The sequence below is a fragment of the Solea senegalensis genome, linkage group LG18 (assembly GCF_019176455.1).
Source record: "Solea senegalensis isolate Sse05_10M linkage group LG18, IFAPA_SoseM_1, whole genome shotgun sequence".
NCBI lineage: Eukaryota > Metazoa > Chordata > Actinopteri > Pleuronectiformes > Soleidae > Solea > Solea senegalensis.
In genome coordinates this window covers 13,032,715-13,103,151 of record NC_058041.1, presented here as the reverse complement: position 1 = coordinate 13,103,151, position 70,437 = coordinate 13,032,715, and the positions used below count along the sequence as shown (strand labels likewise).

General features: G+C 41.4%; 6 protein-coding genes across 10 annotated transcripts; 2 read left to right on the top strand and 4 right to left on the bottom strand.

Annotated features, from left to right (window-relative positions):
• Nucleotides 1-13,703: 13,703 nt before the first annotated feature.
• On the bottom strand, nucleotides 13,704-17,927 carry LOC122758852 (neurogenic differentiation factor 2-like). 2 transcript variants are annotated; one of them, XM_044013230.1, is made up of 2 exons: nucleotides 17,450-17,927; nucleotides 13,704-15,174 (listed from the first exon to the last, which is right to left on the bottom strand). In XM_044013230.1, the coding sequence occupies exons 1-2, from the start codon at nucleotides 17,689-17,691 to the stop codon at nucleotides 14,061-14,063; spliced, it is 1,356 nt and encodes a 451-aa protein (XP_043869165.1). In that variant the 5' UTR covers nucleotides 17,692-17,927; the 3' UTR covers nucleotides 13,704-14,060. The 2 variants fall into 2 exon arrangements, with proteins under 2 accessions (XP_043869165.1, XP_043869164.1); XM_044013229.1 differs by lacking the exon at nucleotides 17,450-17,927 and adding an exon at nucleotides 17,181-17,330 and having other exon boundaries at nucleotides 13,705-15,174.
• Nucleotides 17,928-22,862: 4,935 nt separating this feature from the next.
• LOC122759236 (protein phosphatase 1 regulatory subunit 1B-like) lies at nucleotides 22,863-36,688 on the top strand. Its single transcript, XM_044013931.1, has 5 exons — nucleotides 22,863-23,225; nucleotides 31,347-31,430; nucleotides 32,565-32,640; nucleotides 33,819-33,959; nucleotides 34,060-36,688. Exons 1-5 carry the CDS (start codon nucleotides 23,106-23,108, stop codon nucleotides 34,170-34,172), a joined length of 534 nt encoding a protein of 177 aa, XP_043869866.1. The 5' UTR covers nucleotides 22,863-23,105; the 3' UTR covers nucleotides 34,173-36,688.
• A 627-nt stretch (nucleotides 36,689-37,315) lies between these two features.
• Nucleotides 37,316-43,229, bottom strand: LOC122759235 (phenylethanolamine N-methyltransferase). Its single transcript, XM_044013930.1, has 4 exons — nucleotides 43,159-43,229; nucleotides 39,619-40,156; nucleotides 39,235-39,445; nucleotides 37,316-38,404 (listed from the first exon to the last, which is right to left on the bottom strand). The coding sequence occupies exons 2-4, from the start codon at nucleotides 39,788-39,790 to the stop codon at nucleotides 37,966-37,968; spliced, it is 822 nt and encodes a 273-aa protein (XP_043869865.1). The 5' UTR covers nucleotides 39,791-40,156; nucleotides 43,159-43,229; the 3' UTR covers nucleotides 37,316-37,965.
• aldh18a1 (aldehyde dehydrogenase 18 family, member A1) lies at nucleotides 40,571-53,195 on the top strand. Of its 4 annotated transcripts, none has more exons than XM_044013927.1 (18): nucleotides 40,571-40,580; nucleotides 44,057-44,143; nucleotides 45,080-45,231; nucleotides 45,334-45,483; nucleotides 45,575-45,679; nucleotides 45,771-45,929; nucleotides 46,511-46,601; nucleotides 46,922-47,046; nucleotides 48,298-48,442; nucleotides 48,550-48,623; nucleotides 48,761-48,860; nucleotides 49,135-49,355; nucleotides 49,439-49,576; nucleotides 50,355-50,550; nucleotides 50,646-50,767; nucleotides 50,930-51,116; nucleotides 51,947-52,042; nucleotides 52,207-53,195. In XM_044013927.1, the coding sequence occupies exons 2-18, from the start codon at nucleotides 44,071-44,073 to the stop codon at nucleotides 52,401-52,403; spliced, it is 2,331 nt and encodes a 776-aa protein (XP_043869862.1). In that variant the 5' UTR covers nucleotides 40,571-40,580; nucleotides 44,057-44,070; the 3' UTR covers nucleotides 52,404-53,195. The 4 variants fall into 4 exon arrangements, with proteins under 4 accessions (XP_043869862.1, XP_043869861.1, XP_043869863.1 ...); XM_044013926.1 differs by lacking the exon at nucleotides 40,571-40,580 and adding an exon at nucleotides 43,007-43,342; XM_044013928.1 differs by lacking the exon at nucleotides 40,571-40,580 and adding an exon at nucleotides 43,007-43,366 and having other exon boundaries at nucleotides 45,771-45,923.
• A 3,584-nt stretch (nucleotides 53,196-56,779) lies between these two features.
• On the bottom strand, nucleotides 56,780-58,771 carry crygmx (crystallin, gamma MX). The gene is made up of 3 exons (XM_044013838.1): nucleotides 58,690-58,771; nucleotides 57,672-57,914; nucleotides 56,780-57,366 (listed from the first exon to the last, which is right to left on the bottom strand). The coding sequence occupies exons 1-3, from the start codon at nucleotides 58,696-58,698 to the stop codon at nucleotides 57,091-57,093; spliced, it is 528 nt and encodes a 175-aa protein (XP_043869773.1). The 5' UTR covers nucleotides 58,699-58,771; the 3' UTR covers nucleotides 56,780-57,090.
• Nucleotides 58,772-59,130: 359 nt separating this feature from the next.
• crygmxl2 (crystallin, gamma MX, like 2) lies at nucleotides 59,131-60,757 on the bottom strand. The gene is made up of 3 exons (XM_044013837.1): nucleotides 60,675-60,757; nucleotides 59,930-60,172; nucleotides 59,131-59,458 (listed from the first exon to the last, which is right to left on the bottom strand). Exons 1-3 carry the CDS (start codon nucleotides 60,681-60,683, stop codon nucleotides 59,183-59,185), a joined length of 528 nt encoding a protein of 175 aa, XP_043869772.1. The 5' UTR covers nucleotides 60,684-60,757; the 3' UTR covers nucleotides 59,131-59,182.
• Nucleotides 60,758-70,437: the final 9,680 nt, after the last annotated feature.

The following is a 70,437-nucleotide window of genomic DNA, read 5'->3' as shown; positions in this document are numbered from 1 at the left end:
GTTTGTGGACAAAACAAGACATTTGAGAACATCACCATTTGCACGTTTGACGAACACCGATCAACATTTTTTAAGGTTTTCGGACATTTTATGGACCAAACGATTAATCGAGAAAATAATCGACAGATGAATCGAATATGAAACTAATCATTAGTTGCAGCTCTACATTGTTATACATCAGATTATTTTAAAAGTTTGACGTGGCGTGATGTTTTCATTCATTTTAATAAGCAAATTAGTCAATAACTACAGTTATTGACTATTGAAAGAGCTTGTTTTCACTTTTTTTTGTACAGTTTGAGGATAGTTTGCATCCATCAAAATAAAAAAATGAAATTGAAAGTTACTTGATTTTGTCTCTGGTGTTTTTTTATTTTTAGAAATATAGTCAGTGGCGCTCATGTTTTGTGCATGTTGCTAGGGGAGAAATAAACATCAATATTCACCGTAATCACACTTAAGAGTACCACAAGCTGTCTTTATGACATTGTATAGGTGGATCCAGTCTATACTATATCGTCACCTCTCGATCACTTTGGTGTGAATGTACTCTGTGTCCTCTCCAAGGGGAAAGGTTTAAAAAACATTTAATTAGGCTTTTGGCATGGGTTCACGTTTAGCCTGGAGGTGTTGGAGGAGGTTTTAGAGACTACATCCCTATTAGAGCCTCTCAGATTAAACATTCATGAAAGCAATCAGCAAATCAGCAGACCCTATGTGTTCTCTGCTGCTCTACAACTTCATCCGTACAGTTTGCGCGTAGTGTCGCGTTCCACGCCGATACTGATGGCCGCACTTCCGTGTGAGCGCGCTGTCAGCTTCCTGCAGTCGAGCAATGGTGAACTGTTGAGAACAAAGGACACCACGGCGTCGTTTGGAAATGTGTAATTGCATTTTTGAAAAAAAAAAACAAACAAAAAAAGTGTGCATGTGAATCTTGTGTGATGCCCAGAGAGGAGTTTGAGCTGAATGGGTATAAGACTGGGGAAGGAAGGCAGTGGATGGTTTTTTTTCTGGGGGAAAGGAAGAGTGGGATGTGTTGGGGAGCGGGGGGGGTGATTGGTGTGTGTGTGTGCGTGTGGGGGGTGGGGGCAACAGATGGTACGCCACGCTGCGAGGACGTCGGCTGCCACGGGTGGGGGTGTGTGTGTGTGTGTGGTGGGGGCAGATAAATGGGGGTGGGAGGGAGGGGACTTCTCCCCAAAGTGCCAGCAGGGATGACGAGGAAGGGGCTATAGCTGAGTGTGTGAGTGTGTTTTTTTTGCATGTTCGTACGAGCTGTGCCTGTGTGTGTGTGTGTGTGTGTGTGTGTGTGCTAGTTCTCGTTACCTCTTTATTAACTTTTGTGGTATAAACACGAACCTTGTAAGGGCCCGTAGTCCTCATGGAGAACAAAGCCTGGTTCTAATGAGACAGAATCTAATTTATTAGGCTCTGGTTAGGAGTATGATGTGAATCGTGGTTAGTTTAAGGTTTGGGTTAGGCGTTAACATGCTATGGCTAAGGTTGGGGATTATTAGGCTTCGTCTCGGGTGTCCAAATGAAAGGAATTCGATGCACAGTTCTAAAAGGAATAGCAGTGCAAACTCACAAACCATCGTAAGTGAGAAGAAGTTGGCTGTTTTTGGTATAAGACCTGGTTTTAGGGTTTGATTTATGTCAGGGTAAGGATAAAGGTTGGGATCAGTTGTAATAGTCAGGTTAGGGTAAGAGACTACAGAGAATGCAATATGTCTATGGGCGTCCTCACTGAGATAGCTGTACAAAACTGAGTGTGTGTGATTGCAAGTGCGAAGGAAGAGCCATACTTAGACACAAGTTTCTCATTCAGTGAGGTGAGAAGCCTTTGCCCCAGTGCTTCACTCCCACTCAGTGTCTGTCTGTGGACCGTTGTAAAAGAGAGTGATGACTCCCCACGCGCCAGTACACAGCTAGTTCACAGGCATCAGGACTGTACGAAGATGATGCTGGAATTACTCGTAACCCAGTTGTTGTGATGAACTACAAATTGTGATCCTCACGTCAGTCGCTATAAATCAGCCTCCAGCAAAATGGCCATATGTGAGGGGAATTTAATAGCTCTCATTTGATTTTTTTTGTGCTATCTTGACCAAAGCGGTATTTCATTTGCAAATGAAAGCTGCTGAGCCAAGGGTAGAAAAATTGAAACTTAGCCTCAGCATCATGCATCCCTCACATCATCCCGCCGCCGCCGCCACCTCGTCACCCCCTCTTCTACATCACCTAAGCATGCACAGACGGCACACATGCTCGCACACATGCACATAAATGCACACGCACCAACCCCCATTTATAGAGTCTGCCTGTAAACACACCAGCCTCGGCGCTATATACTGTATGGTGCTGCCTATCGAACAGATGTTGTGGAATTTAAGATGCAAATGCACCCCTCCACCACACCCCTGTCCAAGACACACACCCACTCACACATGTACACACACAAATATACACACAAACCTTCACTGTCTCCCTCCCCCTTAGCTGGCCCTGCCATGAATGTGCCATGTGGCGCTCCATTCCCCCTGGCACTGCGACTCTGGCTGTTCCAACTCTGCCGCGTCTGGCCACCGCCAGCTGGAAAGACCAAGAAAACAGTAGACTCAAAGTGGACTGTTTCTTTGTGTGCCTGCTGGTAGTGCGCGTGTGTTTGTGTCTGAGAGTGTGTGTGTGTGTGTGAACTTGTATTTCTGACCTCCTTAGGACTTTTTCCAGCATCAGCAGTGACCTTGTCCAGACCAGTGGTCCTCATGGAGACCAAAACGTGGTCCTAATGATGCAGAATCTCATTTCTGAGCTTTTAAAAGTGGTTAGTTAAAGTTAGGGTTAGATATTAACCGGTTATAGTTAAGGTTAGGGAAAACGCTTTGTTTACACTGACCACATGGATTCAAGTCAAAGTCTGTGTGTGTGTGTGTGTGTGTGTGACCTGTCACTCACTGCAACATCTATTTATTCGATTTTGAAAAGAAAATGATCGGATGTTCTGTTTTTCATTTTTAAATCGCTCACATGTCTTGAACAATTGTGTGTGTGTGTGTGTTAATGTGATGCATTCAGTGTTGTGTTTTGTGCAGGTGTACAGCAGCACATATGCAGTGTGCACGGCACGTCACACTGTCAGTCCGTACATGCTGCTAGTGAATCCACTTGGGAATGGCAGTGGAATTCCTGTTACCATGGAGATGTCCAAGCTCATCTGTAATAGAATTTCAACTTGAGAGAGATTAATTCAGGGGAAAGTGTTGATTTATTCATCCTGGTTGATACAGATGCACTTCCTCATTCGCTCTGATGTTTGACTGTGATGGCTGCCCATTTGCTGACTGGGTTTCACTTTTCAAGCCGTGTCACTCTTGAAACTAACTGGTGTGGCTGCAGCAGCGCCCTTCTGTCTTCATCACACGACAGGTTAAGGGACAAGTCATGTGGCATTTTACATTTACGTTGTGTGTGCATCACATACACACCGACCAAAACTGTGAATCAAAAAATGTATCTGTGCAACAAACAAAGTCATTCAAACAGCGACACCGTTGCACAGTTAATACACAACATAAGCTACTCTTTTTTCTAAGTTTATGTCATTTCAGAGCCTCTCTTTTTTAAACAATATCTGTCTAACAATATTTCTCATTTTCAAAAGGCTACTGTGTGAGAATTAGCGACATCTATCGACTCCTCTTTCCCAAACATGTGGCCTTCACTTACCAAAATGGTCAAAACACCAAATCGCACGCTGTGTGTAGAAACAAGGCAGCTTCCATTTCCTGAAGTCTAAAAGGCTAATGCTGCACGCACACATACGCAGCAACGGATGGGCGACGATGTTGATGATGTCCACCGTGTCTGCCGTCGCTTGTGTGCACTTTCCCGGCAGAAAACAGCAGCATTTAGGGGACAAGCGTCTTCTCCGTTTGAGCTGTGCAGTGTTTGAGCTGAATGTGATTTGATTGTCTCGCACCTGTGTAGGTATATTTGCATGACTTGCTTTGATTGGCTGCTTGGAAAGTTTTGGAACATTTCTCAAAGTGACAAGAAACTTTCTTGTTTTTTTTGTTTGCATTTTAACACAATTATACAGCTGTGCAGACATTAATACCGACACTAGATATTTTTAAAAGAGGACTTAAACGTATCGTTTTACTCACGCCTTCAACTAGCTCCTTTTTATTCTACTACCCTGTGTTGTGTTTTATGTACATTTTTAGTTTTTAGTAAAGTCAAACCAGGATTTTAACCTCTTGATTCGAGCCTTTTCCTATTGTATTCCACCCTGTGTTGTATTTTACTGTTGCAGCTTTTTTTTTTATTTCAAAGTTAAAACAGGGTTTTTGCTTTTTGATTTTTTTCATTTTATTTGAAGCACTTTGAGCTGCACTCCTTGTATTGAAGGTGCTATACAAATAAAGTTTATTATTATTATTATACATTATACTAAAATTCTGCCAAGAAAGCTCTCATAGTAGACCTTTACCTCCTGTCACTTTTTATCCAAAATTCAAATTTTAAAATGGAATATCTTTGAAGGAATAGCATGTAAAGTAATATGTGAATGTGTACTTTTGGGAAAAGTGACAGCCCTAACACCTATTTAGAAACCAGACTTTAGTGCGCAGAACCATGCGCAGTCTGTAGTTCTGTGGTCTTGTTTGTTTTTTTGTCATTTATTACAATTTGTTGAGCTACATTCAGCTCCTGAAGTTAAAACACGCGCATGCAACTAATTACATGCCAATTTACTCTAAATTTTCACATGTCACACAACGCGCACAGTATGTGTTTACTGGTTCAAAGGACAATTGATATGTACGTGTTGCCAGGCCCACGCTACTGTTTATGTTTGGATACAGATTGAAGCACTCAAGTGTGCATATGCATGAGCATGTGTTCAACATCAGCATGTTTCCGCGCGACCCTCGAGTCTCCCTTTTCATTCAGCGGATGACCCCACCACCACTCCACCCCGCGTCATCCCAATGCGGTGGTGGGAAGTGAGCGCTCCTCTCCTCCTTCCTCTTCGGATAATCTCTTTTCGTGTGAAAAAGCAGGGTGAGAGGCTGCTGTGTCAATACCTCATCACCAGGCTGCCACGGGGACACACACTCCATTTTGTTTGCTTCCTCTTAGCATCCAAGGAGGGGTCGAGGGAGCCGGATCAACAGCAGACAAAGAGAGGAAGAGTGACGGAGAGTATGAGATGAAGAAGGAGATGTGGTGGGGAGTGTGTGTGTGTGTGTGTGTGTGTGGGGGGGGGTAATATAGCACAGACTCTTGGGAAATGGCTGCAAAGGCAATGACGGCAGTGACATATAAGTTTGACTTGTGTACCATGATGAAAGTACTGTGACAAAGGTCAACTGTACTAACTAATTATCAGGACACGAGTGTCAGTTATAGTCATTTGCTACTCTAATGTAGCTTGTCTAATCTAATAATAAAGAACAACTTGAACTACAGAGCTTTGGTGCACTCGTTCTAATTGGAGTGGAATTACTGTACTATATACAATATTTATGTAACCAACGGCCCACATCGCTATGCATGGATTATGTAATCAAAACCATGACATGAGAAAATAATTGTCTGTTTCACACAAAGGTTTCAGTGCAATGTACTCTTAAGGAATGTATCTTGAGGATGTAACAGACAAGTTTAGAGTTGAATACAGTTTAATAGATAAAGAAGGATGATGCATTCAAAGGCAGCGCAGAAATAATCTTTTTTGTCATTTGGCTACAAGAGAATACAAAATCCCTCTCTTCAAGTGAGCTTCTAAATTTATTTTTACGAAAAAAGGTGACGCTGCCGTGTCTTTGTGCAAAAATCCCCAAGTTGTATTTCATTATGAGCCCATAGTCAGTAAAAATACCTGATGTTACAGTGAAGGAAAAGAGGCAGAACTCGTGTTACGGTGGTGATTTACTACAAATATATCAATGCAGGAGCTGCTCCAAAACTCACATAAAGACCCTTTTTCAAAATTAGCATCATTAACTGACCAAATGTCACATGTGCACAAAATACACACACGGACACGTTCACACTCAGAGGTCAGACTCACTCAAAGTCAAAACCTGTGGGAGTCTGCTAAGTCAAGATCAGCGATTATCGGAGTGTGTGTGTGTGTGCGTGTGTGTGTGTGTTGGGAGCATCTGCATGTGTGTGTGTGTGTGTGTGTGTGAGAGAGACTGTGGTAGTCTGTGTATGTGTAAGAGAGTTTAAATTCAGTGACAGCTGTTCATTAGGCCATTACAACCCCACGCCGCTGCTTCCTCAAAGCAGCAGACACCAGCACAAAACACACACTGCATGATGATGGCATGAGCTCTGAGTGGAAGGCAGGGCAAGACGTGCACAAACACAAAGGATATATTGCTCATCGGTATCTGTTTGATTATTTTTGTTGGTTTTGTAGGTCTTAAAGGTACAGTATGTAAATGTTGCAGCTGAATACACCTCACCTATGTATCCCTCAATTAGCATGAAATTATGTTTAGTTTTTCCATTGTGGGCTAATATTGTTTTAAGTGGTGTTTTCCAAACATGGGACACTGCCATTTCCAACTGGTGTCACATTTCTGTGTGATTTTCCACAGCTCTTTGTTTCTTTTATGACCCAATCACGTTCTACGATTTTAGAATAAGCTATAACAGAGCTGTGCCCATTCATTGTTTTCGGTATATGAGGCTTATTTTACTTGCAAGTTGTGTTTTAGTGTACTATCAAGTGTAGTTTTAGCAAGTTTTATCACATTTTATTGTACGGATTATGTCTTATATTTGTCATTTGATAATTGTTATTGCGTGTAATCCAGTGCAGCTTGTACTTGTTGTGTGTATGCATTTACATTTGAATGTATTATGTGATGATAGCATGCACTTGTTTTAACGTGTTTGATCATGCATATGTAATAGCTATAAACTCTACGTACAGCACATCAGTTGCATTACTTGTATTGGAATTATATTCACTGAATTGTCCCTATTTAAATAAAAATTCTATTCTATTCTATAACAGATGTTACTTCAGTTAAAAGGACAGGACTTAACATAGTTATGCCAATGAATGATATTTCAATGGGATATATATATATATATATATATATATATATATATATATATATATATATATATATATACATAATATATGTTGTAATAGAGGTGATATATTATTTGAAAATGTGACATATTGCTTAATTTGCCTTGGTGCGCACACTTGTCGTCTGATCCACGAGCAGCGGAAGGCCGAGCTTTTCCCCCATCAAACTAATGCAAATAGTTTCTAGTGCGTGCGACGCTGTGGAAGCATATGGGCCGTGGATGGTGTCAGTGTCTATTTCACTGTACTTTATAATAAAATCTACACATCTGGCATGGTACTTGTTTTACTGCACCTATCGTCAGCTCTTTGGTAGTTGTGATATATGGAAAGAAAAGCAATTTCACGTTTCCCGTCTTCATTTAAATCCCACTTTAGAGCCCAAAGACAAGTCATTGTTTTTTTGTGACAATAACTGTGGATTTACGTCGACTTATAACAGCAGCACTGGAGTATTTGTATACATAAGCTTTTGTTAGAATAGACCTGTCTAGCACCATCCTCATGTCATGATACACCCCACTTGCATCTTGGCAGTCTGCCTGGAAACCTACTCCACTGTTTTTTTGGCACCTATTTCACATTATACTGCATGTAGCACTGAGAAAGCTGGCCGGCTGCATCACAGAAACACTCGGACCTAAATGTGGTTTCTTCTGTCATGTAACCGACTTACGGTCATGCACATTCTTGTTCTTATGTGTTTCATCACCAAGAGGGACAAATGTGCAGCAGTTATCCAGCTGTTTTACTCTATACTCTGCATCAGTATGTAGCAACAAACAGAAAAAACACTGCACTACAGCATGAAAAAAAACAACATTTTTTTATACCAGTGACTTGGATGACGATCAGCCAACCTTTCCTCTGAGATACACAAGTGCAACATTCAGAGTGTCTTGGATGAGGCATGTTTGAAGAGAACGTGTATTTGTGTGTGCATGTGGGTGACCAACGCTGGAGAAGCAAAGTGAGGGTGTGATGTACTTTAAGAAGTTGAACGTGTTAGATAGACATGACCATGTGCCATTAGTGAGAAAAACTGGAGAGGAAGAAAGTAAAGAGAGGAGAAAGGTGAGGAGAAGAAGTGATATGCTGGGAGGGGAAAGTGATGAGTGTATGTGTGATTAAAGGAAGGGGGGAGTTTCGTGTAAGTTTGTGAGTGGGATGAATCGGAAGACGGTGAAGACGCGGGCACAAAAGGGGGCAGTGGGGGAGAAAAAAAAATGGAGGGGAACAAAAAGAAGTGAACATGCCAGAGAAGACGTGGAGACAGAGGGAAGGAGAGGAGAGAGGAGCGAGGGCAATGAGCTGGAGTGAATACCATCTGACAGGTCCAGCTGGGAGTTTGCCCACCCCACAGCACCGCAAAACCCCTCAATATGGAGGCCAATTACTGCTGCCCGCGTGACCGTGGCATGGCAGCATCAGAGATGCAACCCTCCTCCTCCTCCTCACCTCTCCTCTTCCTTTTCCTCTGCCACCCCTTCACTGCCTCACTGCCTCCCCATTCCCTCACACTCCCCCCTCTCGGAAAGATAAATAAATAAGTAAAAAAAAAACACACTCCCACCATCTGTGCAGAGTGACAACAACCTCTATACCCCACTATGCACAACACAGACTGTATACTGCGCACACACGCATGCACACACACTTGGGGCACACACACAAACACATCAAACATGACAAATAGTCACTCACGGGCTCTGCAGTACACCGACAGCAAGTCGGTGTGTGTCTGTGTGCGTGTGTGTGTGATCAAATAACACAATGGGGTGAAATAATGTTCATGTATGAAACTGCACAAAGACAGTTCGCCGGGACAGACACACACACACATCAAACATGATAAATCATCACTCATATGCTCTATAGTACACTGGACTGCAAGTCAGTGTGTGTGTGTGTGTGTGTGCATTTGTGTGATCAAATAACACAATAGGGTAAATAATGTTCAACCTTCTGCGTGCATGAAACTGCACAAAGACAGACACACACACACACACACACACACATGCATCAAACATGATAAATCCTCACTCATAAGCTCTGAAGTCGCCTGAGTGTGTGCGTGTGTGTGTGTGTGCGTGTGCGTGTGTGCATTGTCTGCCCAAATTCCAAAATCACATAAAATTATTTTACACCTTCCTTCTGCATTTATGCAACACACAAAGACAGTTAACTACAAGCTGGGACACACACAGTTGGACATTGAACATGACAAATCCTCACTCATAGGCTCTGCAGTATCATCAACAGCAAGTCACTGTTTGTGTGTGTGTGTGTGTGTGTTTTTTGACCAAATAACTTCATTAGGTAGGATAGTTTTACATCTTCCGTATACATGTAACACACAAAGATGGTGAGCCACAAGCTGGGATGAACACACACACACACACACACACACACACTATTGTTCCACAGATGCAGTGGAATTTCACCCAGTGCCAGCTTCGTCTCCTCTCACACACAGAGCTGCAGGGCGTGGTGTTCAGGCTGGCAGGGTGGTATAGTCGTGTGGTGGGAGGGTGCAAAGCAAAGGTGGGCGAGCGTGATGCAGTGGTGCCCCGATGCCCACTGTGGTGGAGGTGACGCCCAAAATCCAGCTCCATGTGCAGCCAGTTTTGTTTTTTTGTTTTTTGTGCCCTCTTACTCAACTGGTGTGTGAACAAAAGGGGAGGCAAAGTGAGAAATTAAACACACACACATGTTTACGCAGCTATTTTCTTATAGGGACAGTCTAAACAAATCTTAACCAGATCCTCACAAATAGAAGTCTGCCTCATTAGGACCAGGTTTTGGTCTCCATTAGGTAACAAATTCAAACAAACGTAAAGTTTGAATATTTAAATTGCTGTTAGTGGTTTTCTTTTCTCTGCCCCTGCACTGTCACCACCTCTGTCCTCTTATGTGCTCAACAATCCCTGGTTTAATAATGACACTGATTAGTCCAATGAAATTATTTTTTCTCAGATTGACCCAGAATAATTAATCCAATAAATGTTGACCTAATATGATAAATGGGAGTGAAACTGTCCAGATGGAGATTTATGCCCAGTAGGGCCTGGGCCTACTGTACCTTGTGCTGTGATTTTGAGCAGATCAGTTGATGAAGATCCTTTTTTAAGCAGTTCAACTGGGATTATTTCATTACACTGATTGCATGATATTTTATAAACAGTCATTTTAAAAAAAAAAAAACAATTATAGATAATTGACTTTATGGACTTTAATTATTATCTGCTAAGCCCACATGTCATGTAGATATTTAGAATAAACCAGCACAGGTGCAAGGTGACATCCATACACTACTGCGTACAATACACGGATATTACACGGATTGAATATAATTTGATATCAATTGTTAGTCATTTCAATTAATTCATTTGCATTAATTCAAAGTCAACAATTAGACTTTTGGATAACTTATATAGACCCACAGGTGAGTTTTTAGGCCTGGTGCAGGAGCGGCGGTCAGATTTTAAATCTGAAACGTGTTCCTCTGTGGTCCCCTGATAAAGTGCGTGACCGCACCGAGGGAAAGTGTCTTTGTCCGGGGTCGCGCGCGTGTGTGGACACTCAGCCTCCTTTAACGGCGGAGAATAATGAACAGATGCTGAGTGAATTAGGAAAGAAATACTGGGTCCCTCCCACAAGGGCCACTTTGGCAGGGGCCGCCTGGCTGCCACGTGGCGCAGCTGGCACCGGGGTTGGTGATGGTGGTCGGCTTTACTGCTCCCTGGCTTTACTGGTTTCTGCTCAGACATTTAGCGACTTGGCACCGCGCTCCGCCATCTAATCCTCTGCCAGCCCTCGCGCACGCACGCACACAGACAGACCCGCCTCACTAAAAAACTCCGCAGAGCTGAGTGAGAGGTTAAAGAGCAGCAAATCAAGTCAGGGACGCAGTCTCTCACCTTGTCCTCCTCACCTGGGACAGGGGAAACTAAAGTGGACATCACACGTGGACGCAGAGGAGACACGCCGAATCACAAGGATTTTAATTTCATTTTGCAAGATTAGATTTAATGACCTTATTCCAAAACACTAAAATAAGTTTGAATGGCCCCAAAAATCAGTGAATCAGGAGCATCTGGACTTGTATAAATCCAGTTGCTACTGATCCAGTGCTATTTGGATTATTATGACCTGGACGAGTGAGAATCTATACAGACAACTATAAATGCCTGCACTCATACAAGTGTTTGTCGTTTCTTTATTATTTATTTTGAATCCGTGTTTCTCTTTTTAAAAATACAAATCAGTCCTGAGATTAAATATGTTAAACCAGTCAAGATTAAATTTTTTTCTTCCAAAATTGCTTGTGTGGCCTATTGACACCCACCCCAAAAAAGTCTTAATGTCAAAAATTAAATATGACCCTAAAACCCTTATCTGTTCACAGCTAAAAATAAAGTTAATTGTCTGTAAATTAAAGTGAAGTACACTATATTCATATTGTTATTTTTGAAAAAAGAGATATGCTATTACTTTATTGTGTCCTTATAGCTATGTTTTAAATATATGTCTTAGGATTCTTTAATAACACACATTAAAGGGTTTAATATTAGAAACACCTTTAATTTGAGAAGTCTTACTCAAATTAAAATACAAAATTAAATATAAGGAAATGTCCCCAAAAATAAATAAAATACAGCCTTTCAGAATTATCATCTGGTGTGTGTGTGTGTGTGTGTGTGTGTGTGTGTGATGCCATCCCTGGGTTTATTCATTTCAAACCAATGGGTCATTGATTCACCTGATTTTGCACCTGCCCTTTTCCACTCATCTGATCATATATGGGCCTCTTTTTTTGGCAAAAATGAAAACAAACCAGCAATCAAAAAAAAAATAAGCAAAGGAAGATGTTCCAAATGTAAAAAAAAAGATTATTCTGCAGTGTCGCTCATCTTGGTGTAGAACCTCCCTGTTTTTCTCTCTGTGGTTTTTGTTTGGGTTTTGTTCGGGGTCACTGTGTGATGGGACAGTTTCCACCCTGCAGTGCCTGCTGCTGATTTCCCCTGGATGTCTGCAACAACATATGGGACCCAGGGCAGTGGTCCAAAGATTTTTTTACCAGTCTGTTTTGGTGGTGATTTGATAAATCACCAGTTGTGTCATCCAGCCTAAATAAACTGAAATCATCACGTATTCATCACAAATGTGAACACCGGAAACACCGGTGAGTGACATTCTTGCAATTTTAACGATTTTGAACAGCATGTGCTACATTCTTTTTTTCACACAACCTGCTCATCTTGCAGGTTCTGTGAAAATAACAGGTGCAACCACACGCTTTTGTTTTATTTTTTTAATATACATATATAGTCATTTGACACATTCTCAAAATGATTGTTGTTAGATTATGTGGGAGCAAATGTAATTTAACTATAGCTGAATAAATACTCTCACCTGCTGTGAACACACTCAGCTCCAGGTTGACTCATCTAAAAAATGCATTGTTTTGTGTGTATATAAATATATATATATGTATATATACACAGACATATATATATATATATATATATATATATATATATATATATATATATATATAAATATGTGTGTGTATATATGGGGTGTTTAACAGGTTTCCCTGTATTGCTCTGCATGACTGAGGCCTTTTGCTCATTGTCAAACTGTATCTGAGGGAGAAAAACACACATAAGGTGAGTCGTCTCATTGCTTTTCACTGATTTTCCAAGTCTGTGTCGGCTTCAAAGAGCTCATTCTACCCTAAGATCATTTGTTCAAACGCTGCTGTATAATCATTTGTTATGTTGGGAATTGTAACAGAATATTAGATGGGGTTTTTTATGATGATGTGTCTCTATGTCTTATTTCTCTGATGATGAAGTCACCACAGTGTCTTGGTCCCTGTCACCTGACAGGATGACTTTTCATCAAGGGTTTTGGGCATCTTCCATTTTTGGATGGATTGGATGGAACAAACATCATGGATTTATACATAAAATAATAATAAATAAACTAGATTTCAACAGTTATGCAACAGATTTGGTGTATTTTTAATTTCCAATTCCAATTAATAAAGCCTGTATTTTTAAATAAATGAACTATTTAGTGTTTATTATGATCATTAGATTTACTGGTAAATTTGTCCAAATTAATTTTAACTGGTGGATAATCCCATTAATAGCAGACCTTAACCTACAACCTATTAAAGATGTTTTTTTCTATCACTTCTTTTAAACATCATTTCTTCTTTAGCTTCAGGTGGAAAAGGCCAAGACACTATTTCATAAGATAATGCTTTGTGCTTGTTTAGTTTGGCCACATTATACATTATAAAATGTTAATTTATAAAGATAAAATAAACATCCCAAACTTCATATTTATGCAGAGTGAGATATATTTCAGATGTTTCTAATTTAAGGAAATGGCTTTATTCACATCCATGTCAGTCTGCACGTGCAGCTAATGATTGTAATGTATAATATTCTATATATGAACAAAATACTATAATGATAAATAAGAAAAGAATGTTAAGTGTGTGTGTGTGTGTGTGCGCGCGCGCGCGTGTGTGTATGTATGTTTGTGTAAGACAGATTCGATCATCACTTCAGACAATTATAAAACACTTTTTTTCATTTTATTTCTGTTGTTTGTGTCATAACATTTTGTTTTTTTTCCTCGTGGGCCTGTACATCGTTTACGTCATTTCGTTCTGCATACATGATAATATACTGGACACACTTTGATAGGATGTACAACAGTATAGGGATGATGACATCAGTGGAATACAGAAGGTAATCAGAGGAATCTTTGAGTCGCTTCCATCTCCTCTTGGGTTTTTTTTTTTTTGTTTTTGTTGTTGTTGTTGTTGTTGTTGTCGTTGTTTTTTTCTCCAAACAATATTACACATAATAGGATTGTCACTATAAGGTCAGTGAGCCTGGACCAGGATCGTTACAGGGGCTCAGTTGTGGAAAAAAGCATTGAGATCCTCATATGGAGGAGCCCTTTCGTGGTGCAACTGCGCGTCGTGGAAAGGGGAAATGTTTTCTGAGTGCGCTCCGCCACTGCGCGCCCCCGAGGGTCCAAAGGGTAAGCTGTGACTGGGTCTGGACGTGGTGAGTCCGGAGTAATGCATAGAGTAGTGATAGTTCCTGTCTGTGTCAGTAGACTCCTGCTGCCTCCCCGACAGGCCGCCGCCGCCGCCGCCACCGCCGTTCACGCACACAGGCGGACTGTGCTGGCCTTCATAGTCCGGACTGCTGTAGTCAGGAGATGTCCCCCCCGGCGGGTACACGGTCTCATACCCAGAACCGTAGGAATGGCCCCGCAAATTGAGCGCACCTGTTCCGGGCTGATAGTGCGGGCTGGAAATGCGGGAGCAGCGGTAAGAGTAAGGGTGGACGGAGAAAGGAGAGCTGGGCATGTGGAAGCGAGCTCCGTCTGAACACGGTTCAGTCAGGAAGTTCCTGGTGTTTAGCTGCAGGCATCCTGCCACAAGGTTGGTCGTGGGCTGTGACAGGCCTTTACACAGCATCTGCACATAGGTCACCACATCTGGACGTTTCCCATTGCGTAAAATCTCTCCAAGAGCCAGAATGTAGTTCTTGGCCAGCCTCAGTGTCTCGATCTTGGACAGTTTCTGGGTTTTGGAATAGCATGGCACCACCTTGCGCAGATTGTCCAGCGCAGAATTCAAGTCGTGCATGCGCGTGCGCTCGCGCGCGTTCGCCTTCATGCGGCGCACCTTGGAGCGCTCCGCGCGCGCCGGTGTCATCTTGCGCTTCTTAGGGCCGCGCTTCTTGGGTTTGTCTCCGTCGTTCTGGTCTCCGCACTCGTCCTCCTCGGGCTCGTCGTCATCGTCGTCGTCGTCGTCGTCGCCGGCCATCTCGGACTCGGCTCGACTGCTGCCTTCCTGAGGGTCGTCCAGATCCTCATCCCCGAGATGACAGGGATCGTGCTCGTCGCCCTTCAGGTTGCAGTCCTCGCGCTCGGTGTCCTCCACCCAGTCAGCCGCGAGCCTCTGGACGTCCGGCAGCACCTCGCTGTACAGACGGCTCAACATTGTGGCAAGCAACCTAAAAAAAACACAAACGAAGAGGTTTAGCTGGATTATTCTGCGTCCTGGTGCACTTTACGCAGCCGTAAATGCGCTGTATACAAAGTAGCAAACCGTAATCTGCAGCATGATGGAGATGCACAAGGCCGCAGGGTGTTTAATGCGTTTTACCCAGGGGAACATTCTTATTATTTCTTCTCTAATTATTAAATCGTTCATGTGCAATTTATCACTGAGATTATATGTGAAGGCCAGAAGCGCATCACAAACCTGTTACCTTAACAGAGAAGACACTTAAAAATAAACTTTTGTCTCAATGGCTAAATGGAACAAATAAGAACAAATAACAACCCAACACATCCATTAAATAACAATAATAATTAATTAATAACAAAGATATTCGCGATATGACAAAACGTGTGGTTATAATCTGTTTTAGATGAAATGACGTGATGGATATGAATATGATGCATCCTCAGGGCCCTAAATGTTGATAGATGTAAATCTGTTTTCCCCGATTTTAAAACCTTGTCAAGGAAGATTCCAAAAAGACTGAAAACTTGTTTTTGTTGTTAAAAATGAAATGTACATTTTAATGGGACACAGCAACAGTCTTTTCGAGGCCACTCTCCGGCCTCCACACGCGCCTCGGTCTGTCCCCCTCCTGCAGTCCGGCACAGGGAGCAGCAACGCCGGCCTGAATCAGCAGGTCCCTTCCCCAGGGACGCATTAGTGGTTCGGTGCCTCCTTCGTCCTATAAATTATCAACCAGGAGGAATTCCAGCACAGTCAGGCTGCTCTCTGGTCCACGGGATCCCATTAATCCCAAATCCCAACATTTTTTATTTAGGTGTCACTTCAGAGAAGATGCATTTTTTATTCATCTCCAATGATAAAGGAGCACAATGTGTAGCAGCAAATTCAAGATAAATAAGAAAAGAAAGAAAATGAAGATAATATGAAATACATATAATGAGAATATACACGTTTTCCTGAAAAAAAGAGAGACTTTATTTAAAAGAAAACTTTAACTGGAGAAAATCTGAGTTAAATGATAATGAAGGAATGATTTTAGGATGAGAGTGCATGTCCATGTTTAGGCCACAGACACTGACAGTGAACTTCAGTGTCTGCAGTGACGTCTTTATTCCCCTTAATTAAAAATGCTGATTTTTTTTCAGTTTAATTAAAGCTTTATTAAAAAGGCGTCCCAAGGCCATGTTTTAACACAACATTTTAACATCATAATGTGCGTGAAATCTCATGATTTAAACTGTTTCCTCCCCTCCGGATTCATTGTATCAGTATAACCACTGACCAACAACTCCAGCTACAAAAAAAGCAAATAAAACAAAAGTCATTTATTAAAGCGACATTTACAAAGCAATATAAAAATCCTCTTTAATGATCCTGACACATTTATCAGTGTTGTGAGCTCAGCTGTGCGCGTGCAGGAGTCCAAGGACGGATCTTTTTTTTTTTTTCCTCCTAATCTTGTAACCACAATGTAATTAATGCCAACCAATACCTTGTCAATTACCCCCGTGTGTCTCTACGGAGAATTATAACTCCCTCCCCTGGTGCTCTGAAGCACATCGTGTGTCACACACACACACACGCACACACACGCGCACACACACACATACACACAATAGAATAACATATATCAAAAAGTGCCTGACTATCATGAGTACCGAAAAGAAATAATGTCTATTTATGAATGTATTAAAATGGAATATACAAAACTAATCACAGCCAGTCCAATGCATTCGATAAGAGCTGTTACAAAAAGAGGAGATTGATGAGATTAAACACGCGTATTAATGATTGCGTCGCATTAGAGAAAAATGACAGAAAAGAGCGCAGAGAGAAATAACCTCTAATTCCAAAGACGGACTTAATTGTCTCCTGTCTGTCACAGAAACACTGAAGCGCCTTAACCGTTAAACAGGTGATACACTGAAAGGCAAAGGCAAACACAGGTCTGTAAATGTGAGATTGTAGAATGGATTGTGCGCAGCTTACCTCTGTGGTGGGGCTCAGTGACGGGGAGAAGCGGGTTTGTTTACACCATCTCTCTCCGGGTGGGCATCTCATCCACACGCCCTGCGCTGCGCTCTGCTCTGCTCTGCTCACTCCTCTCTCTCCTCCCTGCTCATGTCTTCTTCTTCTTCTTCCTCCTCCTCTTCTTCTTCTGCTTCTGCTGCTGCTGCTGCTGCTGCTGCTCTCCCCAGCCCAGACGCGTGGATTGAGCCGTGTGGCACCTCAGAGGCAGGACTGGGTGGGTTACATACCAGCTCTGATGCCAGGCCCATATGGCTGGCACGTCATTGGCAAGAGCCATCACATGAGAGCCGGTGATTGACATGCGGCCGCATTCACAGAGACTGGCTTCCCCCCGGGGGAGAGGGACTCGCCATCTGTCACAGGCGCTGAAAGAGAAAATGGAATAAGGAGTGAATGGCACAAAATTCAAGCCGCTTCTGTTATAGCCTCCATCTTTGGGAAGGGAGAGAAAAAACGAGGTTAATCTCATATAGAGGGTTCAGGAAAACAAACCCCTTATGTGACATAATTATAGTAATCATATTACAATATATTTTTTGCATTATATCCAACAAATTTCAGCACACACACACACTCCAGTCAGATGGATTGTTATGTTCAGGTTATGTTTTTACTGGAAAATGATTCATTCATGAACCTACAGATAATCCCATTTAAAAACTAATGACGTGTTCTATACGTTGAAGGGAACATTTATACAGTAAAACAAATAATTATAATGAGGAATAATCACGTTTTCAAAAAAAACAAAAAAACAACAAGAAAGAGACACAGTGGTTCCTCAGGACGGCCTGGGATAATCAGGTGAACCCGCCATAAAGATCAGAGTCAGGGTGCAATTGCCTAAACGAGTCAGTTGAACTGAGCTAAGCAGAGCCTCCACGGTTTGGGTTGCCAGGTTTGGCACAGGTGCCTGTGGGCGGGCTGGTGCCAAAGGTGGCAGAGGCACAGATTGCAGAGAAGGGCAAGACAAGAGAGACACACAGAGAGAGAGAACGAGAGAGAAGAGGGAATAACAGTGAAGGACACAGAGGAGGAAGAGACTGGTCTAGAAAACTGCTCTACAGTTTATTTATTTATTACTGTCCCTGCACCATATAAGCCACAGTCACACCTCACTGCCCCACTGTTTATTATCCAGAGACAAAAAGGGGAACATGAGTCAACAACACAGTCCATGTGATCAATATAAACCAGCTGTGTCATCAAAAATAATGGAACAGCCAATTATGAATGCTAATATGACCATATTAATACAGATCGGATGTTTAATATTTCAGAAATGTTTCATTTGATGTACAATAATGATCATTATCCCATGGGTCATGTACATTATTGATGGAACAAATAGTACTTTTCCCTTCTTGTGCATTTATTTCCTCATTACATCAAATTGTTATTTTCCTATAATTGCTCCATTTTGTTTCAATATTTTTGACATCATTAAAAATAAAAATCATGAATCATTTTTTATGTTCATGAAGTCATGTTTATGCTGCATAACCACTTAGCAGTTCATTCACCAGTGTCATTTCCTCTTACAAAGCATGAATGTGAAGAATAAAGTCAGTTAAAGTGTAAGTCTGTTTTATTGTTTTGTTCTCATTCATCTGGTTTCTATTTTTTTTTTAACCGGGTGAGAGTTTTAAGGGTTAAAAAATGTCTTTTCATTGTTAAATTATCAGTTGAGTTCACAGTGAATGTGTTTCCATGTGGTTTCTCCACTGAAGTATGGGTGACATCTAGTGGTCATGTAAAGCTAGTGCAGTGCAGATGAAAATTTCTTGTAATTATTAATGTGTCACAGACATTATTTCAGCAATTATACATTTTATAGTTGTTAAACGTGTGATAAAATAAAGTGTCAAGAATCTTATGACAGGCTTATTTCTATCAGATGTATTTTTGGTTCATATTTCTATTCAGAATTCATTCATTTTCTATGAAACACCAGTGAATACACATTTAAATAAACATTATCTGCCAAGAACATTCATCAATCTTATAAACGCTGGTCATTCAGGATGAGGGAACGCTGCACTTGAATTGGCGCCTCCCTGTGGTGGTTTGGAGAGTGACACGGTGTGCTCACCACATTATTGATCATCAGACGAATGGCTTGTCTTTTGTGGCTATAATTCTATAATCCTGAAGTTCTCTCATCTTCAGCACTAAGCATTTACACTCAGATTGTATCCATAAATTCAAACCTCCTCCCTGTCACTGAAAAGCCCTGCAAAACAAATACACGCAAATAAACAATACAACAGAGCTGCAGCAACAGTCACTAGATGAAATGTAACACTTGCGAACGAACAGTGTTGAATTCACACGAGTGTGTAATGCCAATAGTTAACACCATCCGTGCATTTTGGAAATTGTGTTAAAACAAGCTTAACACAATAGACAACAGGAAATAGTCAAAAGTCAACTTTTATTTTGTAAGGTGATTTCAAATGTGAAAGCCAAAGAGTTTACAGTTTGGACTAACATGATCCCTTTGTAGCCAAAAGAAACTTTTAGCGTCAAGTGATGCAAATGCTCATTTTCAATTTCTTAAAGTCAGCCCTTGGACTGAAGGTGACCTGAGCCTCAGAAGACCCGTCTGTGTTGACATGCCCAAGGTGGAAGTTTTACTTTTGATGAGAAGACATTTCCTCTGTAGCAGAAACTGGCTGAGGTTCTGAACCAGTGAGCTCAAAAAGACCCATAGTTCCTGCTAAAACGTCCAGAGTCTCATAAAAGCTGAGGGGAAGCGTTTTGACACATCTGATGCATGGTACACATTCAAGCACAGGATCCAGGAAATTCTTGCAAGATTTTTTATTTCATTCAAAAGGGTAACAACATGGGTGATACATGATTGTTTATACACATATCTGCACTTAAATTATTAAAAAAGTACAATATTAGATCAGGTTAGTCTCAAACAGTGTCCACAATCTGCACTCCAGAATCCCCCATCATGATATTCAAAAACAACCATTTAAAGAACATATATCAACTTCATAAACTCACAGGAGAAGTCTTGTTTTCCTTTTGTTCTGCTGGAGGACGTTATATCCAGCCTGAGGGGGAAAGACACTCCCTTTGCCCAACTCCTAAGAAACAAGCAGCAACAACCAACCTGAACTATTTAAAAAGCTTGTTAAAAACAACACTTGACATCTGCTGTCAGTCTGTCTCTGAGGGTTTCAAGAGAAGTCTAACGTTGTTAGGAGAATTCAGTGACTTATATTGGAACCGCCTGCAGGACCAATCACCTCCAGAGCTCCACCTATACACCAATCAGTCAATCACACTCACCTGCAACCCGTCACACAGGATGTCTGATTCTTGTTCCTCTTTGGGCTGTTTCCTGGATTGTATATAAAAGTGGATGTAGACTTGCAGTTCCCCTGATTACGAAGCTTATTGTCATGTAAAAAAAAGTAGTTTTCGGTGAATGCAATATGCTTCCATAACCCGATAAAACCAATGCTGTCATAAAAAACGAGGTCCAATTGAATGGAAGTCTATGGGGAAATTTGATTTATTTCCTCAGTCAACATTTTCTTTGTTCTCTGTTGCTAGTTTCGGGTTTTCTTCAACAGCACCTGGTATCAGTTTTGTGAATTATGTTCTCGATAGATAATAAAGTACAGTGGATATGACTAGAGTCCAGTGTATTGTCCAACAGGAGCCTGGTGACGCCTTTAAACTTCGGTTTGCAAGACGTCAACATGGCGCCGGTCAAACTCTGACTCTGGAGGCTTCGCAAAATGAGAGCTTTGATTCTTGTGGGTGATGTTATGACTGGTTGCCACTGAACACATCGCTGCACTTTTCAAACAAGATCCCAGGAGATTTGTAGCCTATTCCTTTTTTTTTTCTACCATGGACTGTGATTATATACAATAAAATAATTGCCTATAATTTGCTGTCATGGAGTATAGGGTTAACCCTAACCCTAACACCTGAAAAGCTGGATTATATAATGTTAGGGGTTTAAGTGAAGGTGACACAGTGGAGTCTTGTCATTTTAACTCATTTATGGAGGCAACACAAACAGTCTCAACTCCCAAGTGAGAGAAAAAAATATACCCACAAAAATAGTCTAATGTTTTATTCTCCTATAATCCCTGTCACCGCTCTTCTCTCCTTGTCTGTAACCTTGTCTCCTTAGCAATGTTAGACAGCACTAGGTCAATGTGTTTTGTGGAGTTTGTTGCAATAATGTTAAGTCTCTTTATAGGTTAACAGCATTAATGATTAAACACTGGAATGTGCCCAAAACTGGCCATGTATACAAATTCTACAGAGAATGTAGTATTTTCCTTTGTGTCTCTATCACTTCTGGTTTAACATTTGCATATGCATTGACACGCTCTTCCCGAAAGTGTCTGTCAAGCACTTGATACACACCAACACAAGCACTACACACTAAACTCGCTGCAATGCCAACACTCAACTCTGTGAGGAGAGACTGTTTCCATGGCAATGAATTTCCCAACTGACTGCCTCTTATACATTTTCCACTGCAAATCATCAGATAGCCCATAGGTATAACCACTGGATAAGAACAATGAGGCGACTATACCCCGAGATAAAATACAAATAATAAACAAATAAATGAACCGAGGCGTCCACAAGAAAACACAAGTGAATTCATGAAATTATACAGAACTCTGCAACAAAGTGGTCCACTGGCGGAGAAGAGATTTGCTCTGTGATTTTCTCAAATCTCTCAGATGCTGTTTTATGCCACAATAACAACATGGAGTAATAAAAAAACTACGATGTTGCCATGTTAACTCATATTTCAGTTTGACACAAGTGCATGACAGAGCCAAGTTCCTTCTTAGTGGATTATATCAGCACACATAATTCTTTCTTTTAAACCTCAGGTGTCATGAAGGACATTTTTGTTTACCAGCTTTTCCTCTTGAGCTGGCCATGATTTTGGCTGTTAGTGCATATGGCACATTTTTGTAAAATCTCTCTCTTGACAAACTTTGGAATTCAAATTATTATTATTTTATTTAATAGAACATAGTGAATACTCTTAAGTCATTAGAGGACAAAAACAGAAATTACATAGTACATATTACTATATTATATATAAAATATTGAATAATTATCATGATTTAACCATTCAAACGCTTTGAATACATAATTCTAATTTTTTTTTTTATGAAAACACAGACACACACACAAAAAGTAGTGATTTTTCATATAATAAATGTTGGCTGGGAGATATACAAACCTCAACATGATTGAATGTTTAGTAGTTATAAGAAGGGCTGAAGAGATTTATGACAAAAAAAGCCACCAAAAAAAGTGGACATTTTTGTCCTTAAGGACTGAAGAGGGCAGTGAATTAAACTGAAGCCAGAGGGTTTTACACCATATATAAACCACAAATAGGACATAACATATATATAGTTTTTAACCTGAATAGTCTGTAATTCAATTGTATCTTGTCATTTTGAACATGTCATTTAACACTGAAGGCAGCATGACAGTTAAACCAGATTAGTCAGTTTTGTGACATCTTATTTCCAGTCCATCTGAGAGGAGGGTGCTTTCTGGGCCACTACAACAATTGAAGCTTAACAAGAGAGAGCGAGTGAGCGAGTGAGTGAGAGAGAAAGAGAGAGAGAGAGAGAGAGAGAGAGAGAGAGATGACAAACACAACTCAAGAGTCCAGAGATCTGCTGGGGAAGAGGGAAGCTGCTGATGAATTACAGCTAAATGATAGAATTGTTTGAAAAATACAACCAGTTTGTGGCGACACAGAGATTCATAGCGACAGATTACAGGGACAGGTTTGAAACGGACCTGACTCCGCGTCTGTGCATCTGTGCGCGCGGCTGCCGAGGGTGACCGGGTTGGGTCTGAGCCATGGACCCGCTGCTGCCCATGGAGAGCGAGCGAGACGCGGACAAGGACGCGAAGAGGAAGATCCAGTTCTCGGTGCCGTCCGCCGTGCCCACTCAGCTGGACCCACGGCAGGTGGAGATGGTGAGCGACCGTGTGTGTGTGTGTGTGTGTGATATGTTGTGAAGTGTTCAGAGTGGCTGTGCTGATGGTGGTTGGAGTGTGGGCACGTGTGGAGGACTGAGGTCAAACCAGGGTCACATATACTGGACCTGTCCGCTATATCAGCTTGTTTGTGCAACATGAAACTTACAATCTAAACTTTTATGAGAAATGGTCTAGAAATGGCCATGGCTTTCAAACAGTGGTGCGTGTACCACCAGTGGTGCGTGAGCTTTACTCTGAAAAATACTATATGAATCAGGGAATGTGATCAGAGTGGAGCTGAGGACATTTGACCCTCCATCAATCTAATGTCGCAAGACTAGACTTTATTGGGTATAAATCTGCCTCCTGTGAAAAGTCTGTAGTCGACTTTACTTGGTCTTTTTACACCACTGTATTTAAACAATGGCGATAATGGTGTTACTTCAAGAGTTCAATATTTTCTCAGGTGGCACTTGATATTAAACGTTTGAGAACCACTGGTCTAGATACTATGTGGCATTTATGGAAAGCACACATTAAGAATAACAACTATTTCTACATAAAATGACCTGGAATAAACCCAGTGTAGAATATATTCATCTTTTCTGTGCACTGTGTGGGTTTGTCCTCCACCACTGTCCTTCCTTGAACCCCTCATCCTCCAACAGTGGAGTTATTATGGCTCAGGGAGAGTCATCGGTTCGCGTTGTAAGAAACCAGATACAAATCCTCATTACCCTCTTGCCACCGAGCTTGATGGGCAGTTACATAACCAGTCTGACACGACTTTGCAGACCTCCTCTGTATTTTGATGCGGGGCAGCAGGACCGTATGGGCGCTGGAATTAAACTGAGCTGTGCTGCCTGGGAGTTTTCCGAGCCCTTCGAAGTGATGAGGCATCTCTGACCTTCTGTAAAGAGTGGATGAGGAGGATGAGGAGGAGGAGGAGGAGGAGGAAGTGAGGGATAAAGCACTGTTAGTAATATTAAAAATGTGATTGCGTCCCATCCTGAGTATAGTAATGCTCTTACCACACTGAAATGTTTAAATTTTTAATGTTCTAAGAAGAGGTGGGGAGTGCATTATGTAAAAATAAATACACCATAAGTCAATTTACTGCAGCTTATACACGATCATCCCAAAATAAAACATGCTGACATGGACAGAGAGGAACCATATTTGCCAAATAGTGCAGTGTGAACAGGAATCATATTGGCCTGAGCACTATATGGAGGCAGAGCAGCTGTAAAAGTCTGCCAATATTAAAGCCAATAAAGGTTATGGGGTAAGACTGAGATAACATTTGGAAGCAGTCCTCAGCTAAGTGATCCTAGAAGCTTTGAAGACATCCATGTCTTAATGGCAGGAGGTTCCCTCGAGTAAAATCTCCTTTTGGCAACCAGGTGCAGTACATCAAAAAACTTCTATTTCCCCCCTGTAGAGGATTTGAAAGATTTCAGGCATATGTTTGGAAAGATTGTTTCAGACTGGAATGCAAATTAAACTAATAAATCAATAAATATTTCTCACACATCTGTTGTTTACAGCCCAACTTGGCACCTCTAGAGCTTTGGACTACTTTTCCAGTGCAGATTTATCCCTTCATTTGCTTTCCCAAGCAGTCCCAGCAGGTCTGACTTCATGAAAATCTAAACACGTTCATTCAGCAACACTGTTTGAGTAAAACAAGTCTGACTCCTATGGTAATTAGTTACCACAATATAATAAATTATCTAGGAAAGTTTTTCTGCTCCCGTATTCGTCCAACCCTTTCCCACTTGGATTTCAGTCCTTCAAATGCTCATTGGCAGCTCTGCGAGGGAACAGGAGCTAAGTCACCTCTCCCGATAAGCAGAAAGATTAGATTACTTCAAACAGTGCACAACTGATCTCATGAGAAGGGCAGCAGATTTCCCTCATAATGCACACATTGCATGCAAAAGGTTACACATAAGCCTGGTTCATACGTCATAATACGTCTTAGGTTATGTCTTCTAAGGCAACCAAAACAACTCTTGTTACAACACACAGGAAATGTGATGCTTGAATTTCAGCGTGATTTTATTAAAACGGTGTTGATGTTTATATTATAATCAATGTTCCCATTTAGAGGAAAATATGTGATAAAGCGCAGCACATACGTCTCCATAGAGTGTGATTGACAGCACTATTTCCACTGTTCGATCCACTTGGGTACGTCACACAATGATTTGTGTTTCCACTGTCAACTATTGAGAAAGAAACCAAAGTAATGGACCTGTACCATCTTATGGTTCTTTTCCATTCTCTACACTACTCGGCACAACATGGGACGGACTCGACATAGCAAGGCTGCACGAAAACTGCCATGACGTTGTTTCATACACAACACAAACACACAAACTAGTGACGAGCAAAGCAGCTCTTTTTAGTGTACTGAATCATTAGAATCAGTTTATTAAAAAGATTAGTTCCCAGACTCCAGTCACTGAACTGAAATGCAGCTAAACAGGTTGTGATTTGGCTCATGATCACCGGCTTTCGGCAGTGCTGTCACTAAATAAACCAGGTTTTTAAGCGTTTTTATCTGATCTACAGTTGTGTCGACTGTCGCGCTCACGACTCTTCCACTCTGATCAATCAGTGGCAGAATGTCGACGTCACATTTTAGATATCGACTTACCTCACCGGAGCTGGTACTAAAAAACAAGCATCAGGTACCAGGTCCTGTCACTCATGTAAAAGCAAACAAACTGAAAAGAGTCAAGCCGAGCCAAGCCGTGATAGAACTGTATAATGTATGAGTGCCATTAGTTTTTGACAACCTTCCGTTGGGGTACCGAGTACAGTGTCACGTTGTTCTTCTTTGTGGAATTTATTGGTGAGCTACACTGTGTCGTGCTATACAGGCATGACGTCACGCTATTTACATTACATTACATTACATGTCATTTAGCAGACGCTTTTATCCAAAGCGACTTACAATGGAATCGAGTACAATCAGCTAGGGGTGGAATCGAACTTGCGACCATGATGTCTTTCGCACACAGGGTACCGGTCTTAACCACTGAGCCACTCCACCCCTATTTAGGCACCTGACACAGCAGTGAAAATATCTAGCAACCTCACAATGTATCATCTAATTGGTGGCTATAATTGCAGGTGTCTTCTGTGAATTCCCGGTTTCAAAAACTGGCAGAAGCCGATCAGGGGCATTAATTGTCCACTTTTATCCAAACCAAACAGAGGATTTCATTTTCACAAATGCGCCCGTCATTTACCACCTCCCTTGTAATCCACTCGGTTTATGAGGATTATTGACCCAAGGGTAAAATGCTCAATCAAAAAGCCCCAAGAAATTTCGTCAAGACTTCCTCGTTCCTTTTTGTCGAACCCCGATCGCACTGTCTACGTTCACACTGCAGCCTGTGTGAGTTGGGAGAAGAGAACAGAAGTCTGTACAGGGGGCGAGACAAGCCAAATGCATGAGCGCGGCATTTCCAAAACACAGCCATAACATTAGCATGGAAATGTCAAGCAGTGGCACAGAAAAAAGAAAGAGAAAGAAACACTCGCAGAGAGAGATGAAAGAGTGGGAGGGAAAGAGTGAAATCGTGTTGAGGAGGGAAAACAGAAAGAAAGAGAATAATAACCAACAGAAGGCGAGTAAGAAGAGAAAAGAAAGAGAAATCATCCGCCAAGGAGATAACTGATTAAAACCAAAGAGATTAGCTGAGGATGGCTGAGGCCTGAATCAAGGGCAAAGGCAGATCATGCCAAGAACACATTTTCACCGCCGCACAGCCAAGAGCTAAACTCCAGCTGGGCCGAATTCAACAAGCACAACATTCTTCATTGTTGTACACAAGATGGAGAAGAACGCTCCACTTATCAATCTCTGAAATGGGATACAGTGAGCAGGTGAGAATGTCTGGGTACATTTACGTGGAACTGAGAGACACAGCAAGTCCTCACCTGCAATGGAAACTCTGACATTTCTATACACCATGTGCATGTTTTTTTTTGTATACGTGTTATTAAGATTCATTTACATTTGCAGCCACTTTACTGCGAGCAGGGAAAGCGCAGGTGTTGCTGAGCACATTAACGTTGGCTCCGTTCACTTCATTTACAAGTCAGTGTGACGGTGAACCAGCATGCCCCTCCCCCCCCGAAAGTTAAGAAGCGACATGGAACTCAGCCATCGTTCATTTAATTATTTACACCTGGGATTTCCTGTGATGTGATTCATACAAAAAGGCTGCTGAGCAAAGAGCACATTATTCTTGCTGAATAAAGAATCCTGGAGCTTTTTATTCATGTATTTATTTATTTATTTATTGAGTTGGCCAGCCCACGGCCTAGTGGTAAGGGAACTTGGCTTGTAACCGGAGGGTTGCAGGCTCAAATCCCAACAGGTGAAGGGCTGTGGTACCTCTGAGCAAGGCATGTAATCCCCATTGTTTGACTGGGTTCATTGGATACCCTACATGTGTTCTCCTCGCACTGGTCCCGAGCAAAAGAGAAAAAGAGGAGGGTTACATGAGGAAGGGCATCCAACATGAAAGGTCTTAAATAAAAGGGGGGTTTGATTTATCTCGTCATGAATATGTCGCGGTCCAATCAAGCACGACACAGGATTATTCACGGAATAAATTGAATGCACTGTATGAACAAAAGGACTTACGCTGTCAGTATGTGCTCGTGATGATTAAGTGGATGGGTTATTTCTGCATAAAGGGCTCTTTAGGACACTGTTCCCACCGTGTGAAGTCGACGTGCATGATAAGAAGATTAATGTACTGAATGTTAGGTAACCATGAATGTCATTCTACTAAAAATTGTTTTTTTATATAGACAAATTATTGATTGACTGTAGTTTTGTGTTGCTTTATGTCCCCAAATATTGCAGTTTCTGTGCTGCTGCTGCTGCAACAGGAGTGGAGTTGCTTACTGTCTCTAATTTAGCTGGAAAATTCACAAACGCAAACTAAACGCAGAAAATGTATGAACACATCAAGACATGCACAGTTGGCATAGAAAGTCAGGTCCAGCTGTCCTCACTCGCACCGGCATGTTTGTCTGAGATTGGTTGCACCAGATATGATTTGACCTTTCAAAGGCACGTTGAAGTGTTTTGCAGGAAGTTAGCAATTTTGTTTATTAGAGTTGTTAATTATAAATCCATATCACTATACTGTCCCTGTGATTTATACTCATGGTGTTGTAAATTAGTTTCAAACTTGTTCAAGTCTCTTTTCGCCAAATAAAGAAGAAGATGAACACATTTTTCTTCACAAATGTAAGGAGAGCTGGCAGCACGATCAATGCAGCGACACTAAGCCACCTCTGAAATTTAAAAATAGTGTTTCAGACATGGATAATAAAGCTCTAATGAAAATACTATGTTCCCCGCAGGTGCTTAACCTTCTGGCAACAGTGTTAACAAAACACTTAGAAAAGGTCACTGTGTCTGGAAGGGCTTTCAGACAGGTGCACAGCCTGTTAGTGCACATTTTATTTCCTGTGTGTGTGCGCATGCATGTCTTTCTCTGGTGGTGAGGACAGATTTTGGCTCGAAACCTCGTGCCTTCACAACTTCACTTGGCTTTGTGAGGGTTAAATCTGTTAAATGCAGTCAAATGTCTGTTAAATGAGTTCACACAGTGCTGATTAAGCTGCACACGTGTTTCCCACTACAGAGGTGTTTAGCTCTTGTATCACCTGGTGACATCCTGGCGCTGCACACAGGAAGTCCCTTGTATACATAAATAACCTCAGTGGGTTTGATGCATTTCTGACCTAACAGACTTAACAGAGGCAGAATAATAACATCGTCACAACATCGTGAGGTTATAGAATTAAGATGTGGTTAGGATTCAAGTTAGGCATTTAGTTCAGGTGGTTAATGTTAGTCTGTATGTGTCCTCACAACTACTAAAAAAACTGTGTTTGTTGATGCATGCAAAGTGTTCATTGTTGTTGTTGAATGAGAGGCGTGGTTCTCAAACTGTATACATGTACCACCAGTGGTACGAGAGCTTCCTCTGGCGGTACTCGGAGGAAAATCAGAAATCCTGTTCTACTGTATATACCAGGGTATGTGATCGAAGTACATTAAATCACCTTATCTCTTGCTCCATCTGAATCTAATTTCACTTTACCAGTGTGTGAAGGAGGTGGAGGATGATGATGAGTCTGCCTCCTGTGAAAAGTCCGGAGCTGACCTATTTAACGTTTGTGATAATGGTGTTACTTCAAGAGCTCAAGTTTGACGACCGCTGAATAACAGCGTTTCAAATTTTAAATACAAGACACAATTGCTTGTAACTTATATTTAATTTAATGTACTCACACACACACACAGCTATCCTTGTGCAGCTATTCTTGTTACTTAAATTCATTAAACCGAACCAAAGCCTTATTCCTCTCCTTAAACAAAACTGCCTCACCCTAACTTTAAACCAACCACAAATTAACTTAACTAGTTTGCCCATAAATGAGGTTCTGCCTCATTAGGACCAGGTTTGACAAGGTCAGTGTCTATGCCAGAAAATGTCCTGACAAACACAAGAACACAGAGAGAGGGAGAGAATGATAAATATGCATGAATCCAGCACATGGGGGAAGACAAATGCATGGAAGAGTTACTCTTAGTAGCTGCCCACACATGTCATGCCTACACTCTGAGCTGTGATTGGTTTGGCAGCGACTTGTATCTCACAACAATAAGATGTTATAAATAAAGAGAGTGGTGAATATATTAAGTGTATCAGAGCACTTTTAGTTACTGTTGCTCTGAATAATGTGTTGTTCTGTGTTTCCTTTCAATATATGATATATATACATATATATATACAGTATATACTGTATATGTATATATATATATAAAATGTGAGGTTGATGTTGGGAGCAGTAACCATTGATTTTAGCTCACCTGCTTCCTCGGGCAAATGTCAATAAAATCCTGTTTTGATGCACATGTGTGCGTCTCGTGATAGTCTGAGGATTTAAATCCTTCAGATTTGGCTTCAGGTCTCAAACTTTGAGATTTAGAGTTTAACTGAACCTTAAATAGGCTCTTTTAGCGTCACCCTTTATCATTGGATATTTCTACTTATTAGGTTAGTTAAGTTAAATGTATTAGGAGTAATTTGGTTATTTAAATAAACACATTTCATTCAGAATGACTCCTGTCAGTGTTGTTTAATTATACTGTTTAATTATTATTAATGCCCTATATAGTCATATAGATGGAGCTAATTCTGCATACTTTACATGCTATGCAGGTTTTTAACCACCAGCTGTGCAACTAGAGGTCTAAAACACAAAATGGAAACGTTCAAATCAGGTACATGTAAGTTAAAGTTGTCCATAATTGCACAACTTTAAATAAATGTATTTTTCCTTTTATAAACTGTAACCTAGAACTCAGAGGAGGTGGAATTGTTAAAAAAAAAATGCATTCAGGATGAATGGCTGAATACAATTTGAACGCTTTAGTTTGATGTTCCCAATATCGTACGAGCCATTTTGTACAGCTGCACAATAGTAGACCAGATTTGACATTCTGTATCATCAGTTGCATAACCACTGGTTTCTATGACTCCCTCTGAATAAAGGAAGATGATGAATGTGCAGGAATTCAGGTGTAGTGAGTTTTTGAGCCCACAGTGTGTGTGTGTGTGTGTGTGTGACCTGAGTGGAGACCTCGAGTTCTGTTCGACAGCAACAGAAAAGTACTTTACACAGTTAACCGTACTAACTGTAAAAACAGCAACATGAAAACAAGGGGCATGAATTGTGAGACAGAATACAACAGATTTAAGTGGAAGTACAATTACGTCTTTGGGTAAAATGGTGATTGAAACATGCAGTAAAATAGTACGCAAATTAAAGTAATCCAGCTGCCTGTGATAAGACGTAATCCTCATTCAGGAACAACTTGGTAAATGATGTTCTGAGAAAGATATGTGTCAGTAAATGCAATGACAGGAATGACAAGATAATTGATAGCTGCACACTTGTCACGTTGTGTCATGGCTGTCAGATACTGGAGCAAACAAGCATGTGCAGATTCACACTGACCCTCTCTCTCTCTCTCTCTCTCTCTTTCCCTCTTTTTCTGTCCTTGCTAAGATTCGACGGCGAAGGCCGACACCAGCTACGCTCTTCAGAATGACAGATCCACCTTCACCAGAGGAAGACTCCAGCCCACACCAGGTAGACCAGCTGGCGTCGTGCACTGTTCTGGAATAAAAAACTTTATGTTTGACTTTTAGTGAAAGTTCAATGATTTTGTGTTCGGTGAGCAGGGGCATTTTGTGAGACTTTGTGTGGCACATCCCCTTTTTAAAGCCTCCAGAAGGGCGATACGGCCGGCGTCTGGTTGTTACCTACAACCAGGCTCCTATAGGATGACACCAGCTGTCAGTCACAGCGGTGTCCACTGTCATTTCTTTTCCTATTACTATTACTATTCCGCTTATTATAAAAGAAGACAGACGCAGGTTTATTTTCACATAGAACCAGAGGAGTAACCCCCAGTATATTCTGACATCCTGATCCACTTCTGAGAAACGGAAAGGTCCTGTCAATATTTTTGTATACAGTCTTTGGTCAGGGGGGTTCTAAGTCTCCTCATAGCCATAAAATTTAAGGTCAAAATTGTCAATACTGTGGACTCACGTAATCAGCTTTTCTTAGCTCAGGGACTCGCCAACCCCCTGCTCTGCGACACAGGACAAGATACCACTTCTATCACTTCTATCCATCCCCGTCAGTCGCCCTAGAGCATGAGAGCATAAAGCAAATGGTATCTTGGTGTGCACGGTTCTTAGTGGGCGGTGTGGGTTTTATGTGAACTTATTAAACCCTTACTGTATTTCACTATCAAGCTCTGTATGTACACAAAGTGCTTCGCAGCTCACTCTGGTTTGTTTTGTGGGGGTTGTGGAAAAAAGTATTTAAGGAAATGCTGGAAATTCTCTTTGGCAGCAGCACTGTACCAAGTGGGATGAGAGTGAGTGGGTGTGAAACAAAAGTAAATTCTCCTTGGAACTAATATTGTATCTGACGTTGTTGATGCCATCAATCTTTGAATATCTGGTGGATGTTTTTCAAATGGAGTTGCAAATAATAGTCAGAAATATATTTTTTTTCCCTCCCCATCTATTACATGTTTGAATGTGACTTTTTCCTTTCTTTCTACTTTAATGCTAGCAAAAGACAAAGAAAAAAAGATGTAATGTCACATTTTATGTAACACTATAGAGCAGTGAAGAGGACTTTACTGATACACTTCAGCATCGCCTACAAACCATTATAATCCCTGTTTTGGATGTTTAATCTCCACAGTGGGTTATAGGAGAAAATGGAGCCTTGAAAGCCAAACTGGTTCACGCGTCCACCTACCAGCCGCCCTCACTCAAAGGTAAATGCTGTTTCGGTTTCATGTTTGCACTACACGTTACGTAATAAATGATACCAAATGAAATAATCTGGTAAGATTAATACATCAGCAGCTGTGTGATCCATAATGTATTTGTTTGGAATACAAGCATATCCAAAAAAAAACAGTGAGAGGTGTGTGTGTGTGTGTTTGAATGTGTTTTATGTGAGATTAGGAGCAGAGGCAGCTGTGAGTCTGCTCTGGATCATCCTGGATTATGGGCACACAGACGCAACAACACACACATGCATAGGCTCATGTGCACACACGCGCGCACACACACACACACACGCACACATGCGCACACACTCCTGTTTTTCTTGCAATCTCGACTTCTTAAAAAGTCAAACGTCTACTGACATTTCATCAGTGTGATATATAGCAGCATGTTCCACTGCCCCAGTAATACACCATATATGTATATATATATATATATATATATATATTATACATTACATACCAGCAGGTACACCACAGTATCTAAATAGCTCAGGGGTCAGTGCAGGGGAAAGCAATTCAATGTATTAAAAAACACCAAAAGTAAAAAGCAAGAACAAAGTAAACCAGGGGCAAAATAGGACCAAACCAGGAACAAACCAGGAGCAAACCAGGGGCTAAACAGGAGCAAATGAGGACCAAACCAGGGTAAAACCAGGGGTAAAACAGGGGCAAAAGCAACACAGACAGTCCAGCAGAGAACAAAATGAAAATGATATACTCACAAGGAAGGGAGAGACAATGAGACACAGGTGAAACTACTTTGGGTGGAGCAAGTAATCTAGAAGGTCTAGAGGTGAGTGTCCAAACTAAACAGGATGTATCAAAATAAAACAGGAAACCCACAAATAAACAACGACAAAAAACACAACACCAGTAACGCCAACCAAATCAGGGAAATTAAAGTCCAAATAAATAACAACATCAGAAATAAAACAAAGCTCTGGGACAGGATTGTGACACATGTTTATAAACTGAAAAAAATAAAAATGAAATATGAAGGAAAATCATCCCTCCGTAAAACAGATATATAAAATCAGTCCTTTGTCATTTTTATGGGATATATAATGTGTTATAATGTGATTATTGTAGACAACTGGGACTAAGCTAATGAAAAAAACAAGCAAAATCAAAAGTTCTCAGTTTATTGATTTGTTTTCTAGCTGTGCAGAGGATGGCTCAGGCTCACCTGGCCTCCCTGGCCTCTCTGGACATGACCTCTGTGGACAAAGAGGACTCCTCCTCTGGAGAGGAAGAGAAAGACGCTGAGAGAAAGATCCAGCAGCAGACAGACTCAGCGACAGGTGGGTACGAGTGGACGGTTTTACACGCTGCTACACTCACATACGCTTGGACCACGTGTAGAAAATGGTTTACACTTGTGGAATCTTGTTTTCTTTTCAGATCTAAGTGGAGAAAAACAACCACTCAGAGATCAATGTCCCCTGTCAGACATATCATCAGTACGTTCTGATCACAGCTGCCGTCACCACGGAGACGAAGGGGAGGCCAAATGAAGAGAGGATGGAAAGGGAGCTTGACAAAGGAAGACTGTTCTGACTGAGTGTTGCTGTTAGGGAGGATGCAACCTGCACAGCACATGTGTGTGTGAGTGTGTGTATGTGACTGTGTACATGCATGTTAGGAAAACCTGAATGTGGGAAAAGAGGAGAGGGGGAATAGTCAGGCTTTGAGAAAAGTCAGGAGGGTATTAAGCTGCTGTGAAGAAGAGTTTATATGAAATCATCTCTCAGTTGGGAAAAGACTAAATTCCTGTTGGCGAAGGATATTGCACTGGAGATCTGCCAGGAATTGCGGGATTTCTCTCGAGCAAAAAAAAAAAAGAGCTGCTGTCAGTGAAATACTTCAGTCAAATTCTCTATATCGCTGACTTAGAGTGGACTCTCTGTCTTAAGGCTCTGGCAGTAAATGTTCAGAGAAACGTTTTATTCAATCAGGAGTCCACAAAGAGGCAGTTCCTCCTCCCTGCTCAGGAGGTTTAGGCTGTTTCTCAGTAATAAATCCCCACAACCACCGTATGTGTTCACAAGGTGATGTCAGTAAGACGGAGAGGAATGCTAATGGCAGCAAGACACAGGAAGTTAGCCAGGAGAAATGTACAATGGGCAGGATTGTGTGTGTGTGTGTGTGTTTTTGATCAATAATTCCATAATAACCTTTCAGCTTCATGTAAATCAAACGATCTGCAAGAGAAAAACATTTCTGCACCTCCTCTGGGCTCTGTTTACAACCTCACGACTAAATCTTCAGTGTCGTCACAGGGCAGCACATCGAGTGACTGAACACTCTGACCAATCATAGAGCAGTTCTCAGAGAAACACACACACACCGAGTGAGAGAGTTCCACGACATCAGCTCTGCATACAGATTGCGTCTGGAGCTGGATGCACCAATAAGACTTCCTATGCTGCAAAGAAACCTAAACAAAAAGGACAGCGTCTAAAAGAGAGTCACACAATAAACACACGGAAGTGTGCCAACATCAGCAGAGCAGAGATTTATATGTGAAGAGAGAGTTGTGTAGGAAACATGTCCGTTTTATGGCAGTTTTCCACTACCTAGTCCTGGCACGGCGCAACTTTTTTCCCTTGTCCATTAGTGATAGAACCTGGTACCTGGTACTATTTTAAGTACCTGTTCTTGCGAGGTTCCTAGCGAGCTGAGCCAATACGATGTGTTAAAAATCAAACCGAACAATGCCGAACTGTAGATGAGTTAAAAAGACTTAAAAATCCTAGACATGCATTAATCAAATCAACATTTACCAAAGGAAATGTCTAAAATCTCAATATTCAACAGAGGAGCCTGGTGTATTTAGCGACAGCGGTGCCGAGCGGCGAGCCACATCGCAAACCCTGCCGCTGTATTTCAGTTCAGTGACCGTGTCAGACGAAGTCGTGCAGGAAGTGCTGAGCAAATCTTTTTGATTAACTGATGCTAATGATCCAGTACACTGAAAAAAACTTGCTTTACAAGTCACTGGTTTCATGCAGAACATGCTGTGATGAACATGCTGTGATGAACATGCTGTGATGACCCCTACCCACACTGAGGAGGTACGATAGTAATGGAAAGCCAACTAAACCGCGTAGAGTCCAGCCACACCTTGCCGTGCTGGAACCATGTAGTGAAAAAGTGCCATTACAGCATCAATACCAAAATGTGACTATTTTAATAACCTGCAAAGAAAAACTCAACATCAGCTTTTTTTTTCGTCCACCAGAGGTTTAACTGTATGTTTTAAAGTTCAACAAGAATCAAAACATCTCCATGTTTTCTGACTCGTCTTTCCTTTTGAAAAAACATCAATGTATGTAGAGACAAATCCAGAATTGCCATCATGTGCCAAGTAAACTTATCCTGCAGGCCAAGATCCAACTAATGCAAACGGGGGAAAAAAAAACAGAACATCATCCACTTGTTTATACTGTCTGAATAACGTACAGCTACATTTATCATGGCAGCGTGGAGTCGCTTCAGCGGGAGAAGCAGAGTTATTTGAGGGACAGAATGAGGTTATTGTTTTGTGTTGCATCTCATGCAGAAATCATGCACAACATGGGCTCCAATGAAACACAATACTTAATTATACACTACAACCTGATGTTTTACAGTGTTCAGGGGTACAAAGACAAACCAGGCGCATCAAATCATACCACAGGTCACACTGCGGTGTTTCTCTCAGTTTACTTTTTCTCAACAAGGTGTTTTCATGTGCAAGGTCAGGGGGAGGATGTGTTACAGATTCCTCCATTGTGGTCACAGCCATTAGAAGACGTAAATCTAAACTAAATGATATCACCATAATACAACTAATCATGAGAACGCAGCACAGTTGTTTTGGTTTCTTGTAGTGAACATGTTTTTTTGTTACATGACGAGCAGGCATGATCACAGAGAAGCAGACTGAAGAAAGAACAATCATTGTATTGATGAGGATGAAGGTTTATTCATGACCCCGTGTATAAATTCTGTTTTGTGTTGGTTGCTAATAAAACAGTCATAATGAGCAGCTGCTGTTTGCGTGACATTTCTTTTAAACATGGCGTGGACGCGGTAAACGGTGGCCCGTGTGTTGTTTGAATACAGCAAATGATAAAAGACGCTGAGTTTTAGGGACTTGAACAAGTTGTTCTTGTCCATTAATGAACTTGAAAAAACACTGTTTATGTTGCTTACCACAGTAAAATATCCCCTTCCCTAAGATGTTTGTTAAACAAACACAACACATTTTAAATCCAAAAGCATGAACCATGTCTAACAAAAATAGGACACATTTAGCCAGATATGTATTGTAGTGTGAACTGTTTTCCATGCAAGTGCTAAGTTTAATTAAATTTATCAACAAATATGACTAAAAGTAAATGGTTGAGGGTCATTGAGTTTGATTTTCAGAGCTACTAGAAATGTAGAAAAGTACTGACACCCAGTGTGCAATACTTGCAACTACATTTTTTATAATTTTCTGTTCTGTTGTGCATATGTGATCACTTAAAGAGCATTAAACCCACAATAAAGGTGAATCCATGAAACAGCAGCCACCATCACTCACAAAAACACTGTGCTTTCATCTGTTTCCATACAAAACCTGTCTAACGCTGTCAAAACAGAGTGAAATAATAACAAAAAAACATGTTCATAAAGCATTTTGGTAACACTGCTCCTTTAATCACATGACCAGATGTCACACAGCAGGTATTTCATTACACTGAGCAACAGTTAAGTGTAAAATAAATATATAATATGGTGTTTATAAATCCCTTATGGACTGCTGTTTGCGCTGCTGAGGGAGAATATTGAGGCGCTGCGTTCTTGATGTTGTGGCTTCTGTGGTTTAATGGCGGGCAATGCTGTGATATTTTACACACTAAACACAGGGGGATCTGAAACATAACTGTGACCCGCGTAATGATTCTAAAGCTTTAATTGTGTAAAAATAAGTTTGCATATTTTGCTCAGAGCTCAATTGAAGCGTGACATTTTCTTCATGCTGCATTTGCAGTGTTTCAACTCCAGGAGGCGATGTTTGATCATGTTTCTGCCACTAATAAAAAGAAATGGGGTGTCATGTCACATGATCCTTACGCACCATTAAAGAAGACATTAACTGCAACATTGAAAGGAATAGAATAATGCAAAATGACTCTTATAAATAATTCATAGTTTGCTGTGCATATTACTTCAGTTAAATCTAAAATATTTGACTATAATGTATTCATTTATACCCTCTAACTATCATATATTTTCCCTTATCTCTTATCCCTTATATTTTATCCTTATCTTTACCCTTTAGTCCTTTCTAGCCTTTGCAAAAAATACCCCGGTCACATCATCGACTCCGACCCTCATGTCCTGAGACAGTGTGTAAACCTCAAGTCGTATAAGAGTGAAGCCACTTTCCTTCAAACTAGCACAGACCTGGGCCTCATTCAGTGGCACCACAGGGATTTTCACACCTGGACCCCCGAAATAGTAACTCTCACCCAGAGCCCCAATGAGCAGGAGGTGGCCTCGGGGCCGCAGGAGCCCCCCAATGTGACCCAAGGCCCTGGTGAAAGCAGCAAGGTCCGGGCTGACACTCTCGAGACAGAAGCAGGACACAAGACAGTCGGCCCCTGCTGAAGGCAGAGCGTCGGGGGCCAGAGGATGGGGACGGTGCACATCAATTGGGACGATGTCTGTGATGACCTCGCGTAGCTTTGCAGCTTTCTCTGTCCATGCTGAGGGCCTGATGGAGACAATGTCAATGAATCACAAAGTAAAATTTGAATAAAAAAAGCTGTTATTTTGTTCTAAATATTTCACATTGCATCTCATTTGGAAATATTTCACTGCACATTGACATTAAATTACCGACTACTGGTTCCCAACTAATTACTAATGCATATTTATCAAACTGTGTAACTTCACATCATGTTACTGTGACTTCGCAGTACTTTCCTTGTAAAAACACTATATTTTACTATAACTTTGCAGTAATTGTCAGTCAGAATATATGACTTAATTATTCGTTTATGCGACTTAGCTCTGCTCTCTAAATAAATACTATTTCAATGTAAGATCACAGTAGTTATTCAACAGTATATTACTTTTTCAGTTAAAATTCGGTATTTTACTGTAACACAGTAGTTCTGCCGCACAATATACTGTATTACCATGATTTGGTAGCATTTTCCTGTATTTAACTGCAAATAAATAAGTAATTTTCTAGTAATTGCTACAATAAAATACTAAAATACGTATAAAATTGTGAATTGTCATGGTTAAGGCCTCTGAAATGATAATTTATTGTGCGATTTATAATTAAAACGTCTGAAATCTTGGTAATAATTTACTAAATAATAAACATCTGTTTTGACCTTTTTGGCCAAAAGGATGCAGCACCTTGAATTAATATTTCATACATTTTCGTTTTATAATGGTCACATTAGGCCCAACTTGAGAATGACCAATTGCTAGACCTTCTTTTTTAAATATAAAGATAGATGAGACACATTCACGCTCCAGTGAGTGTTTGTCTCTAACACAGTGACGTGAGGATCAGGTCGCGTGAAATACCGTCGTCCCTCCAGCTTGCACACGTGCTGGAGATACGGTGTCCAGTCCAGGTTGCAGCCTTTCTCATCCTGGACCCAGCGCCTCAGCTCCTGCCTGTTGACCTCCAGGAAGTCTGTGAGGAGCACCTTTTTGAAAACCTCACAGCCACTCAGCACCTGGTACAGGGTAGGACCCGAGCCTATGTCCACCAGCAGCTCACCACTCACATCTCCTGGGAAAGGTGGAGGAGAAGAAAAAACAGACAAGATGAAACCGAGCAGTGGAAATGAAGTCAGGTTGCAGTATCTGTACGTAGTAATTGAGGGAAATAAAATGCACATGTTACTTTTTAATATTTAAATCACACCGAAGAGGTTTGCACGACTGGTCACCTGATTGCTTTACCTTCAGTGAACGCTCGGTGCAGACACGCCAGTTTCCATGGCACTATGCTGTCATTTCTCCCAAAGTCAGCACGAGGTGCAGTGTAGTTGTACTGTAGATATGCTGCAGGATCAAATCCCTGATAGCAGACAGCCATGGCAGCTACTCCATTCTCCTTTTGCTTCCTTTCCATCCTCACTTTGCTGTGTGGATCTGCCGAGTACTTAGCAATGGTCAGTGGTCAGTTCAGGTGCCTTATATACCTGTGTATGTGGGTGTATCCTGATTATACGTGTGTTTGTGCTACAGCGTGTTTCAGTGGCAGAGATAGTGATCCTGCTTTTTGGCCTGTGTTTCTGCCTGATAGCTTTTTGTTCTGCTCACTTTCCCCGAGGCACTGATACCATCAGATCAGGGGGCTTCCTCCGACACTAGACCCACTAATGGACTCTTCATGGGGCTTTCAGGTTGTCCACTCGAGGGCCAACCGTCCATATCTCCACAATCTTTCAAAAGGGCCTTTTATAATCAAACACAAGACCACGTTCGTCTGAGCCAACTGTGTTTGAAACACAAAAACAGGTCTATGAATATCAAAGAAAAATGCACAAGGAATTAGAGTTTGTTATGGTCGATACATTATTATAACTTTTTAAAGAGTTCTGTGTCTACATAAATTTCTGCTTGTGCAAAATATTTAAATCCTTGTCAATTAGATAAAGCGACGACAGTAAAACAGGTGGAGAATAATCACAATTGCGGCTTTTGCAGCCTCCACAACCACAGACTAGGAAACCTGGTCAATGGACCCTTTGCACAGCAACCTGTTTGACGTGTTTCTCTGAAAAGCACCGGTGTTAGTGATCATTAATGTTAGAACAGTGACCGTGAGACAGCATGCAACCTGAAATGTTGCCATGTGATGTTTACAGAGAATCAGATGAAATTCAATGAGATAGAAAGATACACGAGGACTTCACCAGGTTAATAAATAAACAACAGTCACCAGTAGGATATTTATTATTATTATTATTGTTATATTTTGCTATTTAAATGTCTCTAATTGTTCGGGCAAACACCGAAGTCCAGTGTCTTTATAGAACAGAATGAATAGACTTTGATGGCTTTCGCAGCCTTCACAACCACAGACTATAGTAGGACACTTGGTCACCCTTTGCACAGCAGCCTGTCTGACATGTTTTAGCAGGAAACGCACAGGTGTTAGTGATCACATTAATGCCAGGACTGTGACAGTAAATTAATTTGATTATTTACACCTGCATGGTTTAGACTCAAATCCTCTGAGTCTTGGACTTGATGAAGACTCTGATATGTTTGTTTTTCTTGTATTAATGTATTAATTTGGCTTATGATGTTGAAATATTGTTTGAGTTAATTGTGTAATTTGTTTTTGTGTTAACCATTTTTTCTCCAAGTGGAGAAGTGGACCTTATGTTGGAACACAACAAGACTCAAACTCGGATTCTGCCCAACAACACAAATTCTGTTAAAGAAAAGTTGTTTGAAGGGGGTCATGTTGACCTCACGGAAATACTTTTCTAATCTGACACTGTTTCACCAACTCCAACTCCACAATACTGTAAAGTCATGTTCTACAGGCTATATTTTCAATTTGAGCAGATTAAGGAGGACATATTTTCCTGCTTAACTGCAGATGTTTATTTTTTATTACTTATTTTGTGCCAAAGAATGGGCACAATTCTTAATTACTGCTGCATTAAAAATCCCTTGTTAAATCTTGAAAACCCTCACAACTGTGGCCAGCTGACTAAAACAGCCCCTAATTGAATTTTCACTATTTAGCAAACAACAGCTGAACCAACATGGAATGCAGCCATGTTGGATGATCAAATGTTTTCTTCCCAAAGGGTCTCTTTAACACCTTGCTCATCTGTGGCAACAACACTCACACACACACACGAACATACTTTGACCTTCTTCAGCCGTGCAAAATATTACAGTGTCAAAGGGACACAGTGAATTATCCAATTCTGCCATGTGATGTTAAATTTAGGATATTTGGAGATTACAAAGAATCAGGTGAAGTTAAATGGGTGAAGAGGAGAATGTGAAAACAAAGAAAATCTGAGTTTGCAACATTCTTGCTGTATAGTTTTGTAAGAGTAAACACAATTTTGCATTTAAAATAGAAGCATGCTATACATTTATAATTGACAAAGATGCACACACACACAAACACATGCAACATAGTTGGTGGATTAGTGTATAGCCAGGAGCAAAGTAAGGTTCACTTTCTTCCCCTGAATCAGATGGACAGATAAGAGAAGAGAGAGGACGAAAACAGAGGAACTGATAAGGGGCAAATGTGGAAAACAGAAAAACAAGAACAGGACAGGTGTAATAGAATCATGAACATTTAGCCTAAGCAACAGGAGACAATTTAGTTATCTGTGGTTCTTGGGGCAATGGAAGTCCAACAGTGTGGGTTAACTTTGCACTGGCTTACTTTTTGGAGGAGAGAGCAGGTACAGAAGACTGCCATCACCACTGCATTTCTACTAAGTAAATGAAACAACTTAATCAAAATGAGGACAGTTGGGGTGTCTTGATTGATTATATATATATATATATATATATATATATATATATCACAGACATTTGTTTTTACATTTATTTTTTTCAAATGTCAGATGAACAATGTAATGTTACAAGGCAGACATTGTCTTATTATTACTCTTAACTGGTAATGTGCAACCTAACCCTGGTCCTGAGTTACAGTGTATCCAGACACTATCTGACTTCAACTCCTTGCCTGGTCTTAAAATTGTTCATCTTAATGTGCACAGCTTGTTATCCAAGACGGACATGGTCAGGATTTGGGTTAAATCAACAGATGCCGATATTGTTGTAATTTCGGAAACTTGGCTGACCAAATCTGTTAGTGATGAAGATATTTACATTATCATTATCATTGGAAATAATGTTTTTTCGTACTGTTATGTCTAAGAAAGCTACACCCTGCAGTGACCACTGTGTTTTGCTGCTATTTGGAACACTAAGGTGCCCAAATCTAAACCTTGTATTATTTATAAGAGGAATCCTAAACACTTTCATGACCAAGCTGATCATCACAATTTGTCTAATACTGATTGGAATAAAATGGGACTTATCCTTGATGTTGAGATAGCTTGGAGATTCTTTAGGGAAGGTTTTATGCAAATTGTAAAAATATGCCCCAGATGCTGTAACCTGGCTTGGGCCAAGGCAAACAGCTAAAACAACTAAGAAACAAATGATTTTCTATTATTAAGAACGGTAAATCAGAAAATTATTTGTCCAACGTGATTTAATTATTTTTTTCCTCGCTGATGTGGTTTTATTGTGAAATAAGTTTGAGTTACACTTCCGCTTCCTTTCCGTATTGTACCGGCTAGCCGAACGTCACATCCTAGTAATCCACCGCCAATATACGAGATAATATTTTGAGAATAATATAACACCTGTGGTTTAAATTTCATGTCAGCAGCGTCAATTAATGGACATTGTATCTTTTAAATTACTGCTGCGGGACTTACTAACCCTCGAGAGAAGAGAAGGTCCGTTTGCACTCGTGGCAACAGTTTCATCAGCAGCCTGACAGTCAGTCAGGGGAGGAGTCATCTCTGTGTGAACTACTGTGGGATAAGTAATAACGGGACCACGACTATGAACGAGGCTGAATAGAAGGCTTTGCACAGCAGAAGATAAACGAGGACTTCACCAGGTTAATAAAGAACAACAGTAACCAGTAGGATATTTATATTTTGCAATTTAAATGTCTCTAATTGTTCAGGCAAACACCAAAGTCCAGGGTCGTAATAGACTAGACTAGACTAAAATATAAAGCCTTACTGTCATTGTATATAAATACTGCAAGTTCTAAATTGCACTTAAAAACAATGCAAATTGTAAAGGTTACAATGCTTCAAAATCTGTTTTTCATTGTTTTATGATCTATGCAAATTAAAATATAGTATATACATGTATTGCAAACAATGACTGATGGTACTTTTTGATCTCTATTAGTCTCTTAGATCTTGAATTGCACTCTTGGTACAAATAAAGTTTTATTTTTAATTGAATTGAATATCTTGTTCAAGTTCTCATCCATGCATTATCATGTAGTTGTTAATATTTTGGTGCTGCGATGTGGTAATGCTTCATCACCTTTCAGATAGAGTGAAGAGCTTGTTTATATTGCAAACAATATAAACACCTAACAGAAAATGGCAATTGAATATTTTCCCTGGTCGCAAAGTGGATATTACATAGTGAAATTAATTTTAAACACATTTATATAGATATAAAAATGTAACCATATTGCACACTTCAAACATGATCACATTAGTGAAGGTTAGAATAATATACTGGTTGTTGTTGGTTTGTGTTTTGTGCTGCCGTGTCTCACCCTCTGTGTTTCTCTCTCTCTGTGTCTCAGACATTAAATTGACCATGATGCTGCAGAGACTCGCCTTTGGTTCAAGGAGACACGTACGCGACCTGCTCATCAGACCACTGACACAAGGCAAGTAAAGCTGCTCCATAATGTTTACCAGATTTCAGTATTTTTCTACCTCACTCACGTTTTAGAGAAACAGGTTTCATTCCTTTACCTAATGTTCACTGCCATCACACTTTATCAAAGTAAAAAAAACACAGCTATACTGTATAGTTCAGCTCAACTCAGGCTTCAGGAAATTATGAAAGAAACAGAAATAACCCCAACCCTTTTGAACAAATAAGAAAATATGCTAATTTACTAATTTAATTGAATTATTATTATGTTTTTTGACTTCATCGATATTGCAAGCAGGTGTGATGAATAACCTTCAGATTCTCTGACTTTCTCTTCTGCTCTGCCTCTTCTGACTTACACAAGATGTCACAGGCCCCTCTCTCTCTCTCTCTCCCTCTCTCACCCTCTCTTTCTCTCACATGCGCCTCATTGCTCCGGAGAGATGTGTCATGTCAGCACAGCCTTTCAGCTTCCACCGCTGATGTGGCAATTTGAAGGCTGTGATTATCTGTATCCCAGGTTACACATGGATGTAGAGGAGCAAGAGTTTCACTTTGTTTGCCTCAGTTACACAATCAATGAAACAAAAAAGGAAACTTCTTAAACAGATGAAGATGCTGTCTATTGCTAGTGTGTAGTTCCTTATATAAGTTATTACTTGCACATTTAAACAACAAAGGTTTCTTAAGAGTCCACGACATTATTATGTGTTGTTTTGTAGTATTTTTCTCTGAGAATGACTGCCCTAATCAAGAGCTCCATACACATTAAGCCGTTTCCACCAAGTGGAACGGTTTGGTTTGGTACGATTTGCATGACAGCGCAGGTCATTACATTACATATCCATAGTATTAGCCGTACAAAGTATGACAGACAACTGCCACCCTGCCTCACCTCATGACAGCGCAGGTGAAATCTCAGTCATCATCTCATCCCTCTCCATAGCTCCACATGGCCGGGTCCATGGCAGCTCCTTTGCTCACCGCGGGGAACTGCGTCATGCTAAGAGGATAGTAGTCAAACTTGGCAGCGCCGTGGTCACACGTGGCGATGAATGTGGACTGGCTCTTGGGAGGCTGGCCTCCATTGTGGAGCAGGTGAGGAACACATGACCAGCACAGACTGTCAAGCAACTTATTGGAAAAAACGTTTTAGGTTTCCCATTCATAAATCATAACTCTACTTGATTTCATGTTCAGGTAGCTATGCTGCAGAATCAGGGCAGGGAGATGATGATTGTCACCAGTGGAGCAGTGGCCTTTGGAAAGCAGCGATTAAGACATGAGATCCTGCTGTCACAGAGCGTACGACAGGCGCTGCACTCGGGACACAATCAGCTCAAAGACATGGTGAGAAAAAAAGGCTGAAGATTGTGCAACAACATCTAAGTGTTGATCTCACTCACCAATATAAAAATGTGAGCTTTACTGTGTGTTACAGTCGCTGCCTGTACTGGAGGCGCGGGCCTGTGCAGCAGCTGGACAGAGTGGCCTGATGGCCCTTTATGAGGCCATGTTTACCCAATACAGCACTTGTACTGCACAGGTACTTCATACATCTTAATAATCACTTTAAAGTGCCATAGACATGTTTGTGAATTACTGAATTTGCTCTGCCCTCCCTCCTGTGTCTTCAGGTCCTTGTGACAAATCTGGATTTCCACGATGACCAGAAGAGGCAGAACCTGAACAGCACACTGCAGGAGCTGCTGCGCATGAACATCGTGCCCATCATTAACACCAATGACGCTGTTGTGCCACCACCGGAGCCCAACAGCGACCTGCAGGGGGTAAATGTGGGTACAGAGAGCATGGGTGTGACGCTGCCGATGGTGGGTGATAGTAGAGGTGGCAGCAAGAGAACTGAAAATACTATGGATAAATATTTGTTATCCATAGTATTAGCCGTACAAAGTATGACAGGCAACTGCCACCCTGCCTCACCTCATCCGCTCCACCCTCGAGCATTAAGGCATGTGCATGCAGGGAGGGGATGGATGGCAGTGCATGCAGTCACTGTTCAGGAGGTTCTGTCAGAAGGGACTGGGACTAACTTCTGTAGGTAGACGTCTCCTTTTCCTCTTCTCCTGCAGACATGACTTACACATCTTTTTCCACACTTTATTTACACCTTTTAACTGCTTTATGAATTCAAATATAGCCATTGCTCGACTAAAATATAACATTTTAGTGCCTATTGGTGATATAAACAAATAGATTTGGGCCTTATTATGTACATACAATTATTTTGAACACTATTTGTTTTGTCTTGGGAATTTTCTTACTCATCATTTAGACAAGGATTAAATTAGTTATTTGGCAAATGACTGACTTTCTGCCAGCTAAAATACATTTTTAAAAATGTCTGGTTTTCTAGGTGATCAGCATCAAGGACAATGACAGTCTGGCGGCGAGGCTCGCTGTAGAGATGAAGGCTGACCTGCTCATCGCGCTGTCTGACGTTGAAGGTATGCCTGTAACCACAACGACGGTCTGTATCAGCTGTTAGGTAAGAACACCATCTGTCCGGGTGAAAAACACACCCATGTGAGGGTCAACTGAGTCGTATGTGAAGAGACAAACACAGACCTTCTGCTGTGATGTTTGAAATTGATGCTGATGGGGTTGACACGAGGTGATGGTGTGCGTGTGTCGTGACTGTGGATCCATTCAGCATCAATTCAAGTTGACTGACTGTAAATGTGAGGTACAAACACAATGTGTGAGTCAGGAGGACTATGTTCCACATATGAACAGGTTACTTACATAAGAGTTGATGATTTCTTAGGACTGTACGACAGCCCCCCTGGAACAGATGACGCCAAGCTCATTGACATCTTTTACCCTGGAGACCAACAGTCCATCACTTATGGCACAAAGTCCAGAGTTGGGATTGGAGGCATGGAGGCCAAGGTGTGTTCATACCCTGTAATCCAAATCCATAATCTGTCAAAGTCTTATCTTAGGTAGACACGATGGGTTAAAGAGAGTGGCCTTTTGTACTATGGATTTTTCTTGATTTCAATTTTGTTTTGAGGAGAGACTTTTGTTTTAACCCTTCTATTTACAAATTGTGTGTGTACAAACAAATAAAAAGTACAAACTTTGCATAGACAGGTAATGTGATGTAGCAAGAAGAAGAGATACATTACGAAAACTAGACAAACAAAACCAAGCAGGACACATAGAAAGAAATACTTTTTGGGTTGGAGTAGTATTTGTGGTATCAGATCACCAACAATCAAAGGGATGTTGGAATTGTGGAATTATTAATTTATCTAAATGATAAATGTTAACATTAATTCATTTGGTCAGTGATTCATTTGTAAATCATTAGTGTTCAATTGTAAAGTAAATTTAAATCAACAAACTGTCACAAGGTCAAAATGTCCGAGCTACACTTGTGACAACACATGAACAAGTTGCCACAACTGAACAAGGACTTGGACCCAATTGCACAACTCGGGAGGCAAAGTAAAAAATAAACAATCAATTTCATTTTGAAAGTACAACAAAAAACTACCAGCAAACAAAAGTACAAAACCTGATGAGACAAGAGCATGAATCAGACACTGATGAATCTTGACAAGACAATAGCACGGGGGTTACACTAGTTCACAAGACAAGAAGAACTGGTAACAGATAAAGGGAGACGCAGACCATATATGCACACGGTACCGGGCAACAGGTGGAAACAATCAGGGTGGGGAACAACAATCAGACTGGCGGGAAGAACACAAGGGGAAGTGGCAAGTTACCTGAAACGAGAGGAGAGTGAAATTTCAAAATAAAAAAGTAAACCACAAGACAAAATTGACACAAGACTAACAACTAAACACAACCAGCTTTCTTGGTCATGACACAGGTTGATTGTGACATACATGTTTACAAGTTTATAGTCCTTTTCAGGATTCAAGTATTTTTATTTTATGTTGTGTTAAACCACTGTGTGCAACATCATGTTGTATTTCTGATAGACATGAGAATAATCACTGTTGTCCTGCTTTACCATCTAGTGTTTATGCAGTGGTTTTGGTTAAGTAAGAAGACAAATCAATTAGTCGGAAGACAGTTACACTAAAATTGTTCATCATCCTGTTAAAGATGAAGACTGTGAGTCAAGGGTTTAAAGTAAAAAATGTAACTTCTTTTGTGTGTCTGCAGGTCAAGGCTGCACTGTGGGCGCTGCAAGGTGGCACCTCAGTGGTCATAGCAAATGGAACCCACCCCAAAGTAACAGGTCATGTTATTACTGACATTGTGGAAGGCAAAAAGGTGGGAACCTTCTTCTCTGAGATCAAACCTGCTGGTGAGTTTTTTTCTTTTGACTTTTTTTACTTTGTTTAACTGTAACTCATTTCATTGCATACGTCCACTGAAGCTGCTGACGCAAGTCTCTCTGTGACTCTTCACCAGGTCCAACTGTGGAGCAGCAGACAGAAGTGGCTCGCAGCTCTGGAAGAACCCTGGCATCTCTTCACCCAGACCAGGTGACATTCATTACATTATGTTTAAATATAGTAGCTTGTTTAATGCTCATACTCAACTAAGTCCATAATCTGATAGAGATGAAACACGTACCCCTTCCGTCTGCTCACCCTGTCTGTATTTGATTGGCTGTTGACAGAGGAGTGAGATCATCTGTCATCTAGCAGAGCTTCTGACTGAAAGGAAGGAGGCGATTCTGGCTGCGAACAAGAAGGACATGGACCTGGCTGTTAATGCTGGTAACAGAGCACACCATCAACTCAGTGTGTGTGTGTGTGTTTAGAGACATTCAGGGAATGTTTTCAGCACTGTTTTTCCAGGAAGTGACCATTAAGTCCAAGTCTTTACTGCCAGAAAGGAATCTGTTCATTAAAGTAAACATAAACCTACCACCAAATACATTTTAATAAGAGACAACTTAATCCATATGTCTCTTCTTCTCCATGTTGCTAAATGGGGAGTCCAGCCCTGTATCGCCTGAAAGCAACATCTTGCTTTTTACTCCCACTACAGGCCATTTGCCACCAGCAATGCTGACGCGTCTGAGTCTGTCACCGGTCAAACTCAACAGCTTAGCCATAGGTCTGCGTCAGATAGCCGTGGCGGCGCAGGACAGCGTGGGCCGTGTGTTGCGCAGGACCAGAGTGGCTCACACCCTGGAGCTGGAGCAGATCACTGTGCCCATCGGGGTTCTTCTGGTCATCTTTGAGGCCAGACCTGACTGCCTGCCACAGGTATCCAGGCAGAGCTGCAAAGTTTATTCAAAGCTTTTTGAAACAACTGCAGTAATAACCACAGTCCTTGTGTCTGCATCCAGGTTTCAGCCCTGGCCATAGCCAGTGGTAATGCCCTCCTTCTGAAGGGAGGCAAAGAGGCTGCAAACACAAACAGTGTCCTCCACCAGCTCACCCAGGAAGCTCTTTCCATGCACGGTGTCCGAGAGGCTGTGCAACTGGTAAACCTCTGCTATATTTATAAAAGTGGACATTTTATAAATTAGATAGAGAAACTCAAAGGTCAGGATCAAAAAGTCTTATTCATGCATTCAGATTACGTTACTGGGTTTTCATCTTTTATAAATAACAGGTTTTCATGTTAACATGCAAAGTGCAGTCAAGATGATGTCAAAGCAAGAGGCTGCAAATGAAACTTTAAATCCACGATGGCACTTGGCACAATGTCTTAAGTTGTCTTATCTTTACTTGAGTGACAGTAAATACATTTTTATTTATTTATTACTGTCTCAATGAAAAAATCTTCGCCTCAGATGGAGTTTTGAAAAAGCAAAACTTTTTAGGATTTAAAGTTCCTGTGTGCAATTTCTGTCCCCAGTGTTGTTACCCTGCAGACTTAGCCCTCACCTCAGGTGAGCATACAGAGCTTTCTGAAAGGACATCCATATTCCAATTGTTCTCTTTTAAAGTTAATTTTGGTATCGCTCTCCACCTCACTCATGTTTTCAGAGAACCTTTCCACATAACTCTGGTCACCACAGTCACAAAAAAACAAAACACTGCTATACTGAGAAACACGGAGGGTCGTAAAATGCTTTATCAACATTGTATGAACTCAGTTAACACTCGTTAGAATGACACAAAGTTACACACTTTAGCTTTAAACCAAAATGTAATCTACACTGTACATACTTCACCAGTCAGGAAATTAGCCTGAATTCCTAAAAAAAGACAAGATACATTAGCTGCTGTGATTCACAAACATCGTTTTGTTTCTAGGTGAACACTCGTGAGGAGGTGGAGGATTTATGTCGACTGGACAATATGATCGACTTGATTATCCCTCGAGGTTCATCCCAGCTTGTGAAGGACATACAGCGAGCAGCCAAGGGCATCCCAGTGCTGGGTCACAGCGAGGGAATCTGTCACGTCTACGTCGACGCAGACGCCAGTGTCGATAAAGTCATCAAGATTGGTCTGCTACTGCAAATCTGTGAATGAACTGTGATTGTGGTACCAGTTTTACAACCAGCACGTTCAGTTCAGCTGATGGATATTTTCTTATTACAGTCAGGGACTCAAAGTGCGACTACCCAGCTGCATGTAACGCCATGGAAACTCTGCTGATTCACCGAGACATTCTAAGGACGCCGCTTTTTGACCAGATCATTGATATGCTGCGAAATGAACGGGTAAAACACCACAAGCATATCCAATAGGACAATAACTCAACAAGACACTGGAGTAGAAAAGACTTTTTCAGCAAGGAATATATGGTACACAAATGTATATATTTTTGTTACTTTAAGATAAAGCATTTTGTCTATGACAATGTTTTATCTTTTTATGTCTAGGTGAAGATTCACGCAGGCCCTAGATTTTCTTCCTACCTGACGTTCAGCCCATTAGAGGCCAACTCCTTGCGTACCGAGTACGGTGATCTGGAGTGCTGCATTGAGGTGGTGGACAGTATGCACGACGCCGTGGACCATATCCACAAGTATGGCAGCTCCCACACAGACGTAATCATCACAGAAAATGGTACGTAGCCCAAAGTGTTCTCATTGTTCAATGTACTGCATTTAAAGCTCCAGTGTGTAAATTCCGTCGCCAAAGGAAGGACAACTCCATGTCCATATTCCAACCGTTATTTTTTTTTCACCTCACTACCTCATGTTGTTTCAGAGAACTGGGGTTAATAAATTGACCTAAAGTTCTCTTTCAACATTAATTTCGCCCACTCATGTTTAAAAGAACCACTGCTGTCTCGTTTTACTAGTGTTTAAAATGCATCTTACCCTGCTGTCACCTGCGGTTTAGTATCTATTGCTGCCATCTAGTGACGACTGAAGGTAACTCATCAGATAAAAAATGAACCTGTGAACGTGTCACTGTGAGTTTACCACATACATAGTTATGACAGAGAGAAACATTAATACATGTATAGATAGATGGGTTTAAGAAATTAATTTTAGAAAATAGGTACATGTTTATTGTATATTGATGGTAATTGATGAATAAACATTTTGTAGATATGGTTGTTGGATTACATGACTAATTAACTTACACTCAACACACAACATTTGTGTAAGAATTATCATCCACATTTGATTTATTTGATATAAGGATCATTGAACACCACTTGGATTTTTCTGATGACTTTCTAAACTCAATTATCTATATTTTGTGGATTTTTCGGGGGGTTTCACAGTTAACAGAATTTGTTGCACAAGATGTTTAGTCTTCAGAACAATAGATTGTTTTCTTTTAAGCGTTATCTTTGCACCTGTCATCTTGGTCTCAATGATACATCGAGAATTGGTAGATTTAAAGGTAGGAGCACAAATAATCTTCCTTTTTTTGTGTCCCAGAGGAAACAGCGGAGCAGTTCTTGCAGCAGCTGGACAGCGCCTGTGTTTTCTGGAACGCCAGCTCACGTTTTGCAGATGGCTACCGCTTTGGACTTGGTATGTTTTGGCCTTATCGCCGTCTCGTCAGGGTTTCGTAACCTCATTCTTTGTCGCATTTCGTTACCCATGTTGATCTGTAATCCCTCCTGTCAAGACAATGACACACTTTTTGTTCCCTGTGTGTGATAATTTGTTTATGGCTGTCTCACTTTTGCCTCCAGGAGCAGAGGTTGGGATTAGCACTGCACGCATCCACGCCCGAGGCCCTGTGGGCCTGGAGGGGCTGCTCACCACCAAGTGGGTCCTGAGAGGGGATGGACACACGACAGCTGACTTCTCTGAGCACGGCACCATGAAGTACCTCCATGAAAACCTACCTGTTGGGCAGCCTTTAGCCGGACAAAGAGACAGTAACTAGACCTGAGACGATACACAATGCTGTACTCGCATTAGCTACCAGCAGCTCCCCAAAAATCAGCAACAGATCATGATGTCACTGTTTAAAAGTCTGCAGCTCAAAAAGCACAACCTGGATGTTGTACTTGGTTCTCTGACGAAGTGTGAACTTTTTTTTATTCTAAATTCTACCTCAACTTATCACACTTTAGAGTTAGAGAACTCGCCCTTATAGCAACGTTACTTTCTTTAAAGGTCCAGTGTGTAACATTTACGGAGGTTTATTGGCTGAAATTGAATATACTGCCCATAAGTATGTCTGAATAGGGTAATCGCTTTGAAATAAACAGAGGCAGAATCATACCACACAAAAGGAGACAGATGCTAATGGTATACGGAGGTAGTTGTAGTTCCCTGATGTGCTTGGGTCAGGGAGGAGTGAGCAAAAGAGTCAACAATCTGCAGTCTCACCATTAGATTTCACTATATCTTACACACGGGATCTTTAATGCAAAATAAATGCATAAGGTTTCTTATAAAAAGTTTTTCAGATACATTTTCTTATATTAATGCAATCTCGGAATATCATTCTTAAACCTCACTCTACGTTACCATCAATCAGACCACTTATCAAGCTGCTTTGTCGTCGTTTATACTGTAACAACGCCAGCGTAAAGCTGCAGACTGGCGTCTCCAACAGCAATGCAACTGACAAGGCCTTTGACACAGACTCTGATCAGGCTGTGCTATAGTGCGACACAAACCCTTACTTCATTCATTAAATGTTCATGAGGCTGTTGTCAGTCATCAGTAATACAATGTACAGCGTGTACTTTTAGCCAGGTTTACTGTGTAAAACCACTCACTTTCCCAAATCTGTGGTCATGGGTCAGCAATAACTAAATTATTACTTTATTTATCTAGTTTATTTACATCTTAATTCATATTTAAAAAATATCATGTTATGATTGTACATGTTATTTTAATTGCAATTGGCTCATTGCCTAGAACGGTAATACATTTCAACATTTTTATTTTCCGTGTAAAACTCAACATTTACTTTAATTGGTCGAGGTGCCGCTGTTATACGACTGCGAGGCGGCATGTGACAGTAAACTGCCGTTTATCATCTTTATGTTTCCTGTAATGACGAGGATTCACATTAATGATATCATATATGATACAGAATAATTCACCAGGTTACAACCCGCACACCTGAACGTGAATACATTAATGTTATTTACAGTTTTTATTTATCTGATCGTTGTTACAAGTTCTGCTTTCTCCGTGATCCGCTGTTTTGCTGTTTGTACCTTGTGGCGCCTAAAGCCTCTTTCAGAGCAGGAACAGTAATTGACAAGCTGCCTCCTTCAAGCTGGAGGGAAGAACGCAGCTGCTTTTAAATGAAGCTCTGCAACAATTCCAGCCTCTGAGCTCCTATCTGATGTCTTGCAACGCACACTTAAGGAGTGCTTTGGCTTGTTTAATAGCAGTGTTGAAGAATTAAAAAAAAAAAAATGTTGAAAAGGAATATTTGGATATTTTTCTCACTTTCTTTGATTCCTGCAGTTGAAATGTTGAGGGTTTTTGTTCATCCCTGTCCTGGCAATAGTCTTTCTACTTTCACAAAGAACACAAATTAATGGGGAAAAAAGTCATACTGATCTGAAAAACAGATGTCTAAAAAGGGCCTTTTTAAAGTTGCCCATAGGGGAATTCACATTGCTGGAAGTGGGGCAAGGAAGATGGAAGACAATACTATAGAGGTTTAATTATCCAGCCATCAGAAAAGAAAAGGGGGAGAAGGAGAACTGAGACTAATAATGGAATCACAGGCTTACGTTCTGGGTTTCTCAGTTTCTTTCTTTTTTCCCTCTCTCATCTAAAGAATTCATTCTCCAAAACGCAGTACTTTACCCTTCAATCAGCCTCCCATCACCAAGTCCAAAGGGTTCAGCGATGAAGAGGGAGACAAAACTCGGATCTCACTACTTTGTCCTTTTCATGTGTGAAGTGACTGAACAAAAAAACTTCTAAATGACTTGAGGTAGAGAAGGAACAGGGGACAATGAGTATTGTGTCTTTGATGCACCGGGTTATATTACAGAGCCCTGCTTTACATTCTTGAAAGCATAAAAGTTATTTTTTAGGATTAACATTATTACTCTTAGCAATATCATATAATAATAATAACAAGGGAAAACATCCATTGCATGAATTACTTACACAAACGCTTCTTAAACTTATCATATATTTTATGACGCTTTACTTGAAATTATATAATCATATCTCAGGAATAAACTAAACCCACTACCTCAGTTCATGCAAATCAACCATTTTACAGTTGGTTTTTCACACAGGAGTAAAAAAGTGAAACTTTCCTGAGGTTTATAGTACAAGATGGCCCATCATGTCAATTTGGACTGCAGCAATAATGGAATTAATCGATTAGTAAATTGACCCCAAAAGCGTTAGCTGATTTAATAATCGTGAAATTGAGTGCTGTGTTGTTGTTTTTTAAATGGGAAGTTCTGTGAATATGTGATTCTGTCTTTGCCCCGCTAAGGTTTGTGGACAAAGAAGACATTAGAGGAAGTATTCATTTTCATTTCATTAGAAGGCATTGAATTCATAAATGTAAAAACAAGGCCTTAATTAGCATTAAAATGTCTTAAATCCCCCTGAGAAATGTTAACACATAAAAAGTAGGATTTTATGATTATTTTTTGTAATTATTGAAAAAATGTTTCTTACTCTTGCAGTAATATCACGCAGATAGCAGGAACCAATAAAACACTTTTCGGTTTTCATGGTTAAAAACCTAGTAGTCGCTGCAGACGAGCAGATAGAAATATCTCCTCACTGACGCTCTCGTCAGCCGCGCGGTTTCACACAAAAACGCAGACTGTGTTGTGATTGGCCAGCCAACGAGAGCTTTCCCACTGTCCTGTGATTGGCCAGGTACCTGGAAGTGACGTAATTAGCACGTCAGCTCTCAGATACGCGGCTCCCCCTCTGGTACGATGGACGCACTGCATCTCAGCAGCTACAACGGAAGTGCTTTTCCACTTTGTAGAGCCCCGGAAAACAATAAAATATTTTATTTTTGTTTGTTTTAAAACTGTAGGGTTTCGTAAACGAGGTGATGACGCAGATACACACACAAAAGCAGCGTTCATTGGAGCTTCCGGTTTATGTCGCCTTCAATATTTGTGAAATACGATAACATTTTCTGACATTTTAATGACCAAACAACTAATCAAATAAAGACTAAATATCAACAGATTGATTCACAATGAAAACAATTTGCTGTCAGTAGAGAGTATATTTTATATTTTAAAGTTGCTTCTCTGTGTTTGATCAGTGCACTTTGCATAAAAATTGAAGTTGTATAAAAGTCTAAAGTGCTTACTTCCCTTAATTATTGCAGTATTTGAAGCCACTGCGTCTTCATGCCCTCACATTAACTTCCAGTTACGAGCGAGGTCTGTAAACTTCCTCACGTCTTTTATGTGGCTCTGCCCCCAGGCTCCAGCTGATCACATCCCATGTTCCACCAGTTGATGTTGTGGTAGCTGCTGGGTATCGTCGTCCAAAAGGATATGTGAGGGATGATGAGTGCACATCACTGGACTTGTACAGCAAAGCTGACAATCCTTTAATTGGACATTACTCAAGGGCAAAACTCATATTTCTTGTTGTACTTGATCTTAAGAGATTCTCAAATACACTCCCCATTGGGCTCCAGTTTTTTTTAAATCAATAATTAATGGTCAAAGTGATTTATTCATGTGTATCTTCACCAATTATGCAGTTTCTAATTAACAATTTCAATAATTGATATTTATTTCTGAGAGGATCGAGTATCTTGGGCTGATGAAAAATGCATGAGCAGGGATGTGGACAGGGTTTTTGCTTTTTGTTCTGTGAGAGCTTGATGCTCGGGGCTAATACCAGGCCACTTTGACTCCGACTCTTTGAGTTGGCACTGGCCTTGTGATGTGGATCTAATATGGGCATCTTTCACGGACCCAAAGCACTTACTGTGTACCATGTGATCTCATAAAGACTCCTACATGCCCGTCTTCAGATATAACCCCCCCTTTTTTTGTTCTTTAATATTGAACTTCAAAGAAAAAAAATCTTCAGTTTCCTTTATATTTTCTCCTTTGTGTGTGCGGAATAACAATACCATGTCAAAACTGCGGAAAACTCGTCTTACCGGGACCTCAGTGATTACATGTGCATCTCACTCTGTGGCCTGATGAAACTGAAGTTAAATCAGCATCGTTAAAAAAAGAAAATCCTCCCTCAGATTCATGACAAGGCCTATCCCCCTGATCTTTTGATAGTGACAGCTGGAGTCGTCAGTTGGAAATTAACAAAGGCTCGCTTTAGTTGACTTTCATCAAGTTTTCATTTATTGTCATTCCAGTAGGACAGGAGGTGGGGGACCTGCGGGGCAAAGCGTTTTGCTACAGGACGACCAAAGCAAGGAACAAAAAAAACATCACTGTTCACTGCAGGAGAACTGAGTGACCCAACAAAACTCAAACCCAACATCAGACGCTCTAAAAAAAAAGAAATCCCCCCAACGTTAATATTTCAAGTCTGGTCATAACACGTGGTTATGACCAGACTGAGACACTGTGAGCGTTGTGGGGACCAGAGGGTGAAGAGCTCAACAGTTGGTGGAAAATAACTGTGAATCAGTTGAGCTCAGTGACACGTCTCAGCGAGCCAAAGGTCGGGCTGGTGCTTCCCCACTCGCTGTGCCTCCTGTACTCGCCGGGACGCAAGTAGTACTGGCGCCCCCTGTAGTTGGGGTGCTCGTGCAGCATCCAGTAGCCCTCCATGACGTTGGCGGAGGAGATGTCGCGGGTGTGGAAGCGCTCGTGCAGATCTGGGCAGTCGTCCATCAGCTCCAGATTCTGACCCCCAAAGTCGGATCGCTCAAAGATCTTCATCCTGTATTTGCCGTTGTACTGGGAAAGAAAGGATGAATGGAGAAAGGAGAATACAATGACACGGCCACTGAGGATCCATATTTGTTTGAATATATTAGATCACAAGAGATATATGTGACTGATTCCATATTATAAATCCAATACCATCATGGCCCATTCTATTCTTGCTACGTAATATTTTACTGCAGTAATAGGTCAAACCAGAAACACAGGTATTGGCACTGACAGGTGAAACCCGTAGTAGGACTAGGCCTGAGATCTAAACTGGCACTTCTGCAGGAAAACTTTGAACATTGCTGCAAACAGGACGAGGTCAAACTCACAGCTGGCACCATGCGGCAGGAGCGGATGCAGTCATTGAAGCCTGCCCAGCGCTGGTAGTCAGGGTACTCGCCCTTGTGCAGCATGTACTGGTAGCCACTGTAGCTGGGCTTCTCGTAGGCCACCCAGCAACCGCTCTCCACTCTTATCGAGTTGCAGCGGCTGAAGTAGGCCTGCATCTCGGAGCAGTCATTGCTGCACTCGTAGTGACGACCCTGGAAGTTCCTGTCTTCGTAGAAGATAATCTGCCCGCGACAGACAATTAAACATTATTGCCACAGACCTACAACACACAGTGCACCTCACAACAGGCCCAGGACATTGTCATGAACTGACAACGTCTGTAAGCTATACATTCACTGCTCTATGTATCTTAAAATAAAATATCAATGTGTCAATATGTCAAAATATAAAATTAAAAAACATATAATCTCATAATATAAACGATTTAGAAAAAATATACTGTATGTGGTACGTTTCAATTAACAGACTGTTTAAAACGTTTTAGTCTGCACAGTTTTCATTACAAATACCCTTTAGTATTTAATTTTTTTTTTGCCAAGGTTGCAAGTAGTAAACAGTTATACAAATTAGTCGGGACTTGTATGAAAGGAAATTTGATTTTGTTGTGTATAAACTGCAGAGATTGAGGAAAACATCCAGGATGGCTGAATTAAAGTTGAATAAAATACCCAAAAACATCACATGTGATCAATTTCAGTGAACAGAGTCTTTTAAAATCAATTACAAGCTCAAGATAATATTGCATTGTACTATCTTCAGCAACAGACAAAGCCATATTTTTCTTATTTTGCAGTTCTCCTCTCACAGTTCTTTGCAATTGCTCACATTTTATTACATCCTCATGTACAATATGTCCTGGAAATATCAAAACAAGCTTTGAACATGTTTGTTCTGAGAGTCTTCGCAGCATTTATCCATTATCCACAATTGATTAATATACAACAACTGCTTGCGTTGCTGTCACTATACGTACTATATATTAAATTGCACACTTACCTTGCCCATTGCAACTGTGTTTAAGTTCAGACCAGACCAAATGCCGGACTGTTCCAGACCTCTTTATAGACCCCGCTCACGGATCAGGCTTTTGTAAACATGAAAGAAAAGGTTCGCCGTGTCAGCACAGTTCTCTGTATGGACTGCCGAGCACTATAGGACTGGTGATGCACAGCAGCCACTTTGTCTTTGTCAAAGCTCTGTTAGTCTGTCGGCCAAAAATACTGTACAACTGCACTTTCTGTCCGGGCTACAAAAGGAGTTGCAACATCTGCCTTTATTTCCATGAAGTGAGGCTAGCCACGGTGTCAAAAAGTTGTTTAAGTGATGTTTTATTAAGCAGCAGCAGTGGGATTTTATAGGTTGAAGTTGGTATTGTGCTTGAAACTCAGGTCTATATTGCACCTATGTTTTATTTAAATAAGTTCACAAAGGTCGTTATTGTTTGAAAACCACATCTTTAATGTTCAAATGAGTCGTGCATGGGCAGAATTTACATGACAGACCTCATCCTCCTGAATGAGCCCATCATGGGGTTGTGACAGCCCCATTCACCGCAGGACCTGTACTCTCCTGGGCGCAGGAAATACTGGCGTCCTCTGTAGTTGGGATGCTCGTAGAAGATCCAGAAACCCTCCATGATGTTGCAGGAGTAAATGTCACGGTAGTTGAATCGCTCGTACAGGTTGGGGCAGTCGTCCATGAACTCCATGGAGTGTCCCATCATGCCAGGCCTGTTGTAGATCCTCATCCTGTAGGATCCTCTGTACTGGATGTGAAAGAGATCAGAACGTGGTTATTATGCTTCTTTGGCTCGCCACGCTCCCTCATAACTTCCTGTCCTCGGCTGATCCTTCAACTTTCGGATGCAACGGAGTTCTTGTCTACTTGGTCTCTGAGTAACAACAGATGAGAATGAGCATGACAGAATTAGATTAACCCCCTCCTAAACTGCCAGAAACACTCAGTGTGACTAACAGAATTAGGATGAAGGCACTAGGTCTTATGGGGGGGCGTGTCATATTCTTTTTAATGGCTGACTTGGTCTCCTTGTGGGCCCACACTTTCATGCTATGACCCGACTGAGTCCCTGTAAATGACATCAAACGGCCCGTGACTGACATCCATTTTTAAATTGGCATTTTGATGTGCAAGGTGAGTGGCGTTGGTGAGTGTGTGTGTGTGTGGGGGGGAGACTTCCACTTCCAGGCCTTTCTGTCTGTCTGTCTGACTGACTTACAGGTGAGAACATCTGGCAGGAGCGGATGCAGTTGTTGAAGCCCATCCAGCTGTGGTAGTCAGGGTAGTCACCAGGGCCAAGGACGTACTGGTAACCCATGTAGTGAGGCCTCTCATAGGTCACCCAGTGACCCCCACTGACGCGGATGGAGTTACAGCAGTTGAAGTGCCTGAAGGTGTCCATGCAGTCGCTGCTGCACTCCCAGTGACGGCCCTGGAAGTTGCGGCCTTCGTAGAAGATGATCTTGAAAAGGAAAAGAGAAAAGAATGTTGATAGATTGACTGCTTGCAATACACGGGAATGGACTGTAGGGGACACTGCTCTCCCTATAACAGCCTCAGTTATTCATCCAAAAGAAAAAAAATACAGAATGCAAAAATGTTAAAATATAAATGATAAAACATGCAGCATTCAATCATAAAACAGGACACTGTGATTCAGGTAGACCAGCTATTTAAGATGCAGCTGTTTTCCAACCATTTTTCCCAATTCAGGGTGAGCAGAGGTCATCATTTTCACCACGTTGTAAAACTAACACCTGCTTGTGTATTTGTCCCTACAGAGACACGTCCACAAGAGGCAAAAACATGGTGAAAATCCACATTTGGATGTGAATACTTTAGCTACATCTTCCCTTGTTACAATGCTCCCTACATATTCCCACATCATGCCATTTCCCTCCGTCTGCTCCTCGACAGAGCTGCTGCTGCTGCTGCTGCTGTATTTATTGCACGTGAGCTCATACCTTTCCCATGGTTGCAGGGCTGTGGATGTTTGCGCACCGTAGCCCTGCACACACTTCCCGGTGCTTTTATACTCTCCTGATGATGGTGATGATGATGATGATGAGGCCTCTGACGCGACTACCCTTTACCTTTTCAGAAAACAAACCTCTTGTCTGCTAGAGTTTACCTATAGAATTAGGACCCCCCTGTCCCCGTCCACAAAAATGAACACTACACAAGTCCCATTCTGTGTCCTTTTCACGCCACACACTTTGTGATGTAGCCTTTTGAAACATCACACAAAGGCTCTTTAGGGTGTGAGCCCCCGATAACAAAGATTTACAGCCATTATGGGTGGCACTCCGGCACATAGCTGCGTCATGATTTTCATATAGATCACGGATAGTTCAGTCTCAGTGATACGGTGAGTTTGGCCTGGGCCTATTCCTGCGTGAGACAGGTTACAATGCAATTGTTGTTTCAATTTATGTTAAAGGAAAGTGGGGCTGATACTGTGGACTGAGTCAAGCGTTTGTGTTGATGTAATATACAATGATCTCCTGTCTCTTTTAGCTTCCATAGCCTGCAGTTGTACTGTGATGCCAGACGGGACCGGTTTGTTTGCAGATGTACAGACGGAACTGCATTCTGTGTGTGTGTGTGTGTGTGTGTGTGTGTGTGTTTGCGCTATAAAAGAAGGCGTTTGGGGCATGTGTGTGCTTTAGTCTTTGTATAAAATGATAGATGTTTGGACTTAAGTCTTTGGCTTGTGAGCATATAGCCCAGAGCTGAAGGGGAAAAGGCCAGAATGAGTTGCCGCCACGTATTGTGTTCCCAAAGCCCAGCTGATGCCAGAAAGGTCACCTTTCAGCCTTTCATTTGGGATAAAGAGCTCATGCCCTCACTCCGGTTTGTGTGTTTTGCAGCTTCAACTGTGTGAAAAGGCAAATGTTTCTAGAAAGCACAATAGCCATTCTATCGCTGGCCAAAAAGGAAACAAAAAAGAACCATAGTTCTGCAGTTGTAAGTACAGAGCCATATGACACTGCTTCAGTGTTAAGGAACCGCGTTGATAAGCTTTTGCTCCTTTGATCATTCGCCGGCTTGAAACTCTCATCGGCTTCAATAGGTTTCATGTTTGAAGCTGCACTCCTTTTCTGTGACATAAGTAGATCGTTGATATTCTTTCATCACACTGTGCAGCATAATTGTGGAAGATTATCAGATGGGATGTTTTGTTTTTTGCGACTTTCTGGAGCAAATTGTTGGGAAAGGTTTTATCAGAAAATATAAGAAACTAAATGTTTAGATATTCCTCATATGCTCATTCAAAGACTAATGATTCCTTTCGTTGTGCCTTAAGGATAGTACATTTTGGTGATCTTTGTTGTCATTATTGTGCTTCTGTTTGGAGTTTGGTCTTTGGACGCTGTGTCCTTCATCTTCTATTAGACCTGATTTAGGGCGTGTTAGTGTGTATACAGCAGCAGCACTTGTGCGGGTGGGGATTAAAAACATTCATCCTCTCAAATCCCTGAGCAACCAGGTGTATTTGAGCAGAATAACACTTAGCTGGTTTGCTTTAGCAGCACAAGATTTGCTTCCCTACAACACAGAGAAAGTTATGTGGAGCTGACTTAATCAGCGCGGTGTGAACTCATTTGACAAACGTATCTACAGTTTTAAAATGTAAAATACTTCTTTCAGTGTTGACGCAAGACGGCAGAGGAATGACAGGAGAGCCGCGTGTGACTGTGCTGCACTCGTTCGAACTATGTGCGATAGAGTAACTATCGCTCTGCTGTGTGTCTTTGTCTTTGATTGGGAATCTACCAGTTCTGTGGCTGCTGCTCAGTCTGACATCTGACCTCCACATCGAGAGAAGCGTGTAACTGAGGTGCAACACATTCTCTAAGCCAAGGCAGAACTATTTGACTGGCACAGCCGTCATTGCCATTGTTCTCATTTTCATCACTGAGGAACATCAGCTAACCCTGACTCATTAGTCAGGACCTTGGCTCTCTCCATGTGTATGTAGCTTCTAGAGGGGAACCTTGTTTCGCACGCTCTCAAATGATCGTCTTTAGCTCTGCTACAAGACATCTCCTCCCCACCCTGAAGGGAAAGCAACATCACAGAGGCCCTTGCCTGCTTTTTCAGTTCCCCCCGGAGGAGAAGAAAGCTACCCGCTGTGGAGCATTCCACTCTTCATCTCGGAATGATGGAAGAAAAGGAAAAGGAGAAGGGAACAGAGTGGGGGAGTCGATTCACGTCTCCATTGTGTCCGAGGCTCCTTATTGTGCAATCTCTGCAATCATGTGGGAGATGACGCCACGATTAGCCTGCAGAACCAGTGACAGTTGGGGAGCGCGGTGATTGATGTGCGCCCCGCTGAGATAGAAGAAACTTCGAATGGTAGCAATGCCAATACTTAACTTGCAACCTTTTCCCTTCATAACAGGGTTCCAAAAGAAAAAAACTAAAAAAAAAATTGTAGCTGATACCTCATTAGAGTGTGCATTTGCAATTCATTCAGTAAAACACATTTCAGGCCAGAGGAGACTTCTTTCAATTGAAAACAAATCACTTCCCCGCCTCAGTCCAAACTCTGGTCTCTCTGACCCTGCAATACACAGCGTGTCTCACCCCAAAATGTTGTAGGACGAGATAGGAGAGCAGCTGTGCTTGCAGAGAGTCCAACGTGCTTTGTTACTGAACAGTCAAAAACAAAAACACTATAGCGCTGAGGTGTAAACAAGGGGTATACGCGAGTTTTGCTCCTGAGGACTCGCTAATCTTGTCCCGAAAATGTGGAATGATCGGAAAAGTGCTCGCCAAAAAAAAAGCCTGCCATAACGACAGTAAAATGAGGACCTCTCTTTTGCTGAGAGATCATCCTCTCCATTCTTTCTGTCAGGAAATCTCCAGGCGTCGTCCCTCTCTTGTCGCTGCCAGCGCTCAGGCTCTATCGGGATTGCCAGACGCAGACGCCACTATGAGTGTGTGCCAGGGCCAGGATTTACCACGATGCTTCTGATGTGCTCCATCGTTTTGCTGAGGGATAATTAAAAGAGGAAATGGTGTTGGAAGAACAGAGTGGAGAAGCAGGAGGAGCAACCGAGCAAATAGATGCAGCTGTCAATTATGTTGAGTTTGTTTTTCTCTTCACTGACATTCTGCGTTGAACTGCTACTCATCTGGATTTAGTCGCAAAGTTTACAGTAAATCTCCGCTCTGTACATGTAATTAAAAACATTTAGGTTAATTAGCAACTACACTTAGCAATGCAAGCGCCATGAAGACACAAATTGCAATGACCTGCAGGTGAGGCTTCTGGCACAAACTCTCACTCACACTCACACTTTGTGTCTGTACAACCGACTTCCTTCCTGTTTTATAACCAATGTTTATGGAAAAGTGCTCTTCATTCTGCAGAATATCACAAATTGTCAGTAAATTCAATGTTGGACAGAAAGTTGAAGTTTCACAGCTACTGTTTGTTGCTGTTACATGACATTTAATGTTAAACTGTGACTCATGACAAACACACGGCAGATAATGAGTGTGGTGTAAGGAAAAGTCATGTTTTTGTTTCTAGTTCATGGCACCTTGATAATGTTTCTTGTATTTTTAATAGCTCCCCCATGCACCACATGAACAACACACAACAGAGGGCATCATTTGTTTTTTTTGTTTTATCCAAATGCACCTATGTTCTTATGAGGCTTTAAGTCATGCAATTCTTGGATCCCTATTTTTGATTAGATGCTGTTTTTCTTTGGAACAGCCAAAATCTTCTGTTTCTGAGAGATTCCCTTCACATCAGCACCAGCCGTCTTCCATGAAACCTGAATCATTCAAGCATCATCCTTTGTTTGGCTAAATCAAGATGCTCCACCACACAAGCATGACCCAAACCCAGTGAAAAGCAGGACACCTCCTCTCTTGTCTGTCTCTCTCTCTCTCTCTCAACAGACAGACTTGTGGGAGTGATGGCTTTTAGTTGCTCTCACTCCCCATCTCCACGCACTGTTTTGACGTGGCGTGTCTCCCATGCCCCAAAGCTTTAAAGGTTTAAAGAGCAACTTTTCACCCTGTAATCCAGGTGCCTTTCAAACAAGTCACGCTGTTTACTGACACATGACAAAAAAGTTCAACCCCCCTCTCATCTCTCTGCTTACAAGACTGCGGCTCACCTCGGCGCCTGCGAGTCATTCCTCCTGAGCAACACTTGAACAAACAGAGCCTCAGTGAGAAGGGGCCCCTGCCTTTCACCGTGCGCTAAATTTGTAATCAGATGTGATGCTGTTGTTCACTTCTTCAAATTTGTCATCAAAGCAAATGTGTTCTGACAACAGCCGGTGACAAGTGCACCAGAGGAGAGGCACCAAATCAGCTATTTCACACCGCATATCAATTATTGATCGTGTCGCCCCCCAACACCAAGTAGACACCTTGTGATAATGAAATACATCAATTTAAAAAATAAATAATAAACGGGGGTCGGCTCCATTGTTGCGAGGCCTTAAGAGCTTGATTGACTGCCTGCACATTTTCCTGGTTGGCAGTCAGGCAGATCAAAGGAGGGTTCCTCTTATTGCCCAAGGCCACTTGCAATTTATTTAGAGGAGCAGTGCTGCTGTCCCAGCAGGTAACATCACTGGGCAGAGACACTCAGGATCACAGCTTTGAGGTGCCTCTCAAATCCCTCATCTACCGGCTCTGTCGTGCATGTGCATAAACCTATAAATGCAAATGATTTACAAAAGCCTTCTGCTTATTATGGTAAATTAACGCCGCATTAATGTGCTCACATTGAAGGGAACGCAGTTGCACAAAGGTCCCATATGTTATTTTTGTTTTGGCTGAATCTGTCACTATGTTCTGCTCTGCACGTCTGGACTGTTGCTTTTTTGAGTTTGTCATATTTGATCATGCATTTCTATCAATTTGGATGCTAAATATCGCAGAGAAAGAAATAATGATTTTAACTTTTAAGTTAAAACATGTGGCAGAAATATGAGTGTGATGTTGGGAAGTCATATATTATGTTTCTTGAATTTCCCGTGCACCACATTAGTAATAGAGAATAGAAAGCGGCTGAGTTTTTGTTGCTGTTTTCTTGTTTTTCACCCATTTTCTAATTAGTTTTAAATAATGTAATTCTTGGATCACTTTCCCTAAAGAACATCATCAAAAAACATGTTTTTCTTTTGCATTTTATTTGATATTTTTCTACCGCTGTATACAAATCATCATTAGAAACATTTAAGTTAATCATTTAATCGAAAGTGTTTCACTTTTATTTGATTCAGAGATATTTTTGTCAGCCTCAAACAAACAAATATGTTTTGGTAATTTCCATTAGACGCTCTTAAGTTGAGCACAAAGGAATATTCTTGAGAAAATGTTGCAGTAACTCAGACTTATAGTCCTGCAACAGCAGCAGCACTGAGAGGCTGTGTATTTATGTAAATGAGTCAGATTGATCTAATTATAGAGCATTTTGATGGGACTCCACAGATAAGCCGTTAATGTAATTTGAAGTCAGTGTTTTCTAAAAGAACATTGTTCCTTTGAAATATCGGCTCTTTCATTTCCATTATTCAAAGTCAATTTCTGGCATTTTTGCATTTGAAAACATTCCCTCAGAGTTTTAATTTAATATGTACAACAATTTAAATTCACATAGTCGTATCTGCAATTTTATAGCACATAGAGCAGAAATGTAAGCTTTTTTCATTAATTAAATGTACTTAGTGGTTTACTAAATGTATTATTGTCTGTTATTAGTAGTAATTGGTATTATTAGATGTCACTCCAAGGTTTATCAGGAAATAGGCAACTTTATGCTGAAATTAAAAACAAATGTCTAGTTTTCCAGTATTCTTTGAGAAACAGATAAAGTACATCTGTCTGAATAATCAAATTGCTCTATTTCACTTGCGCTCAGCTGAAGTCTTTACAGTTGCCCACTTAAAGCAGACATCACAGTTCATATGACACATAAATGTGACCACTAGAGGGCACTAGAAGCCAAATCATATGCTGTTATTAGTTCTGTAAACCTCAGCCACATCGTCTCTCGGCAGCTTGTGTGTAGTCAGACTTGTATTCTGTGACCCCTTTAGGGAGCTTTTCTGACATAAACACTGACCCTGCCAGGACCAGTAGCCCTCATGGAGACCAAAACCTGGTCCTAATGAGGCAGAAGCTAATTCTCTGAAGAACTGGTTAAGTTTAGGACAAGGATTGGAATTGTGGTTAGGTTAAGATTAGGCATTAACTGGTTGTGGTTAAGGTTTGGGACGATGATTTGTTTAGGCTGTACAAATTACTGGAAATCACTGCAGAGTCCTAAGAAGAATAAGTGCACAAACCCGTGTGTGTGTGTTTGCATGTATACATTTGTAAGTAAACAAGTGTATAGACATGAGTTAGACAACGGCATAAATTCAGAAATTCATGTGCGATGGCTGTGTGCGTGTGCGTGTGTGTCAGTGCCATGTCTCCTTTCTGTACTGAAGCCTATCAGTGCTCAGACATAGTTTTACCAAGGGAGACGAATAAAAAAAACATTCACTAACAGGCTGACATGACCTGTGTCCCAGCACACATGCTGCTTGTCCACTTGTTTGTAGAAGCCACACATATTCGCAGCATACAACCCCCCACACACACACACACACACACACACACACACAGTAGCTTATGCTAGAGTTGTTTTTAGAATGCTAGTTTCAAACAAACTTGGACGAGACACACAAACACACACAGAGACACACACTATGGTCAAAACAAAGTCTCAGACAGACAATGAACAGTTAGCTTTGTAGCAGTTTCAAGCCAGTGCGTGGTTTTGAACTGCAGATGTGGATGCTGACTGAAGGATCAGTGGACAAACTGCAGGACTGCAGAGATGGCAGTTCCCCCCATAGGGTTTGGCACAGGCCAGGCCTTTGTGCTGTGCCCCATTTACACTGTTCATTTAGCCATGTTGAAAAGATGGCGGTGGCCTGTGTTTGTGTGTTCTGCCGGTTGATCAATTGAAAATGCATCTTCACACATTGTTCGCCATGTGCTATTTGTTTGCTTGTAGGCAAAGGTCTGTGGCGGACACAGTGATTTAAAAAAGATTCCATCCTGGTGCAAGAAAGACGAGCAGAGCAAGCATCTAAATTGACTGGTCCTTTTTCCCGTTGGCACTGGAAGCCACACGCGTCCTGGATTTATGAATTCCGCAGAAAAGAAAAGGCTTATCTCAGTCGCAGGCACTGGTTTCCATTCCTACTGGGAATTAATTGCGCCACCATGAAGTGAACCATGTGAGATGGAATCAAGAATGTTATTAACATTCGTGCACAGTTGCTTTGTGTTGAAGGATAGGATTGTGAGATGCAGAGGAAGCTTGACCTGATCTGAGCGAGGCCTCAGCGGAGCGGGAGAGAAGCGCCGCCGTCGCTGCTCTGCAACGAGAACGCGGCCTCAGCTGAATCCCTGGAAGACCCACAGCTCCACTCAGGGGAGTTTCAACCAAATTAAAAAACAATGATACACCAAGGGAGAATCTAATGCCAATTCCCATCATCAAGACCCACATTCTTCACTGTTTTGCTTTTAACTTCTGTTGTTATTTTCTGTCTCTGACTATCTCTCTCTCCCTCTCTCTTCTCCCTCTGCACTGTTGTTTTCTAGTTTGTTTTCCACACGTACTCCTCTGGCTGTCGCCGAGCGCTACAGCCACTTTCAAAGGCTTGGCTGTCACTCCCCGCCTTTGAGTCCCGTTTGAAATTTTAACGTACATGTTGTCAGGGTGCCGTCAGGAGTGATTGACAGGTTCGTCCCAGAGCAACACCGGGCTTGGCAGGCTGGCTGTCTTTTGTCAGAGGCAGCCGAGGAGAAGCAACAAAGGAAAGGGAGCAGAGGAGGAAAAAACACACATAAATAAAACAAAACTGCTCTTACCCATTTCTCAATAAAGACCAAATTAGATTAATCTTACGACAGAGCGCGGCAGGCAGGCAGGCAGTGGTGGAAATAGAGACTTGATATTTTCTCTGGCTTTGTTCCCTGCCACTGATGGTGCACTGCTTAGACACTCTCTCAACAGGACACCAAAGGCAGCACAGTGTGCATTGTTTCGCAAGCCAGCTGTACATATTAATGTTCGTTACCACCTCCCTTCGAAGCACTGAAATTACAAAGTACGAACACTTTGTCCTGGCCTCACCTTGGTTTTGAACATTTGAGATGTTTGCGGCCTCGGCAGCTTTGTATTAAATGACCTAAGCTGCAGGGAAGTGCGAGTTTCCAGCCCGATAACGTGTATTAGAGAATTTGATAGTGTCAAGCCTGAGCAGTGCCAGGTCTCACCTTTGTCTCATTGTCTCAAGGAAGGACATGTAAACTCCATCTGCGTCCTGTCCTTCGTCTCCATCACCAGTAACATGTTCCATTCTAACGCCAATAAATAATGAAATGACAAGGACTGAAACATGTTTTTTCTCCCTGTTGCACATCATGCAACTTAAAAAATTGCTTTGTGATGTTGTAATTTCCTTTTTTTTTTGGGATATAAAAGTCATTTGTTCAATGCAAGCCAAAATATTTGGTGGAAGACGAAGCCCTGAAGTCTTGTCTCAGCCGTGAGTGTGGAGGGCCCAGTTTGCGGAAGTGTCTTTGAGCAAGACACTGAATCTCTGACCTCCCGTCACTGCCACAACAAAGCAGCAATCTATGACATGAAGGGAAAAATGATTCGAGCACACACGCGGGTTCACGTGATGAAGACGCGCACCAGTCTGATGACTGATTCAGTGGTGTACTTGAAAACAAGGGCATTAATGAGTCGCGCCGCTTTGAAAAAACGAGGACATTGTCATCCCCGCGTCTCTCTCTCGTCTGTTCGACAACATCAGCAACAGGAAGTGGAACACCGAAAGACAAGTGTACACACGGTGTTGAGCAAGCTGTTGCTGTCAGTCCACGCTGATGATTTTGATGTGCGATCTAAAGAGGCCGCAACAGGATGTAAACAGAGAAGCGAGAGGTGCTGCAACCGACCTCGAGCTATTGAAAGTGAATTAAAGGACAGGTCTGTGAAGGTTACTTGCTCTGAAAAAGAAAAATGATTACTTCCATTGAATGAAGGAAGTGAGCAAGTTATGTAAAGACAACATTGAATAAACAACAATAAATAAAAATGACTTAAGTCTTTGTCAACCACTTTCCTTTTTCCACTGAGCTTCGACAATGAAATTTCATTCATTCTGTGTCGTTCCTCCGAGTAAATAACAAATCCCCGCTGAAATCTGTCTATTTCAGCTGTGGAAAACTTGTGTCCACAACAACAGATTTGAAGCAGAGTGAAAAGTGTACTACGCCTTGTAAAGAGCACGGCTTTGGCGTGTGTGCAGCACCACACATGATGGGATGAGTGACTTCCACTCACTCGCTGAAAGGTTAGGCTTTTCCTTCTGACGGTATCTTCTTCTCTTTTTTTTTAAAAGAAAACATGTCTGCCGTTTGATAACCGCTTGACATTTGACAGTCCTTTCAGACCAATCTGTCGAGTTTTTTTTGACTTTTTTATGTGGGCCGTCTGGAGGCGCCGCAACAAGGAAAAAACATGCAGCATTGTCACTTTCCTCAAGCCTTTCAAAGGCGGTCTTTCGCCACAGCTATCAACATCAGATACCTCGGCTGCTGTGCTCTTTTCTTTTTTTTTTTCCATTTGTTTATTTTCCACTTCTCTTTTCTTCGGCCTAACCCAGTCTGCCGAGA

Excerpts from the sequence above, each read along its gene's own strand:
- LOC122758852 (XM_044013230.1), bottom strand. The coding sequence starts at position 17,691 with ATGAGATTAACCTCGTTTTTTCTCTCCCTTCCCAAAGATGGAGGCTAT. Across the intron at positions 15,175-17,449 it reads TGGGCCTGGCATCAGAGCTG|GTTGCTTGCCACAATGTTGA; the intron begins GTATGTAACCCA and ends TGTTTTTTTTAG.
- LOC122759236 (XM_044013931.1), top strand. The coding sequence starts at position 23,106 with ATGGACCCGCTGCTGCCCATGGAGAGCGAGCGAGACGCGGACAAGGAC. Across the intron at positions 23,226-31,346 it reads ACCCACGGCAGGTGGAGATG|ATTCGACGGCGAAGGCCGAC; the intron begins GTGAGCGACCGT and ends GTCCTTGCTAAG. Across the intron at positions 31,431-32,564 it reads AAGACTCCAGCCCACACCAG|TGGGTTATAGGAGAAAATGG; the intron begins GTAGACCAGCTG and ends TAATCTCCACAG.
- LOC122759235 (XM_044013930.1), bottom strand. The coding sequence starts at position 39,790 with ATGGAAAGGAAGCAAAAGGAGAATGGAGTAGCTGCCATGGCTGTCTGC. Across the intron at positions 39,446-39,618 it reads GCACCGAGCGTTCACTGAAG|GAGATGTGAGTGGTGAGCTG; the intron begins GTAAAGCAATCA and ends CACCTTTCCCAG. Across the intron at positions 38,405-39,234 it reads TGCAAGCTGGAGGGACGACG|GCCCTCAGCATGGACAGAGA; the intron begins GTATTTCACGCG and ends TGTCTCCATCAG.
- aldh18a1 (XM_044013927.1), top strand. The coding sequence starts at position 44,071 with ATGATGCTGCAGAGACTCGCCTTTGGTTCAAGGAGACACGTACGCGAC. Across the intron at positions 45,680-45,770 it reads ACAGCACTTGTACTGCACAG|GTCCTTGTGACAAATCTGGA; the intron begins GTACTTCATACA and ends CTGTGTCTTCAG. Across the intron at positions 47,047-48,297 it reads TTGGAGGCATGGAGGCCAAG|GTCAAGGCTGCACTGTGGGC; the intron begins GTGTGTTCATAC and ends GTGTGTCTGCAG.
- crygmx (XM_044013838.1), bottom strand. Across the intron at positions 57,367-57,671 it reads CCTGCCGCATGGTGCCAGCT|TACAACGGCAAATACAGGAT; the intron begins GTGAGTTTGACC and ends TTTCTTTCCCAG.
- crygmxl2 (XM_044013837.1), bottom strand. Across the intron at positions 59,459-59,929 it reads CCTGCCAGATGTTCTCACCT|TACAGAGGATCCTACAGGAT; the intron begins GTAAGTCAGTCA and ends TTTCACATCCAG.